We start from the raw sequence: 54,499 nt of genomic DNA, 5'->3' as shown, positions 1-54,499 counted from the left end.
CTGGTAGATGTGAGTAAAAAACGCAAATTCTCTTGTATTTTTAACATTTTTTTCTAAAAATTAATTTATCTGTCTATAAGTAAATAGGCTCAAAGCTTTCTTTAACTTTTTTTTCTCATTATTTTAATGTCTTCCACTTATTTTTATAAAAAAATAAAATTAATTTTTGATTTGACACAATATTCGCTCAACGTATACTATGCACTATCACAATATAATAAAACCACGTGATAAAACTCTAATAAATTATAACACTCGATTATGGAAGTTTTACACCTAAAAAAGAAGGACCGGCCATCATAATGGTCGATACTCGGAATGACAGAAAACTTGCACTCATGAATCGGTCGAGCCTTTCATGAAATAAGTTACCGTTAAATGATAGTATCCAGCAGATCCTCATTATGCCTATAATCGCGGAACCTCTTATATATTAGCCGGTACCAACTGGATTTCCAAAAAATTCACTAACTTCATTTTCTTATAGTATAAAAGCAAAATATACATAGAGTTCAAGATATGCATTCTTATATACTCTTCTTAAACTCAAAAAATCTACTTACACTCGCTCTCTTTGATAATTTACTGATTTGAGTGTCGGAGTGGCTGGCCATAGGCATCAACCACTTCACTTTCTTTCTTTTGCAGATTGACCAATCCTTTTTAGCTCATTTTCGGCCGCATCATTTGGTTCAATTGCCGGGATACCTATAGAGTTCTTGTTCATTTGAGATAAATTCAACTTAGCTTTCTATCTATTTTTTCAGTCAAAGCACTTTCCATTTCCATCATTTTACCCTTAAAATGGCTGAAAACTTACGAGCTATTACTAAGTCTGCTGCCAACAGAGGAGCCAACATCTCCTCCACCCCTAGTAGTGGATAAAACACTCCTTCCATATTCAATGAGGCAAACCTCAACAATCTAAATAATAAGTAGATGGTACAATATACTAAAAAGCTGCAAACAACTCTCTGAGTAATATAAAGTTCGGAAAGAGGCCTCATTCATGACTCCCAGAATAAGGGAGAAAACTTCCTTCGAGACCCCAAAGACTCGAACAGAGACAATTCATACTCAGCCCAAAGGAAAGGCCAAACTAGAGCATGAGGAGTTATCGGACGAGGCCCCAAAAGATTTTGACTAGAAGTTGGTTCGTGCTGTACAAAGGTACTAGAAGGAGCAAAAGAAAGATTATGGCTTAAATGACGCTTCACCCCCATCAGAGAAAATTCCTGCAGAAACTTTTTCCACTAAGTTCAAGCTGCCCAGTTTGGACAAGTATGATAGGACAGTAGATCCCAGAAGCCATCTGACAATCTTTCGGACTATGATGTAGCTTTAGGATATCAATAATTTTGTACTATGTCGAGTCTTCCCGTCCACCCTCACAGGTTTGGTCGAGAAATTGTATCAGCATCTAAGTCTAGGTTCTATCCACAGTTTTACATAACTTGCCATGTTATTTAAGTTTAAGTTTTTTACCTGTACACCTCCTAAAAAACTCTCCTTAGACTTATGAAAGATCTGACAAGGAGAAGGAGATTCTTTAAGGAGTTTTATCTCATGTTCAATGCTAAAGCAATACAGATAGAAGAATTGAATCACAAGATAGCATGCGAGGCATTAAAGAAAGGGATTCGCAACATAAAGTTTATGAATTCATTGATCAAGAATCCAGCAGCCACTTATTAGCAGCTAATGGACAAAGCGTAAAAGTACATTCGATTGGATGATAAAGTCCAAGCGCAGAGAGAGGATAAGAGGACAAGTCAAAGCAAAACCTAGAAGCCAGAAAGGCAAGGCCATGAGAGAGATTGAAATAATTATCCCATGTCCCAAGGGAGGGACGACCAAGATAAGTATAAGAACTATACTTCCTTAAATGACTCACGAACGCATATTTTGATGTGGATGAAGAAGAATGACAAAGAGGTCAAATGGCCCTCTAAGCTCAATCCTAATAAAGCCAGCAAGTGAGATAGGACAAATGCTACCAATTCCATAAAGTTCATGAAAACATAACTGAGAAATGCCGATAGTTAAAAGACGAAATTGAGAGATTGATAAGGGATGACACACTTTGAAAGTTTTCCAGAAAAGACAGAGAGGATAGGAGACTCGAGTCTGAGGTAAGAATTCTCGAAAATGCTGTTGATAGTGACCCTATTGGGGTTATACATGTGATTACAGGTGGCCCTAATGATTGTAAGGGCAAGAACAAGCATGCCCCTAAGGATGTCCTATCTGTAGAGTAAGAACCATGGACGAAGCAAGAGATAAAATTTGGGCCAGTAGATAGATGACAAAATCTTTGCATAATGACCCACAAGTCATAAGCGTTCGATTTAACTTGTATGATGTGAAGCGAGTCTTAGTTGACACAGATAGTTCCATAAACATTCTCACTTTAGAAGTATTTAACAAATTAGGTTTAGATAAAAACAATCTTGTTAAAGTTTCCTACTCATTAGTAGGGCTAGAGGACAAAACTGTGGCATTTCTTGGTACTATTAATCTCCCACTTGTGTTGAGGAATGAGAAGTACAAGTGGGAGCTATATGCAGAATTTGCGATGGTAGATATTTCACTCACCTATAATATAATACTCAATCGCTCAGTCTTAAACTGCCACAGGATAATAATTAACATGGGTGCTTTGTATTTAAAGTTACTAGTTCGAGGCAGCCAGAAGTCAGCATAATAATGCTACAAGAACTCTACAAAAAGCCTCGGGAAAGTAATGGTACTGATTTATCTCCTGGAAAAACCAGACTCTTATACGAAGCCAGAATCAGCAGACTTGGTAGAAGAGATCCTCTTAGAAGCAGATAGAAAAGTACGCTTTGAGCGTAGCGCGTGCCACTTGAGCGAACTTATTCTTCCCTTTGCTAGCCATACCTGCAAAGAGAAAAAGATGAGTAAGTAAGGTAGTTTAAAGGGAACAAAATTTGGAAAGAAAAGATATCTTGCTCTTACTCTGTAGTGTAAGGTACGATTTCCTGAGAGTTTAGGAGATTAGGTGGTTGAGGGAACCGAGCCTGTTTTGCTTGGTAATGACTTTGCTAGGAGAAGGTGGCATTACTCACCGCCATGTTAATATCCACTCTTTTGGTTGAGGCTATCTTCTAGAGGAAGTCTAAAGCCTTTATCTTATCTTTTCGTGCCTGGACCCCATCCTTTCAAAGCTCCACGTATATGTTCCAGTCAGTCCGAAACTTTCCAAAACCCTGGATACATTGTGGCGAAGGATGAAAAACTTATTTTTCTAACGCTTCAAAGAGGATGGTATCCGGTCAAAAAGGGTCTGGCGCTTTTTCCCGCTGAAGAACCAAAATTCTTTATTTTTTTGTGTATCCAGCTAGTACAATTGAGAGAAGAGTGCAATGCTTAGCTCGATATTATTATTGAAGCGGATAAAGCGAAAAGCCACCAAAATCCTCCAGCTATTTGAGTGCAGTTGGGTGACTGATAGCTTGTAAAATTAGAGGACTTAAAAAAAAAGGGTCCATTAGGAACCGAAGACCCGCCTTCAACTGTTCTTTGTATACCATGATGGTACCCTCAGTAGGGATCTGATCATCCACGCGAACGTTCGAATGGGAATTGTAGACTTGGAAGATCTCTCAAGAGATCTAGTAATGGTCATGTAAGCAATCTACATCTCTTTCAGTCAGCACAGATGGGATATCATTTGCTAGGAGGCTGTCATCATCATGGACTGCCCTCAATAGAACGATGGGAGTTGGAGCGCAGATGGGGCCGCCGGAGGAATAACTCAAGGTTAAACTTCCACTAGAAGAAGACAATAAAGAAGACAAAGAAGAAGACAAAGAAGTCCTATTCATCTTGAAAAATATGGAAAAGGAGCAGAATTAGGAATTACCTTTAGAAAACGAGAAAGTTAAAAACCGAGTGGTCAAGTCTTTTTAGAGCAAAAGGAAGCAATAGAGAGCAAAAGTGGTAATCGCAGGAGAAAGGAGATTTTATATTATTGTTTTGACGGCTGGTTTAAATGCGATTCAAGAAGTAAGGCAATTAGAATTTATGTTCAGAATAGGTGAAAAAACGTGGGTATGGAGAGCTAATTCGTGCATCCACATGTCTAAGACCATAAAAAAAATTGTAATCTTTGAATATAAAAAGTCGAAGATCGATGGAGGGACCTCTGATATGACACAATATTCACCTAAAGTATATCATGAGCTGTCACCATATGGCAGAGTCACATGACAAGACCCTAATAAACTATAACACTCGGTCACGGAAGTCTCACCTATAAGAAAGGAGGCCCGAACATCATAATGGTCAATACTCGAAACGACAGAAGGCTCACGCTCTCATAAACTGGTCGAGTATTTTATGACACAAGTTACCGTTAAATGATAGTATACAGCAGATTCTCATTACGCCTATAATCGCGGGATCCATTATTCACTAGCTGATACCAATAAGATTTTTAGAAGATTTACTAACTCACTCCAACTTTTTACAGTATAAAAGTAAAAGATACACATAGTTAAAGGTGTGTATTTTTACACACTCTTCTTAAATACAAGCAACATACTTGCGCTCACTCTTTTTGATAATTTACTGATTTGAACGTCAAAATTGATACACGTAAACACCAATTATCTTTTTTTTTTTTATAAATTGATCGATCATTTTCAGCTTATTTTCTACTACATCAATTTTCTTAAATATTTTGGTTCAAAATAATTTTGGTTTCAAACAGTTTTAGGTTAAAAATGATTATGGTTAGAAAAAGGATTACAAATAAAAGAGTTTGGTTTCGGCTATGGTTTAGCGTGAATTTAAACTTTTTAAAACAATAATAGTATTAATTATTTATATATCAAAATACATAATTCATTTATGTAAAATGAATTCAACTAATACATTTTTTGAACAAAAGAAAATTATAAATCAATTTAATTCCGGACTAATTTCAATCTTGGTTCAGGAAAGGGAACCGACCTTTTAATAATATATAAATTCAACCTAGTTTAAAAGGTGATATGGAATTCATTGACCGGTTTAGTTACAAGTTTGACTAGTTCACATCACTATTTAAACTAGATAATGACCGAACTAGAAGTTTTCTTTAATATATGCACTGCTCATTATGATGCATTAAAATTAAATAATTCATATCATTAAATTATTTTTGAAGCTAATGAATTTATTTTTGATAATAATATATAATTTATAATTTTAAAATTGAAAATAATTTATAATTTAGGAATATTTAGAAGAAAAGGGAAGAGAAATGTCGTATGTGGTTACTCATTTTGAATAGTACAAGATTTTAAGAAACGCAAAAGAACAGGGAAAGCCAATACAACGTCTCTCGTAAACAAGAGGCAGAAAAGCAAGCCACTTGAATTCCTTAATAGTTATCTCCAATACAGCCAAAGACCTAACTTTTTGCCGCCCTTTGGGTCAAATACGCTGCATCATTCAACTCTTAAATACCCATTTCTAGTCTCTATCATTTCCTCATCTTCTTCAACCTTCCCTCTAACCGCCACATATTTTTTTTCTTTCTCAAACTACCCATTGTTAAAATTGCGCAAAAATGGAGCTAGAACAGCCCATACCAAGAGAAGAGATCCCAGTAGAACTGAGATCATCAACCACTGACAGAATTCATACAAGAACCAAATCAGCTACATTTACAGGTAGCTTTTCCTCTTCATCTTTCAGTGATCTCTGCCATCGATCTGAATCGTTTCGAACTCTGGAGATGGGTGTGCCCAAGAGTAATTCTTCCGAGAAAAGACTCGGTTGGTTGCGCTCTCAAATCATAGGCGATAATGTAGAATTTGATTCTCCCTTTGGTAAACGAAAACTCACCTACGCTGATCATACTGCCTCCGGCCAATCTCTTCGCTATATTGAGAATTTCATCATTAAGAACGTTCTTCCCTTCTATGGTATTGATATTTCTTTCCTTTTCTTCTTTTTTTTCTTAAGAAGAATTTCATTTTATATATATTTTTCGTTCATTCGACTTTCTAGACAGTTTCGTAACTATTATGGCAATGTGGTTATTAAAAAATGAACAGGGAACACACACACTTGCGATAGTTACGTGGGGCACAGAACAACAAAAATGGTTCAAGAGGCAACTAAATACATAAAGAAGAGCTTAGGAGGGGGAGAAGAGGATGCAATTATGTTCTGTGGCTCAGGCACCACTGCAGCTATTAAACGTCTGCAAGAGGTGATGGGCATAGCTGTGACGTCTATTCTGAGGGATAGGCTAATTCAATGCATTTCAGATCAAGAAAGATGGGTTGTGTTTGTTGGACCTTATGAGCACCACTCCAACCTCCTCTCATGGCGACAAAGCTTAGCTGAAGTTGTAGAGATTGGCGTAGATGACAATGGCTTGATACACATGGAATCTCTCCAAGAAAAACTTCACTTCTATAGAAATGCCAATCGTCCGATGTTAGGGTCGTTTTCTGCTTGCAGTAATGTGACTGGCATTTATTCAGATACTCGAGGAATTGCTAGGCTTCTTCACCAATATGGAGCTTTTGTGTGCTTTGATTTTGCTGCAAGGTACCCACCTCCAACTTCATATTAATTCTATATTATTTATTTCTTCTTCTGTTTTTTACAACATCTAATATTTAATTTAAAAAAATTTATAATTTAATATCTAAATATTATCATTATTAAATCATTTTTTATATTTTTAAAAATCTATTAAAATATTTTTTTTCATCAACAAAATAATTTTTATATTATATTTTTTTAAAAAAATAAATAAAGAATGAAAAGAGAAAATTTTTAAAATTTAATTTTATGTTTAATTAAAATTATTTATTTAGTTTTTAAATATTACTATTATTAATAAAATAATTTTTATATTTTTAAAAATTTATTATAACTTTATTAATTTTTTCTCATATTTATTAAAATATTTTTATTATTTTTATATTTATTAAAATATTTTTATTTTTTTTTCTTTTTATCCTTATCCTCTTTAAACAAAAAAAAAGAAAGAAAAAGAAAAAATGATGATGAGAAAGGAGAAGTAAAAGAAAAAAAAGAAAAAAGAAGAGAAAATGAGAAGAATAAGACGATGAAGAAAAGAAGAAGAAGAATTTCCTCTGCTTCTTCTCTTTTTCTTCTTTAAAAAATAAAGAATTAAAAAAAAATTAAAAAATAATTAAAGAAAAAGGAGATAAAAAGAAAAGAAGGAGAAAGGAAGAAAAAAACAAAAGAAGAGAAGGAAGAGAAGAAAAGGAATTTAATTTTTTATTATATTTTTAATAACACAAATAAGTGAAATGATTATTTTATTTACAGATAAAAAATATAAAAATATTTTAATAAATTTTTAAAAATATATGAATCGAGTAAAAATAATATTTAAAAATTAAAATTATAAATCTCACTTTAACTTAATAATTATTAATTTAGTTTTCATATAAAATATAATTTCATATGATTATTATTTTATTAGGGCGGCTTTTTTTTTTTTTTTCCTTTCTGTCTAACTTGGCGGTTGTATTGAACATTTTGTTCTTTTGTGATTGTTATGCATGAAGTGGACCCTACGTGAAAATTGAGATGAGATCTGGAGAGATTGATGGCTATGATGCAATTTTCCTTAGTCCACATAAGTTTGTTGGAGGGCCTGGATCGCCTGGAATCCTTTTGATGAGTAAAGCTCTGTATCAGCTGAGGTCTTCTCCACCATCTACCTGTGGAGGTGGAACTGTTTCTTACGTCAACGGCTTCAATGAAAAGGTATATCCATTTATTTTCAGAAATTTGATTATCCATTTTTAAAATTTTCAAAAGTAAAATATATATAAAATTGAATGGTACATGTCTTTATATTATATATAGAATGTTTTGATAGTAAGGAATACAAAAATTACTGATGAGAAATAAAATATGCAATTAAATTTTGCAGGACACATTATATTATGAAGAGATAGAGGAAAGAGAAAATGGTGGAACTCCTCAAATAATCCAAATAATTAGAGCAGCACTGGCTTTTTGGGTTAAAGAATACATAGGCTATCAAATGATTGACAAACAAGAAACCTATTACATAGAAAAGGCATTAAAGAGGTTGATGTCCAACAAGAACATATGGGTTTTGGGAAACACAAGTGTGAAGAGACAAGCTATATTGTCCTTTCTTATATTTTCTACCACAAACTCTCCCTCAAGTGAAATGGAAGATGGTGAATTTAGAGAGAGAAAGGAAAGAGAACTTTACATGTGGGCAGAGACAGGGAACAAGAGAGATAAGCCTCTTCATGGAGCTTTTGTTGCATCTTTGCTTAATGATTTGTTTGGCATTCAAGCTAGAGGTGGGTGTGCTTGTGCTGGTCCTTATGGTCATATTTTGCTCAACATTAGTGAAACTAGCTCCCTTTCTTTCAGATCTGCCATACAAAAGGTAAATTTTTTACTCTTTCTTCTTACTGAGTCCAGAAAAAAAAGTGGGTTACAGTAAATTTTGAGTCTTTCTTTCTTATTCCACAAAAATGGAATCAGCTTTTATTGTTGTGGGCAGGGGGATCATGGAGTAAAGCCAGGATGGACAAGAATTAGCTTCCCATACTACATGTCCAATGAGGAATTTGAGTTCATTCTAGCAGCTCTGGAATTTATAGCAATTTATGGCCAGCGATTCCTTGCTTTGTATAACTTCAATTTCAAAAGTGGAAGTTGGTCTTTGAAGAAAAAGGCATTCAAGAACCTAGTGGGAGGAAAACCAAAGAGTATCGACATGCCGTTTGCTGGTTCTAATGAGGGTGAGATTATAATCAATAAGCACAAATCGTATTTGGAAACGGCAAAACGTATCGCTAATTTGCTTCCCAAGTTCCCTTCTCAACGTAAGCTTCCAGAAAATTTAGATCACGACTTTCTATATTTTCGAGTCTAGCCCCTATGATTTCTTTGTATTATTTATTTATCTTTGTTTTACAGAGTACATTTATTATTCAATTTTGGAAAAAATAAATTACATTTTCATTTCTCTTGTAAGGTATAAGGTTAACAAATAGCATTTTATGTCTAAGGTTTTTTCTTTTTTTTCCTTTTAACAAGTTTAATAGAGATGTAGAATCATAAATAAATAAAAAAAAATTATTATAGGAATTCTGGATATTAGTGAAATTAACTAGTTAATCCTTATAATTTTATAGCCAATTAAAATATCATTTATTATTCTAAAATGCAACTATTTATTTTTCAATAAAAAATTTCACAAGTCAAATGATGAAATAAAAAGTAAAAAGTGAGATATTAATTATAAATTTAAAAAATAATCCAAAAGAATAACTCATTTTTTATGCTGTAGTCCATTAAAATGGATGAATGAAAATAAAAATCCCAGCAAATTGAAACCCATAAAACTAAACTTTTGAGGCAAAAATATATTCAACCACAAAGACAAAAAATTATTCAAATTTAATGATCAGACCTAAAAATTATGCATTAATTATCAATACAAACAATAATCTAAGAAACTGAATTTTAGATTCTATAAATAAATTAAATACAACTCAAATCCATAAACTTCTATGAATATTAGTCCCATCAATTGATTCCATCAATATTGCTCCCAGAATATCACCAATTTGTAAGATTCTTTTCCCATGCTGGAAATATTTAAAGAAGGAGGATTTTATGTTATTTTCTTTAGAATCCTAACTGCTTCTGTTTGTTCAAGTCCCCACTGCGAGGTTGCTTTTTGTGCGTACAAAGTTGCTTACTGTGTTTTGAAGCATGGGATTCGTCGTGAACATTCGATTTAATTTAAAATTAAAGTAAACAAAATAAATTAAAAATTAAAATTTAATAATTTATAAAATTTAAATCGAATTAATTTTAAATAAAAATTAAATCAAATTTAAGTATTTATAAAATAAAAAAGTCTATAAAATCTATTTTTAATAGACTTTTTTTATTTTTACACTATACTTTTAATATTTTAAAATTTAATTGAAATATTTTAATTTTAATTATGGTCTAATATCTCTATATTATAAAAAATAATATACTATTATTACTGATCGGTTCAATTCGATTTTTTCTTATTATAATCGAATTAAATTAAAATAATTAAAATTTTTAAAATTAAAATTCAAACTAAACTAAAATTAATAAAAAAGTTAAATTAAACTTTTAAATTAATTCGATTCGATACCTCCACTTCCTTCAAATAATTTGAGTTTTTGACAAAAAATAGTCTTTCACCCTTATTTGAAATTAAAATTTTCATAATAATTCAATTTTTTTATCAAATTTTTTATTTAGAATAAAAAAATTTATTCTTTTGTAATTAACTTACAAAGCTTTTATTTTAAAACAAATGAAAATATTCAAAATTTTATTTAAATTTATTTAAATTTTTTTAAATAAAATAATGCGAAATAGCGAGCTAAAAGACGTGTACATTAAAAGGAAGAGACCTAAAAATTATTTATCAAAATGTGGTACTTTTTAATTGAATGCAACTTGAATCGCATTGGGTTATTTTTAATTGGACGCACCCTTCCTTCAACGATTCAAGTCTTTATATGAAATTATCGTTGTTAGACATAATCTAATATATCTTTATTATACCTGTAATCACATGATTCTCTATCATTCAATAATATTCTTTATCAAACAAATGACTACATTACTACCGAATTATCAGAATAATATTATATTTATCTTTACCTCTTTCAGTATAAAAAAAAAAATCATAAAGATAAAAATACACTATTTTAAGACATTAAAATTTTTAGTAGTCCATTATATTCTCTCTTCTTGATACTAACTTGAACCTATCATTGGATGATATTTTTTATTAAACAAACGATCACATTACCGCCGAATTATCAGAATAATATCATATTCATCTCTACCTCTTTCAGTATAAAATAAGAAAAATCATAAAAACAAAAATACACTATTTTAAGACATTAAAATTTTTAGTACTCCATTATATTCTCTCTTCTCGATGTATCGACTTGAACGTTGAGACAATCGACTTGAACGTTGAGACAATCGACTTGAACGTTAGAGTGGTTGCCGTGAACACCCACAACCACCTCACATTTTCTCTCTTACAGATTCTAATTAAATACAACTCATTCTCATTTCGGTCACGTCATCAATCTAGTCTCGAAAATATTAATAACTATATAAAAAAAAACATAAAGCTACAACATTGCTTTAATTAGTAATCATATTGAAGAATATCTCCAAATTTCCAAATTCCTAGGTTCCATATGCGCCGATTTTCCAAATAGTTTTACATTCTTAAAGATAAAAGAAATCCAACATAAATTTTGTCTAATCTGTAAAATAGAATTTCATATTAGAAGGGAAAAAAGCTATATTTGAATAAAATTTTGAAAATAACGTGCACTAAAACGTGGCTATAAACATCCCTTACAATGGCCATGTTTGGCAACACTGTTTAGCAACAGCATTTAGTATTTAAATTGGATTAAAATATTAATTTTTATTATTTAATAACTATAATTTTATAAAAATATTTAGCGTTAAACCAATGAATATTAAAAACTACTCTATTTAACATTTAGTAGTCGACAACACATAATTATATTTTTTTTTGACACTTATAATTTTTTTTTTTACATATTTATTCAAATTATTTATTATAATATTATATTTAACTGGTAATTTAATATTTATTTTAAACTGAATATTTTTATTTTAAATTATTATATAAACAGCTAATCACTAATCGCTAATATTTAATAAATAATAGCTGCAAAATTGAAACCGTTAATATGTAGAGCAGGACCAATGTCTCGCAGCATATTGAAAAAGGGCAAAAGAAAAAAAAGAATCAAATATAAGTGCAGTCAATCGATTGACGAAGAAGACTAATGAGTCTGGCTGCAGGATTAATCAAAGATAGGTGCAGTCAAGCGATTCACGAAGAAGACTAATGAGTCTGGCTGCAGGATTAATCAAAGATAGGTGCAGTCAAGTGAAGCTATTGACGAAGAAGACTAGCCACAGTAGAAGATGAATGAAGGCAGGCAAAATCCCACAGTTGTGTGCTCAAGCGATAGAGTGAAGAGGAACTCGAGTAAGACGGTACCTTCAGAAATCTAGGCTAATTTTAATTTAAATTATTAAAATATTAAATTTATTTAAAGTTTTAATTTCAATTAAAAATTTTTTAATTTAAAATATTGAAATTTAGGTCAACTTAAATTAAAATTATTAAAATTTAATTTATAAAGAATATTAAAAATTTTAATTTATTAAATATTGCAAAAAAATTTAATTTAGAATATCCTTAAAATATAAATTCAGTTTGTAGATATATTACATTAAAAATATTTAATTTTTATTTTTAATTTTTAATTTAATCTAGCAACACCCCAAAATATTTATATAGATATTTACACTCCATTTTTTTTTCTTTTTTATATTTTTTAGCATTTCAAGAATTTACGAAAAATATAATAAAAAAAGTAAATCATTTTTCACACATTAAAATTTATATATATAAATTTATTAATAAATTTTATTTTTTAAATTATAATTAAATAATAAAAAATAAGTCATTGAAAAATATTTTTCATAAAAAATATTTTTTTAAAGAAATATTTTAAAAAAAAAAATACTTTTCAAAGAAAATATTTTCTACGACTTTTCAAAGAAAATATTTTCTAAAAATATACTTTTCAAAGAATAAAAACAATTTAAAGATGATAATCATTTAAATCGGAAAGGCACTTTGAAGTTGACAAAGAAAAATATTTAATTTTTATTTTTAATTTTTAATTTAATCTAGGAACACCCCAAAATATTTATATAGATATTTAGGCTCCATTTTTTTTCTCGTTTTATATTTTTAGCATTTCAAAAGTTCACGGAAAATATCGTCAAAAAAAAGTTATTTTCCACATATTAATATATTTATTAAAATTTTTATATATAAATTTATTAATAAATTTTATTTTTTAAATTAAAATTAAATAATAAAAAATAAATTATTTCATTAAAAAATATTTTTCACGAAAAATACTTTTCAAAAAAAATATTTTTTACAGAAATACTTTTCAACGAAAATATTTTTCATAAAAAATACTTTTCAAAGAATAAAAACAATTTAAAGTTGGAGAGGCATATTAAGTTGACAAAGACTCAAATACATTGAATCCACGAAGATCGGAGAATGAGAATTGATGGAGAAGAGGGGTAGAGCAATGATTGAGACAGATAGGGAGACCCCAGACTATTGATGGAGAATAAAACACCGTTTTAGAGTTAGGATAATTAATTTCGATAGAAATGCTAGTTTAATTTTGGGTCCCAGTTAAAACAAAAAAAAAAAAAATTGATAGAAAAAATAAGAAGTTATGGTGTTTTTTTTCTTTTTTTTTTTTTTTTTTTGTCTGCTGCAAATACAAAGAATATAAATAAAAAAAAAAACAACAGATTGGTCCTATTTTCAAGACCACATAATCGATTAATATGAGATTTTATTGCCGTGATATACTAATTGTTAATTGATTAAGCAAATAAGAAATAAAATAATAACAGTAAAATATTATGCAGTAGAACTAGTCAACAGTAACGGAACTAGTCAATATACTTCCTATTCTTGATAATATTTCGCGACGATCGTCGCAATGATCTATTATTACCTCCCCATCGGAAGGAACCTTGTCCTCAAGGTTCAAATTGGAAAATCGAGCTTTTAAATTTGCAGTAGACTCCCAAGTAGCATCCTCAAGCGAAAAATGCTTCCAACAAACTAGACTTTCCTCCGTAATGCGATTGCCCGATCGAATCCAGCGAGTATCCAAAATTTCCTCAGGCTCAAAAACAGCATACCCATCATCATTCAACTGAGGCAAAGCAGTGGAGACTGGAACAGATTCTCCAACATGTTGTTTAAGAAGAGAAACATGAAAAACCGGATGAACTCTGGAACCAAGAGGGAGCTGTAACTTATAAGCTAAGTTGCCGATTTTTTCTTCCACCCGAAAGGGACCATAGAAACGGCTAGCCAATTTCTGGAAGGCCCTCTTGGAAATAGATTGCTGGCGATAGGGCTGCAATTTAAGATAAACATAGTCACCTGGACTGAATTGAACATCCTTGCGTTTAATGTCAGCAGCCTGTTTCATTTGATTAGCAGCTCTGGATAGGTGAATTTTTAAATCATGTAAAATTTCATCTCTAGTAGCCAAATTGAGATCCACCTCATGAACCAGCGAATGCCCCAACTCATAACGAGAAATCATAGGCGGATTCCTGCCATACAAAGCCAGGAAAGGAGTCATCCCAATAGAAATATGAAAGGAGGTATTATACCAGTATTCAGCCCACGATAAGAAAGAACTCCACCGGCGCGGTTGTTGACTAGCAAAACAACGCAGATACTGCTCCAAACTTCTGTTAGTAACCTCAGATTGACCATCCGATTGAGGATGATAGGATGAACTCATATGCAGCTTAGTACCAGAGAGCTTGAAGAATTCCTGCCAAAAATTACTCATAAAAATTGGATCCCGATCACTAACAATGGATCGAGACAGACCATGATATTTCACTACACCATCCAGAAATTTCTCTGCAACGATTTTTGCCGAATATGGGTGAGCCAACGCCAAGAAGTGGGCATACTTACTTAACTTGTCGATGACAACCAGAATTGAAGTCTTTCCATTCGAAGAAGTCAGACCATCGATGAAGTCCATTGCAATATCATCCCAAACCTGATGAGGAATCGGCAGGGGCTGAAGAAGTCCAGTTGGCTTTGTAGTTGCAGCCTTATTTTTTTGACAAACAGAACATGCAGCAATATAGTCTTGGATGTAGGATCGCATAGAAGGCCAATAAAACTGTTGGGCAATTCTCTTAAAGGTGCGCAAAATGCCAGAATGGCCACCACATGGGGAGTCATGGAATTCCTGCAAAAGCTTACTGGGCAAGTCAAAGTGAGGAGGAACCACTATCCTATTCTTATAGAAAAGTAACCCATTCTTCCATGAATATGGATGACCCAGGTTGGTAGAAGCCAACCGACTGACATTAATCATGTAAGAATCAGAAGCAAGATGGGATTTAATTTGGTCCCAAAGAGAGGTATGAGGAAGATACAGGGAATTGAGAGATGGACTTCCAGAGATATGGGACAAGGCATCAGTGACCTTATTCTCTTTTCCTGGCTTGTAAATGATTTCATAATCATAACCCAACAGCTTTGACACCCAATTCTACTGTTCATGAGTAACCACTCGCTGTTCCACCATGTATTTGAGGCTGCGCTGGTCAGTCTGAATAAAAAACTTGCGACCCAATAAATAAGGACGCCAGGTACAGATAGCTAGCATCTCCCTTGCATAAGTAGACCAGGCTTGTTTTGAAACTCCTAAGGCACGACTTATAAATGCAATGGGACGATCATGCTGAGAAAGAACTGCTCCAATACCAGTCTTCGAAGCATCAGTGGTGATGATAGATGGATCATTAAAATTGGGCAGCGCCAAAGTTGGAGTAGAAGTCATCACCTTTTTCAAGGACAAGAAAGATGAATCTGCTTCTAGTGTCCAAAAGAAATTGCCCTTCTTTAGTAAGTTTGTTAATGGCTGAGCTAGATGCCATAATTACAAACAAACTTCCTGTAGTATCCTGTAAGACCCAAAAACCCACGTAAGTCAGTAAGATTGGTGGGCTTAGGCCAGTCAAGAATGGCTTTGATCTTGGATTGATCCACTTGCATCCCCTCCGAAGAGATAATATGCCCTAAGTATTCAATTTGCCGCTGGCCAAAGGCACATTTACTGAGCTTTATAAAAAATTGAGGCTGCCGCAGTAATTCAAAAGCCATTCGTATGTGTTCCATATGCTGCTTCCAATTGGGGCTATAGATAAGAACATCGTCAAAGAAGACTAGTACGAACTTTCGTAAGTAAGGTTGAAACAGAGTGTTCATTAGCGCCTGAAAGGTAGAAGGAGCATTGCACAGCCCAAAGGGCATCACTAGATATTCATAATGGCCGTTGTGTGTTCTAAAAATCATTTTATGAATATCAGCTTGGTGAACACGGACTTAGTGAAACCCTGCAATAAAATCCAGTTTAGTGAAATAAGTGGCACCATAAAGCTCATCAAGCATATCGTCCACAGTTGGAATAGGAAATCGATCCCGAACAGTAACCGCGTTAAGAGCCCTGTAATCTGTACAAAATCTCCAGGAGCCGTCCTTCTTCTTAACTAGCAAAACAGGAGAAGAAAAAGGACTTGTGCTAGCCCTGATAAGTCCTGATTTCAACATATCCTGGACCTGCTTTTTGATTTCAGCCTTCTGGAAGTAGGCATATCTATAAGGCCGAACATTAACCGGATCTGTACCTTCTTTAAGATTGATGCGATGATTGATCTCTCTCTCTGGAGGAAGTTGGCTTGGTTTCTGATAGATGTCAGAAAACTAATGTAATAAGAGCTGCATATCTGGATGTAAGTCGTCGAACAATGCAGGTGAAGAAGATTCCACATAGATTGCAAAAACAGAACTGTTATGTCGCAATTCTTTGGACATTGCTTTCAATGAGTGGTTCAATCTTCTGAGATGTTTCCAATTGCAAGAAACAGTTCCCAATTGCTGCAACCATTGAATTTCTAAAACCACATCCAAACCCATTATGGGCAAAAAAAAGAATGTAGCGACAAAGGGTATACCTTGGTGAGTAAAAGGAACGCCTTTGAATTTCCCATTGCAGATTAAGGGACTGCCATTGGCAACCTTAACATTGAAGGGCTTAGTTGGGTTCACTGGTAGCTTGAGTAATCCAACAATCTTCTCATTGATAAAATTATGAGTTGAGCCACTGTCAATGAGAACAATCAGTTCGATGGAGTTAATGTGGATTGCGATTCTCATGGTACTTGTGGAAGACCACCCAGTAAGGGCATGTAATGAAATTTTCGGTTCTACCTCCTCATCGTCGTCATCAAAATTACAGCCACCATCGAGTAGAAGCAGTTGAGGTTTAGAACAACTGTGCCCTGGCACAAACTTTTCATCGCAGTTAAAGCATAAACCATCAGCTCGCCTTTTTTGCATCTCGTCCCAGGTGAGCCTCTTTACTAGTGTCGTCGGTTTGCTCTTAACTGGAGAAGAAGAGCTCAACTGATAAGATGGGCGAGTTGCCTTTCGTTGTCGAAGCAACTGCTCATCTCTCATTCGAGCGTAATTAATTGCTTCCTTGAGCGTTGTAGGTTTGAACATTCTGATTCCATCTGAAATCTCTGTTTTGAGGCCGCCCATAAAAGTCCCCACCAGCACCTTTTGCGTCCATCCTTTCACCTTATTGCCTAGGCTTCAAATTTCCGCTGGTATTCTCTCAGAGGCCCAGTTTGTCGAATTTTAGAAAGGGACTCGTCGAAATCCTCGGATTCAGTTGGTCCAAAACGGGACCATATTTCCTCGACAAAAGTTTCCCAGGTAATCTCCTTGCTCTCTTCTCGATATGTACATTGCATCCACCTCCACCACTGGCTAGCTTCTCCTTGGAGATGATAAGAAGCCAAATAGACCTTTTCAGTAGGATATGTTTTCTGATAATCGAAAAAATGTTCCACCTTAGCCATCCATTCGGTTGGATCGTCGCCTGAGAATTGAGGGAATTCAATTTTGGCGAGTTTGGAAGCGAAGATGGGCCTTCCTCCCTCTCTCGATTCCTCTCTGTTAGAGCGACTCTGGCTATTGCCACCAATGCTGCTGGCCCCTTCTTTAGTGGGAAGAGTCGTCTCAGAAAACTTTGAGATGGCTGCTTCAATCTGTTGCAATTTTTCGTTGAGTCCTTAGCCCATGTTGCTGACTGAATTTTGGAGTTGCCCGACAGCAGCTTCCAAATTTTCAATTCGTTCCTTATTAGTTGCCATCGAAAAGAAATAGAGAAGAAAAAGATATATAACTCGGCTCTTATACAAATGTTAGGTCCCAGTCAAAGCCAAAAAAAAAAAAAAAAGAATTGATAGAAAAAATAGGAAGTTCTGGTGTTTTTTTTCCTTTTCTTTTCTTTTCTTTTTTTTCCCCTTTTCTGCTGCAAGTACAAAGAATATAAATAGAAGAATAAGCAACAGCTTGGTCCTATTCTCAAGGCCACATAACCGGCTAACATGAGATTTTATTGCCATGATATACTAATTGCTAATTGACTAAGCAAATAAGAATAAAATAATAACAGCAAAATATTATGCAGCAGAACGAGTCAACAGTAGCAGAACTAGTCAATATACTTCCTATTCTTGATAATATTTCTGGACGATTGTCGCAATTATCTATCATTTAATCCCAAACTAATTAGGAGAGATGCTAGTTTATCCATAGATGCTTGATACACAATTCGTCTATAGGTAGAGCACTAAAAGTTGTGTTTTAAAGTTTAACTTGTATTTCATATAGAGTTATACATGCAGAAATAAAGATAAAATAAAAATAACTGAATAACTGAATATAGAAAGTCTAAATAAGAAAATGGACATATCTTAAAATAAAACATACAGTGGAAGAAACAAGTCAAAATCAAGTCATTTATGGGAGGTGTTTATGAATTTTCCGACATGCTAGCTTGAGTTGCTTATTAAATCCGATGTGCTTATCTAAATGAAATAGACTTCTAAAGGTTTAAAGTTTAATTTTAGTAGGTCCATCTATAAATATTAAAAGTTTAAAAACTAAATTGAAAGATGGATAAAAAGTTTAGTAGGTTGAAGTGTGAATATGAAAAGTTTAAAAGTAAATTTCAAGTTTGATCCTCCATTTTTCGACATCTTCACCTAAATCCTCCATGTATCACCTAACTATGCATGAAAGAAATGACAAAACATGAAACAAAAGGTGGTCTTTATCTTCCTTCATGTTGGCCGAAGATGCACAAAAAAAAAAGACAAATTGATTTTTCTTCTTTTCTTCCATTTCTATCTAATTTCTCCATAAAAATAAGAGTTTCATCCATGCAAACATCTTTCTAAGTGAAATAATCAGCAAAAGAACCATAGAAGAGAAGGAAGGAAAGAGATGAGTTTAGGTATTAAGTGGTAAGTAATAGAAATTGAAAATTAGGTTGGACTAACATGTCATTCCATACTTTCAATCAATTTTATAGTGCTAAATAAATTAAAAATCTTATTTTACTTGTTCTTTGTAAAGAAAAAATTTGAAAGGAAGAAGGTACATCAATGGAAAAAGGCAAGGAAAGAGAGTAACTAAGGCGTACATAAAGCTTTTGAAAGGAATTGTGCAAACGGCTTGGTGTTTGTATGAATTTCTATTTTCTTTTGATTTTTTCATGAATATGTAAAATTAGGAATTGATTTTGACTGCTGGAAATGTTACTTTGATTGTATAAATGTGTAATATGAATTTTGGAATTATGTTTGGAAGGCTTAAAGCAAAGAAATTTAACATGGAAGTTAAATGTGCAAAACTGGCAGAATATATTTTAAAAGGGTAGCCTGTGTTGACAACTTCATAACTCATTGTATAACTGTTGAAATTGGACCTAATATATACAAAAAAAAAATTGAGATAAAGAGATAAAATTTTCATGAAGTAACCAAATTATGAAGCTATAGCTAAGTGTATGCAAATTGCAAGTGAACATAAACTGCACACAGAGATAGTTCATCCGGAACAATCTATATTCCTTATATCATAACTAATTCTGTACTCAATGAAATAAGTTAAGACTAGTATCAAATGAACCTTGAGATGTATATTTAAAACTTTTTAAAAGATATTTAACCTTGAATCTGAATAAAAATGTATGTATTAGATATATTTTGTTAGACTAGAAACAAGTACCAATACTGGACTGGTTAAAACTTAGTGGACAGCTTGTAAATAAAAATTCATAATTTGAGTTAGGAATGTCAGATTTAGATGTGACATATCTTGTTAGAAATTTATGACACAAATGCACAATATTCATATATTAATCTTAATCAAATTCTATCCCTAAGGCACTTAAAATTGTGATACATAATCAGACAGAAAGAAACCTAAATTTGAATATTGACCTAAAAGGGATTGACATGCTCACTTTACGCCCAAATGACACATGTGCTAGCTTGACGTGCCTGATTTGTGCCCATGCTAACTTAATAAACTAAAATTTATATATATTTTCTTAATGAATTAGCACTACACTCATAACTGAATATGGTCCATTACATACACATGTATGCTTTAAGAACTTATTTTATTGACATACTTGCTTATGAACTTATAATTTGACATACTTGCTTATTTGAATATGTTAAGCATCTAAATTGATAATTTTGGTTCAAATGAATATTTAACATATATATATATATATATATATATACTCTTGACCCTAGTAAACCTTAGTAGGAGTTGTAGCAAAATAAGGGTGTGGCTTGCCATATATAGTTTAACAATACTGCACCCTAATGGACTACATGATATAATATTTTCGACACATCATGTGTCATAGAGTTTCTCGGCTTTGGAGTTATACAGGCACAGCATTCGGCCCCTAGGCCATATAGTTTGGCACTTTATGCTATATAGATACAGTTTTCTCTTACCTAACTAGTCGATCATGCTAAGAGTTTATATGAGCTAAGATATAATTACACAACTTGTTAATACTTTACAAGTATGCATACAGGATGGTTACCATAATATGGATGACCTTACATATGTACAACTGCATGACTTAATTTGCTCACTTTTCACCTATAGACACAAAAGTTTTCTACATGTTTCTATGAAATGATTTTGTTATAATTGTTGTGTGAATTCTTATTTATATCTTATATGAATATATTATTATTCACCCATTGGGCATAAGCTCAGCGCATTAGACTTTTCCCTTACGCAGGTAGTAGACAGAGAAAGTGAAAAATAAGAGGTCTGGTTCTGCATTAGTACAAAGAATCTCAAAATTTATTTAGAGGTTGTTTATGTTTGACATGTATATTTATAAAGGAGTTTTGATAATAATAAAAATGTAAATCAATATGTTTAGTACTTTTTGTTAATATGTTCTGTCTATGGGTTTAATTGTGTGAATTGAGTAAATATTGAGAATTTATAGCTTTTTTGTACACGATAATTGCTGATAAACAGGGGAGATTCTTGCAGTTTTTCCATTTAAAACTGTTATTATGAATTAATATATATTTAAACAAATTGAATAATAACTAATAATGTAGAAGCTAATTTACGTCCACATGTATAATTGTACTTAGTATAGCACGTGACATCCTTTACACAGCTATCCTTATAGATGGATAAGAGGTGTTACATTTATTGGTATCATAGCAGAGGTTTAGGCGGTTTTAGGATATAATATGATGCATACCTAGTTTGTCTTTAATTGTTTAAAGGATATCTAAGGGATCATGACGTTCTATAGATGAGGAGGTGGGAAGTCATGCCCCCTTAAAACCTATTGAGCCAGCAGTTGCACCAACTTCTCCTAGTGAAGGTAGGCTAGGACAGGATGCATTCTTACAGTAGCTAGCATATATGTTTAGATGAGTTTCAGGGGCAGCGCCTCCGGTGCCACCACTAGTAGTAGTATTAATGCAGGCTCCTAATAGATCACCAATAGATAAGCTTATAAAATATAGAGCTATTAAATTCAAAGGCAGAAGGGAATATAATGCTTCAATAGTAGAGTACTGGCTTAAAAGTACTGAGAGAGTATTGCAGTAACTCCAATGCACACCACCAAATAGTATAGCTTGTGTCATTGCTTTGTTATAAGAGGAAGCCTATCAGTGATGGGACACCACATCACAAACAATGCAATATGAGCAATGGACTTGGAAATTCTTTTTGGATGAGTTTAGAAAGAAGTATATTGGGGATTTATATATGGATGAAAAGAGAGAAGAGTTTTTGTATTTGAGACAAGGCAAGATGACAATCAGTAAGTATGAAAAAGATTTCATCAAACCGAGTAAGTATGCTTGAGAAATTATGCTTATAGAGGAAGCTAGATATAAGAAATTTGAGCAGGGTCTACATAGTGATATTAGGGTGCTTTTAGCAGCCCATCCTATTATAGAGTTCTCTACTCTGGTAAATGCAAAACTGAATATGGAAAAGATAAAAGAATAAGAACAGATGTGGAGACAGAAAGGACATCAGAAGAGAGGGTAAACCCAAACACAGGGGCAATCCTCAGCCTTTTAGGCACCTACTAAGAGACGGAAGGGTGCCCACCCATCAGGGCAGAGTCAGATATAAAGACAAAGACAAGGACCAACGCCAGAGTTCTGCAGGTAGATTTAGGTAGCAAACTAGTATTTCTATAGCCAGTTCAGAAGGGGTTGGAAGAAGATAATACCCAATATGTGAGCACTATGGTAGAAGACATTTGGGACCCTGCAAAAAACTAACAGGGGCTTGCTTCAGGTGTTGATTCATTGAGCATCTTATGAGAGACTATCCTAGGGGACAAGTATCATCAGCACTACCTGTAGAGAGGCCTGTTCCTACTGGACCTAGAGGAAGATGAAGGGTTAGAGGTAATTAGATTGGGGCAACTTCAGCTAATCAAATGGTTTCTGAAACAGTAGATATATCAAACTTCAAAACACCTGCTAGAGCCTATACCATTAAGGCTAAGGAAGACAGGGACCTCCCAGATGTGATAGTTGATATATTCTTAATCTTTGATAAACCTATGCATACATTGATAGACTCAGGATCTACACATTCATATATATGTATGCCTATTACTAGTGAGGGGAAATTACATGCAAATTTTCTAAACCAAGATATAATTGTAACCAACTCCTTTAGGCATAGTATGATAGTGAGTAAAGTATATAGAGATTGTCCTATATCCATCCACAGTCATACTTTCTATAGTTATTTGATAGAGTTATCTTTTAGAGAGTTTGATGTAATCCTGGGCGTGGACTGATTATCTTGGCATCGGGTAATAGTAGATTGCATATAAAAAAGAATTATATTAAAAACACTTGAAGATGATGATGTAGTTATTGTAGGAGAGAGGTCAGGTTGCTTGTTTGATGTTATATTGACCGCTAGAGCTAGGGGATTAATTAGCAAGGGTTGTTAAGCCTACCTAGTCTTTGCACTTGAAACTAAAAAGGAGAATCCAGGTGTGCATGACATAGCCACAATGTGTAATTTCCCTTATGTTTTTCTCGATGATCTTCCCGAGTTACCACCAAAGAGAGAGATGGAGTTTGCTATAGATATTGTACCAAGCATTGCACTTATCTCTATTGTTCCTTATAAGATGTCACCTATATAACTGAAAGAGTTAAAAATACAATTGTAAGAATTGCTTGACAAGGGTTTTATACGACTTAGTAACTCACCTTGGAGCACACCTGTATTATTTGTGAAAAATAAGGACGGGACCCTAAGACTTTATATAGATTATAGGCAACTAAAAAGATGACATATAAGAATAAATACCCTTTGCCCTGAATAGATGACTTATTTAATCAACTGAAGGGAGCAAGTGTTTTTTCTAAAATTGATATACGATCGTGTTATCATCAATTGAAGATAAAAGAAACAGATGTCTCTAAAACTATTTTTAGAATGCGATATGGACACTATGAATTTCTAGTTATGCCTTTTGGGCTAACTAATACTCCTGCAGCTTTCATGGATCCGATGAACCACATCTTCCATTCTTACCTAGATAAGCTTATAGTAGCTTTCATAAATGATATCTTGATATACTTAAAGACTTAGGAAGATCGTGATCAACATTTGAGGATAGTGCTACAAACTTTGAGAGAGAAACAACTTTATGCTAAGCTTAGTAAATGTGAGTTTTAGCTAAATAATGATATATCCTTTCTTGGGCACATTTTATCTGCTGAAGGAATTAGAGTAGACCTTAAAAAGATAGAAACTATCCTTGAATAGAAACCATCTAAGAATATAGCCGAGATTAGGAGTTTTTCTGGGTTTGGCTAGATACTATAGGCAGTTTGTAAATAGATTTTCAATCATTGCTACCCCATTGACTAAATTATTGCACAATAATGTTAAGTATGACTGGGATAACAAATAACAAAAGAGTTTTGAGAAGGTTAAAAAAATGCTTACAGAGGCACGTGTCCTTACACAACTAGAATTAGGTAAAGGTTTTATGATTTACAGTGATACCTCACATAATGAGCTTGGTTGTGTATTCATGCAAGAGGGAAATGTAGTTGCTTATGCTTCAAGAAAATTAAAGTCACATAAAAAGAACTACTCTACCCATGATTTAGATTTAGCGGCCATAGTCTTTGCATTAAAAATATGAAGGCATTACCTGTATGGTGAGAAATGTTATATCTATACAGATCATAAAAGTTTAAAATATTTACCCACATAAAAGAAGCTTAACTTGAGATATAAAAGGTGGTTAGAGTTGCTTAAGGATTATGACTGTATTATTGATTATCATCCAGACAATGTCAATCTGATAGCAAATGCACTTAATGAGAAATATATAGTTGTTTTAAAAGCTAATGCTCACCTATCTTTAACTAATGATGGGGCTATCATAGCAAAACTGAAACTTAAACCCAATATACTTCAACAAGTCTAGGAGGCATAGAAAGGAGATATAGAAATAGTTTTGTGGATAAGGCAAGTCCAATAGATGCATTACTTTTGCAGATATGATACTTTTTGTTTTGAAAATGGTTTCTTTTTTTTTTTTGTAGTTAATATCATATGGATATGGTGATTTTGTACTGTGTTATAATGTCGATTATGTATTCAATGAATATATTATAGTTTTTTGCATATTTCTGGTCAGTTTTTTTTTTTCAAATTTATTGTGTGACTCAACAATTATGCTAATTCAACTACTCAACCATATTTTATTCAGACATCTCTACCAACTCAATATCTCAGCATACTCAATTTCAGTAAACACAATCTCAATATATCATTAAAAAAATCTCAATAAACTCAATTTTCATTACATAGATCAATAAATTGTCAATAAACTAAATTTGTTAAAAGTAAACACAAATTGTCTCTGAAGCTCTTAGTATAATTCCTTACCCCTACTATTGTTTTACTTTGCTAAAATTAAACATTACAAAGATCAATATGCATAATACAATTGCAACACCCATCTTCACTCTCCTATCAAATGCTTCCCTAGCACATTTTTCATATTGCAATTTTATGTATTCTTTGAAACAACAACATTCTCTCTTCTTTCAATTGATTTATTTTTTTCTTTCTTCATGAGCTTCTCTTTTGGGTTTTTAATTTGGTTTTGTAGAGAAAACTCATTCTTATCCTTATATACAACAACACCTTCCAAAGTGTCAATCTTGTCATAAAGTACATTAAATACAGTTCTCTCCCTAAAACCATGGCTAATCTCATTATCTAACCAATAGAAAAGGTTGCAATTGTTAACTTGAAACACACTTCAACAGGTAGCAATCAATAACGACAATTACAGTAACCTTACAAATGGCATTAGAGTCAAATTAATAAAGAACAAAACAACTTCCAACCACTCACAATCTATCAACTCTCTATACTCTCATTTTATGGCATCAATATGGATTCACAGATTCAATCCCAACAAACTAGTTCCACTCGCTCCAATTGGTTATTAAACCCACTAAAATATAACATGTCGAGCTTCATAATTGATATCAATGGGCGACTATTAAAAAAAAAAAAAATCATTCCATTACCTTTCTTAAAGAACAACACTAAAATCTTCTCTCTATATCCTTCCTATATATGATGTTAAAACTTGGGCATTCAGCGGGTGAAAGAGACAGTGTACTTAGGGGTGAGCAGTATTTGGTTCAAACCGAAAAAACCGACCGAACTGAATTAATTTAAAAATTTATTTCGATTTTTTATCTAATTCGGTTCGGTTCGGTTTTTAATTTCAGAAATTTTTGTTATTTCAATTCGGTTCAATTTGATTTTGATAAAAAAAATAAAATAAATCGAACCGCACCGATTAATGATAATAATATGTTATTTTCAATAATATAGAGAAATTAAATCATATTAAGATTAAAATATTTTAATTAAATTTTAAAATACTAAAAATAAAGTGTAAAAAATAAAAATTTATGAAAAATCGAAACCAATCAAATCAAACCGAATCAAACCGGTTCGATTCGATTTGATTTCTGACCAAAATTGGTTCAGTTTGATTTTTTTAAATACTAAAATTTTAATTTTTAATTTATTTAATTCAGTTCGATTTTAAATCGAACTGACTGAATACTCATCCTAAATGTACTCGACCACCACTGCTTACTATTGAGGAAGAGTCCTCCATTGACAAATCGAGAAGTCCAAACTGATAACTTGAATGCTGTTTGCAAATATTGGTGATTCATATAAACCACAAATTTCAAATGAGAGATAAGACACCTTCTCTTTGAGAGATTTTAAACATTTAAGTTTTAACTATAGTCAACTCTCCTTTTATTTTTTATTTTTTATTTTTTATTTTTTTCTGAAGTGAAATTTTGAGTTAATGATAAAAAAATTTATATTTTTGATTTTACTAAATTATATTTTATACTTTTTTCAATTAAAATTTAATTTTTTAAAATTTAATTGTACCATGCTGTTATTAATACCGTTAAAAAACTAACGGAATTACTATACCACTTGCCATTAATACCGTTAAAAAACTAACGGAATTACTATACCACTTGCCACATCAACGCTTTATCACTATGCTATATCAGTAAAATTAATTGTAAAAAAATTATATACTTTATTTTTGTTAAAATTTCACCCTAATTAAATTCTATAACTTCTAATGTCTAACTAAATAAATCCTACCATTACTTATATAGTTAAAGACTTAAATTATCAAATTACTTTTTTCATTATTAAATATATTTAAAAATTATTATTATTATTATTCTGTCTAATATGCTTATTATTTAGCATTACTTTTAAAACTATCATTAAAAAAATAACCTTATTAAATATATTAGTTATGAAACATTAAAAAATAATTTAAAATAATATTTAATATAATTTAGTTTAAAAATATTAAAATAATAAAATAATTTTTTATAATTTTTTTAAAAATTATTCTTTTAACTCTTAAATATAATATTAATCAGCCACTTTTTTTTAAAATATATTAATATTTACAGTAAATTTTAAAAAAATTAATAAAATAAATAATTATTAAAAAAACTATATATTATAATTACATCCTAAATTTTTAAATTATCATTAATTTTATTTTATTTTAAAATTTACCGACAAGACATACTGATATAACATTGACATAGCAAGTAACTTAACAATTCCTAATTACAACAAAATTAAAAGTTTAAACTATTAATTCTGAAATTTTTTATTTAAAAAAACTATACTTAAATTTAAATTCCATGTATCTCTAAGATTTTGAAAATGGTCAAAATTAATTTGAGCAACAACAGATTATAAAGTTTAGGTACAATGTATAAGATTAAAAGTAGATATAATCAAGAATTCACAAAAATGTTTAGCTTTTTAAGACCAATAGGTCTTTATTAATTATATTCTCATATTATTCATAATGCAAATAATTATTTAGAAGTTATATAATATAAAATTGGCAAATTAGATAAAAAAGTTCAACATTTTGCGTTTTATAACCCTTTATGGCCTAACATTCTACTTGTATAACAAAGCCTAACCTTTTCAATTCTTTACAATTATAACTAAACAACAAAATTGATTTTAACATACTTAAATTCAATACAATCAGCAGTTTCATAATAACAATATGCAACAACCATCTGCATCAACATCCTCAACTGCACCATCTGTACTAGTACCATTTGAAGCAATAGCAGCACCCTCAAATGCACTATCTATAGCAGTCTCAATTGCATCACAACCAATAACATCATCTGTATCAACACTACTACGAGCAGTTAGTCCAATTGCCAAGTTAAGTCTACTGAATTTAAATTGGTCAAAATCAATTTAGAAGTCTAACTATAATTGCAACTAATTGAAAAGGCAAACTTTATTATACAAAATTAGAAGGTCAGAGAATAAGTGTGACAACACGCAAAATTATAACATAATACATATAAAAATTGCTAGTTAGTTATCATTTTAGGGTTCATTCTACTTTTAGAGTATATTTATTCATTTGTTCAATTCTTATTTATTTATTGTACCATGTAGGATTGTTTATGTAGTACAACAGTTGTACTATATAATATAATTTTTCCATGTGGAAAGGCTTCTCTTTAGCATAGCTTTATATAGATATATAAATATAGATTGGCAAACATAATCCTAAGTTTGCAATGTGAGATGACTTTATAAGCAATAATGATCAGAACAAATTGTTAGGAAAGATTTTAGTTCAAGCATGAACTTGGTTTTACTTGATTCTTACTATTTTTCTTGGTGATTTTTATCAAATTTATGTCAGATTTAATTAAGGAAAAGCTGAAATTATTATATGCTAATTCATAAAAACCACCTCCATCTTGCAGAAGAATTTGAATACCTGGCCACTTCTGATTTAGCTTGGAGAAGCATAACAGACTTGGCAAGATATGTACATATGGGTAAAACATCCACATGCATACTAATATAAAGTTAAATGCATTAAAAAGGAGAAAATTTTGGAAATTATCACAGGAAGAAAGATGGCAATTTTTACATTATGATTATGATTCCTACATCATGCAACAACAAAGAAGTTTCCAGGCAGAATTAGGGTGTAATAGACTTAAATGCCCTTGAGATTGGATACCTTTACTAAAGCATGGAAGTTCATGGAATAACCACTTGACTCCAAAGGCAAAAGTAAAAGATAACCAACAAAAGCAAAAGACAGAAGCTGCTCTTCTAGAAACCACCTGGTACTGGGCAAATTTTCAAGAAATGGAAGGGAGGCCTAACCGTACCAATCAAAAAGAGGGATGGAAGAAAAAACTAGGAGGAAACTATGGTGCAATCTAGAAACTATCCAAGAAGATGATGGGTGAGTAATTTGGTCACCAACTCTTGACCATGGAACAAGTCTATGGCAACTATTTTTTAAAATTGTGGGGTGGAGCCAGGTGTCACGGGCTCACTTATTTCCCAAGTGATTCTCCCCGTGCGGCACTAGCTAACTCCCCAAATGAGTAGGCTAGTTAGCCCTAAAACCCCTGGCTGACTTGCGGCCTACCACTGCACTCAGCGGCCTGGCGGCTGGGCAAGGTGCGAAAAATTGGCCCGTTCCGCGGGATGAGTCTTTCGGTAGGCGACACAGGGAAGGAGAGATGAATATATGGTGCTGCTTAGAAATTTCTCTTATGCCACCAAACCGGCCCCCGCCCCTGCCCCTGCCCCCCCCGCACCCCAAAAAAAAAAAAAAGAAAAAAAAAACAACAATAAAATGAAGTTTGAGATGGAACTGCATACATGATGAGAGGAGGGAGGCATGGAATTGCATTCACACCACGAAGGAAAAAAACATGAGTCTTCTTCAAAGGAAATGGCTGGACATTAAAAGTTGTGGCTTCTTATTGTCTTCCTCAATCTCCATTGAAGCTTGGGCTTGTATTTCCTCAATCCTTTTATCCCAAATACCATCTATAAGCTTCCAGGTCTCATCACTGATTATTTGAGTCTGTCATCAAGCCATTTGAAAAAATTATCAGAAGACTCTTCACCAGTATAAATAAGGTGGCATAGGAAAATTCACAGAATGAGTTTTCACAACCTCCATGGGGCGGGGAGCACCAAAGGTTGAAAAGCCAACATTCCCAGGTGCAAATGTAACTCTTCCAGGTAGTGTAATCCCATGTATACCCCATCGGCCCGCATAAATTAGAGCTCCATATTCATCAACAGGGCTCACAGCAGGCTGAATGATGAAAAGAATACAAAATCAGGAACATTTCAATCATCACTAACTTTCGGCAAGGAAATCTACCAAACAATTAGTACTTTGCTATCCAGAAACTGTGCTACAATGAGCAAATGAAAAAGCAAAAGACCAGACAGGAGAATAATATCCCATAAACCTTAATTCTTTACACTACTTTTTGCAGAACTTAAATGAATAACCTCTGCTAGAAGTAGAACAGCGAACTAGTCAGCAGTACCAAAATATAAAAGTGGAGCAATCAATCAAAGAAAGACGCCAGCAGACCATAAAATTGCATTTTGTTAACACACATAAATAATTATCCTTCTTGGCCTAGCTGATATGCAGATTTTCATTTGTAACATGTTTTATGTGTGCATCCGTGTGTTAAATTTATGTATACTACTTGATACAAATAAAATGTGCATTGATGCTAGGACAAAAAGCAATCAAGAAAAAATCATTATTCACCATGGAGATCAAGAACTCACTTGAGATATTCGTGGAGCACTTTTGTATATATCCCAAATTTTGTCAGCTTTTATCTCTCCCTTCTCAAGTAAAATATCTGCATAAAGGAAAGGCATCAAGTAAGAGATGTTATCTGTTATGATTCCCAGTTACAGATTGGGTCGCACGAAGATGAACTGGAAATGAAATCCTTGGAGGAAGCATTTAATACCTTAGACTCGTTAAAATGAGAGTTCTAAATTTGAAATGTGTTTGTAATTAATATGCCCGTTCTATTGAATAAAGAGAAACCGCTTATATAATGGAGATTTATACAATTATAGTACTTCTAATTAAAGTAGAAGCATGATACAAGCAATCATTAGATAAGAAACTCTTAAGATAAAGTAATAAGAATATAATAAAACAATACCTGATAATGCAATCTGTTTGTTGCTAATAAACTGTAATCTACTATAGCTGATAGGCTTTTTCAATTTGGACTATGTTTGAAGAATGGATTAGGTCTATTGTTATCCATAACATTACAGTTTTATGCATACAACTAAAAATTATAATTTATAGTCAATTTTTTAGTAATTTAAAAAAACCTAAGCAAATCCACAGGCATTAAACAAGTATTAAAATAAAGACAAACAACTAAAATGACCTGTAATTGTCTCTACAGCTGACTGGTATTCTCTTAGCACTGATGTACATTTTTCAACAGAATAACGCATGTATTCATCCCGAAGTGCTTCAAGTTTTGCTGCAAGCTGTAGTAAAAACGAAATGACAAATGCATTACGTTACTTTAAAAGCTCATGAAAATGCAAACCAAGCTTGCAACAAATTCAATATAAAGATCTTCAAATTGTACATTGGGCACAAGATCACTATGATTCCTATAGAATGCCTTCCCAAATGCTGTCATCCCAGTCTGCAGAATCAAACGCTCTGCATGCCTTGAAGCTTCTAATGTTGCTTTTGAAGAGATCCAACACAAATTGTCCACCCCAAACATCTCCTCCTCAATTACTCTAGCTACATAACAGAGAAATCACGGAACCCTATTAAATTCATCAAAAACATCAATGAGAGAATACAAAAAAAAGAACAATAAACAAGCGATGTGTTATCATTTAGCAACCTAATTTTACATCTGCCTTGGACTTAAAGAGAGTACTAAGTTTTGGTTTTGTTCCTTCTGCAAATCTGCTATAAAAGCATTTGGTTTATGCCATATTTATTGCTCCCTTTTGGTCGTGGTAAGGTTAGATCTTCCTTCTCCATGTTGTTTTGTGCTAGGTAATGAAGTTATTGATATGTGGATAGAGATCATGGGTTCAATCTCTTCATTTGATGTATTTTTGGCCATTATATAGGATTTCTTATTTTTATTCGAGTCCTTGAATATCAAATTTTGTTAGTGCATTTTGCAATTTTAGTATTTTACAATTAGTTTTGTTTAGAGATAGGAGCCATTTTGTCATGTCTGCAATGATATAAATAATTAAATAATAATAATAATAATAAATAATTAAATATCAATAAATTATATAAATTATATATACTATGTAATAGAATAATCTATAATATTATTTGATATAGAATATAAATATAGAATACAATTGTAATATAGAATATAGACTAATAATATAATATATAATAATAATAAAATAAAATAATAATAAAATATTTCAATATAACAAAAGAAGTTAATATTAGTCTTCTATAAATAACCATTATTTGTTATTATTACTAGTATCAATATTAAACTTCCATCGCACGTTACTAATACCAAGATAATTTATTATATATTACTAACACCAAGGGAAAAAGTGAGAAAAGTCAAAAGATTCCAACATCTCTATTTCTTCCAAGGAAAAAAGGTGAACTTTAACTATTACTAAAATCACTTTCTCTTCCAAGGAGATCATCTTCTTCCTTCTCTTCTTCTTCTCCTTCTTCTGTTCAACTTCTTTTTTCTTTGGCTGTTGAAGGAACAAAGAAAAAAACAGCTATTTTACAAAGGTGGTGCCTCAAACACCTAGCGCCTCTCGCCTTTGTCACCTAAGCATGCCTCACCCAGGCAATGCGAGGATGCTTCACCTAGCCTTGCCCGACACCTTTTCACGTGTTTAACAACACTGACCAAGAAGTAACTTGTAAACTTGTATTTGCAAAGAAAGGCAACAAAATAGCTTTAGATCTAGGATCTAACTTTCCAGAAGATAACCAAGTAACGTTAATGTGATGACCTTTATATATCAGTTGTTACATAACATAATGATCTAAAACTATGTTCAGTGATTAGAAGATATCAAATGGCAATCTAAATGTAGAACTTCCAATTGCATAGAAAAACTGTGCTTCCACCGATAAAATGTGTCTTTCAATTCGTAAGACCTTCTCTTGGCCTAGAACTACTCTTAAGTTGGAGACAGGCATACAAACAGGAAAACTTCATCAGAACCACATCCTACGAAAGCTATATCTGTCAAGATACCTGTTGAGATTATTTCTGTAAATAGCCTAAATTTGTAGTGATAATTAGGGATATGATTATGTGATATGATTAAAATATGATTAGACTATAATTAGAGAATTAATTTATTATATGATTATTTCTGTAAATAGCCTAAATTTGTAGTGATAATTAGGGATATGATTATGTGATATGATTAAAATATGATTAGACTATAATTAGAGAATTAATTTATTATATGTACTCTTATAAGTAGTATATATACCCCAATTGGCTTGAGGGGAATAATTAAGTATTTTCTCTCAAATCTTCTGCTCTCTTTTTCTTCTTTTAATCAAAGGTTTCATGGTATCAAAGTCTCCCCATCCGATGTTGGGCCTCCTATAAATATGTCATACACCAGTAAAATCCTGGGCGTGAGGGGGTGTGTTGAATCCCACATTGGTTGTGGAAAGGGGTAATGTGCCCTTATATGGGCCATAGGCACTCCTTCCCCTTGAACTAACTTTTGGGGTGAGTTAGACCTAGCCCAAATTGTCTTCGGCACTCTTTGTATGGGCTAAAACAGCCTCCAAGAGCATGGTTTGGACGATTTAGCACTGTAGTTCAACGGTTTGGAATGTCTCGAAGTAATTCTGATTATTCCATATTTTTTTCGTTATAATGGTGATAGATGCATCTACTTGGTGGTCTATATTGATGATATTGTCATTATAGAAAATTATCATGATGGAATCTCTCAGCTTAAGCAATATTTGTTCAGTCATTTCCAAACTAAAGATATTGGGAAACTGAAATATTTCTTGGGAATTGAAGTGGCATAGTCTCAAACAGGTATTGCAATTTCTCAACGGAAATATGGATATATTGGAAGAAACAGACATGTTAGACTGTAGACATGTGGACACTCCCATGGATCCAAATGTTAATCTTGTTCTTGAACAGAGGGAGCCACTTAAAGATCCTGCTAGATACAGAAGATTAGTCGGCAAGCTCAATTATCTCACTATCACACGACCAAATATTTTCTTTGTTGTAAGTGGGATTAGTCAATTTCTTCAAACTCCATACAGTAGTCACTGGGATGCAGTCATTCGCATTCTTAGATATATCAAAAGAGCTCCAGGACAGGGTCTACTCTATGAAGACAAGGGTCACTCACAAATTATTAGCTATTCTGAAGCAGATTGGGCAGGTTCCCCTTCAGATAGACGATCTACTTCAGAATATTGTATTATGATTGGAGGGAATCTCATATCCTGGAAAAGTAAAAAAATAGAGTATGGTTGCAAGATCAAGTGCAGAAGCAAAATATCGAGCTATGGTTTTAGCAATATAGCAATACTAGCCAAATGAAGTTGATATGTGATAATCAAGCTACCGTCCGTATTGCATCAAATCCAATTTTTCATGAGAGGACGAAGCATATAGAGGTGAATTGCCATTTTATTAGGCAAAAGATTGAGTCCGAATGTATTTCTACTAGCTTTGTCAACTCAAATGATCAGCTAGCTGATGTTTTCACAAAATCACTTCGAGGACCACAAATCAAGTATATTTGTAACAAGTTTGGAGCATATGATATGTACGCTCCAACTTGAGGGGAGTGTTGAGATTATTTCTGTAAATAGCCTAGATTTGTAGTGATAATTAGGGATATGATTGTGTAATATGATTGAAATATAATTAGGCTATAATTAGGGAATTAATTTATTACATGTACTCTTGTAAGTAGTATATATACCCCAATTGGCTTGAGGGGAATAATCAAGTATTTTCTCTCAAATTTTCTGCTCTCTTTTTCTTCTTTTCATCAAAGGTTTCAATACCAATTTACTAAAAAATAAGATATCATATATTAAAAAAATGCTAACTAAATTCTAACACCCATGCCAAACAATAAATCTAACATCTCTCTATCTGTAGTAGGAAGAATATGTCTAAACCAAACTCAGGACAATATTTAAAAAAAAAATTAATTGAAGAATATTCTAAACCAAAGGTCAGGACAATTTCTGTTCAAAATACACCTAAATGTAATTGAAGATAATGACGTAAAATAGAAGTTCAGATTCATGTAACTTACGAGCACATGCTCGCACTATAGCATTCACATAATCTGATTTCCTTGCAAACACCCTTCCCGTAGTTTCTGCATAACGCATATTTGGCTGGCTATTGATAGAATTTATATCTGTCTGGAGAAGATACATTTAAACATGTGATTGACATGCATTTCAAGTCAACACTTAAACAAGTATAATACATCATGAGTATCAAGCATATCCTTTCAATGACCTCTGTAAAAGGGTGGTACGGATCAGGAAAATAGCATGCAAGAACAGCAACAGCTGCTTCTCGATATGCCAATCTTAATTTTAGTTCCTGTGGAATTTCAGTACTATCTTCCTGGCCAGTTTCAAAAGTTCCTTTTTGCTGCATATAACAAATGCATTAAAAAAATAGTTTGTTGGACTAAAAAACGAGTCTCACATTAAAGAGAGAGAGAGAGAGAGAGAGATTTGTGCATAGATAACAAAGGGAGAGTAGGGAAGTGAGGTAGGGTAAGGCAAACCCTCTTCAAAGCCTCTAGAAGTTCTTCTCGTCCGATGTAATCTAAATCCTTCCTGGCTGTTAAAATTCCAGCTTCATTCCTACAATCCATCCAGGAAACATTAGCCTCTCTATATCGATAAAAAAAATAATAATAAGAAAGGATTATCTATCAGACAATACATACAGTATATTCTGCAGCTCTGCTCCTGTAAAATCTACTGTCAACTCAGCAATTTCCAGAAGTAAAGCCTCTTTTTCCTCCTCTGACCGAAAAAATTTATTTCTAGCATGCACCTGCACAAGTTTAATCTCAGTGATGATTAATATAAATCTGAACAAGAATTTTGCAAGGCCAATACACTTGAGGAAAAAGAAACTACCTTTAAGATTGCCAATCTGCCATCTTTAGATGGCAAACCAACTCTTATAATCTTGTCAAAACGACCCTTTCTCAAGAGGGCAGGATCAAGAATGTCAAGCCTATTTGTCGCACCTATAACTAGCACCTGACAAGCCCAAGTTTAGCAATGATAAATATATATATATATATATAATCTCCCATTCACAAAAAAGATAACAAAGAACACCTGAGATGTAAACTCTTTAAATCCATCCATCTCAGTCAATATCTGAAGTAGGCCTTGCTCCCTCTCAGCACCACCCTATACAAAAAATTGAATTCAGGTGAGAGAATCATTCTTAGGAAACAATTACATGTTCAGGATATTGCATTGCTTAACTGTCACTATTAGCCTATATCTAAAAGCTAATGTTTCATGCATCCCTCAATCATCACATTTTTTGCATATAAAGTAGATTAATCACTCCTTATCTTATGTTAAACTATTTTCTCACTATTTGAATTCTGAAATTTACTTAATGATGTGTGTGTTGCTCAAATCGGTTATTTTGAATGCTTGTCCAACAACTTAAAGGTCAAAAAGATCCATTACGATGGCTAAGTAGGTGTGAACACTTCTTTTGACACCAACAGACCTCTTTAAAAGAAAAGGTTAGTTTGGCTTTTTTTCATTTGGAAGGTACAACTTAATTGAAATTCTGGTAATTAATGTAGGATTTTCCTAATTCGACTTAGGAAGAGTTCAAGCACTAATGCAATCTTCGTTTTGGGCCACCAATATGTAGTAACAAATTGGGAGAGCTAGCAGAATTAAAGCAAACAGAAACGGTTGCTAACTACCAAACTCAATTTGAGGTTCATGTCTCTCGAGCTGGAAGCCTCACCCGAGATCAAAAAATACAACTTTATCTTAATGAATTGCAATAATACATTTCTGTGGAGATGGAACTTCATCAACCAATACACCTAGTCACAGCCGTGAACATGTCTAAGACTTTATGAATGGAAAAATTAGTCTATGTGTTGCAAGTCCTTCAACTTATTGTTCATCTCAACAAACAACGGAAGCAAAAAGATGCCTGAATAATTAAACACTTGAACCGCAATGAGATGGAAGAACGACGACAGAAAGCACTTTATTTTAACTATGATGAACTCTTTGTTCGAGGATACCAACGCAAGAAACTATTCTAGTTGAATCTAATAGATGATGACCCAAGAGATGTTGCAATGGACCAGCTACTGGCTGAACAATTCCAATTTCTGAGTTTGCGCTTGAGGACAAGCACATAGTGGAGGGGAGTAATGTTAGCATACCTAGGTTCCAATTGTCATTTTCTTAAGTTGTTAATTATTGTCCAATTTTCAAGAGTCATATTCTTAGTGGTTAAACCATGTTCTTAATGGTTAATCCATGATGTGAATAGCAAGTTAGTTTTTCATTTTTCTTTCGTGGTAGGAGGCTAATCCTCCATGTTATTTAGCAGTTTCCTATTTTTCAAGAGATGGTCATGTCTCCCTCTTGTATTTAATTTAAGTGCAGCAACTCAATAAAAAAAAAAAAAAGAAAAATTTCTAAAGTTTTTTAGTACAACTCAATAGATTTTCAGGTTCTCTAAGGAGCCTGTTCCATTGCAACCATAGGTTACAAAAAAAAAATTCATCTCCAAAAAATTTCAGCAACTGACCCCTAACTCGATTTGTTTCTAAGGACCCTAACAAAGGAGCAAAAGATTATCTGCATTGGATAGCATTCTGGGAGGTCTTTTGGCCTTGGAACATTTGTTATTTCTTTCTTGTTCACTGTAATCACAGTGGAAAAACTTTCAATTCTATGTTTTACTATGTATCAGTTTAATTCCTTCCTCTGCTCATCTTAATTCTTCTATTTTGAAATATTTTCAATTCATCACTGTTTCTGTTCCCCACTCTACTATTTATCTCCATCAAAATTTTCAAATAACATTATTTCATATTTTTGTTAGGTACTTGTCAATCATTTATCCATATAAATACTCTAACTCTCTCTCTCAAGGATTGCACCATGTATGGCATTACTTTGCCCACCTTGCGTCACCATTACTTCATATTCTCTAATTTAAGAAATGAATGTGTACTGTTGCCATCCTAGTTTCCCTTACTTGTCATGCAACAACTAACCCTCCTAAGACTACCTAATCCTCCTCTCCCAGTTCAAATCTAATGTTTGCTTACCATCTTGTGGTGCATCGCATCATCACTTAAGAACCTCATGTACAAAATAAATATCGCAGTTTAAATTAAGTCAATAACTGAATAATATTAAATGAAGACTGCCAAAAGGTTAATTGCTATGCTTGATTATCAACCTTCCGTACCCAACAACATAGAAGCATTCAAATAAATGAAAGAAACACTACCTTAGATGAATGTTTAAAGACTATGTTCACTATAATACATATTATTGTTTTTCTTTTTTCTAATATCTGTTATTTACTTAGTTTCAAATATTAATAAAAGGAAGCAACTTAATGAAGATATTAATCAAACAATTTGTTCCTTTGGTGATACAACATAATGCTCTTAATATTTTCAAACAAGAAATAACCAATGATTCAACTTCAAATTACAGAATGTCTAGAAATACCACTGAATTCCACCTATGCTTGGCTGCCTGGTTTCTTCTTCCATTGGATTTACATTCGTTTTAAACTACCTATCAAAGCTCCTTTCTATTCAATCAACTTTATTACATCAGTAACTTTAGTAGAACTTAATACATGCAAGCAACAACATATATCATCTTACCCCACCAATATCAGGTCCTCCACGCTTGCTGCCAATAGCATCAATTTCATCAATAAAGATGATAGAAGGGGCAAATGATCTGGCATTTGCAAAAAGATCCTTGACACGAGAAGCCGCCACACCTACAAACATCTGGAAGTCAACCTTTTGAGTTAGCAGATTTGGTTGGTGAAACAAACTAGAAGTCTAAGATTTTCATACGCTGATAGTTTCCTCAGTGTTTATTGAATATACCATATTTTTAGATTCTTTGAGGTGTTCTGCATATACACATTTGAAAGAGGTGACTTGGCCAATATTCAGCACAATTTGATAGTGTTTTATAGTTCAAATGCCTTTTACTATCTAGGAAGGTTCACTTTCTCGTATGTCTTCTTCCCATTCCTCTGTGTGTGCACGTGTGCATGTGTGTGTTGTTTATATATTCTGCAAGGATGAGAGAAGAAAGCAGTGAAATTCCAACACCCAAGCATATGTGGTATACAGAAGAATTTTTGAACAAAAAAGACAATGGATGGACTTTGAATTTTTAACCAGAAAAAAACTTTCCCATCCTTGTACAGTGTAAATAGAACATATCTTGTGGCTAAATATCAGGAATGCTCAGTGCATTGGACACTAGAGAAGGCAAGTCATGTCCTTGCACATCCAACACAACTACTTTTAATATATAGAATGTTTTTAGGCCAATTTCATGTGAGATTGAACCACACCCTTCAATCACTCAATTATGGGGCGAAGCATGCAATTAATTCACTTATATGCTGCGGAAAATAAAACATATAGCCATTCCTACAATGCTCATCCATGAGCTTTATATTTGTAAAATGAGATGAAACTACAATTTCAAGAACAGAGTGTGTGAAATATGGAGGCAAGTAATATTCTAATATCATTTGTGAATCACTTTTGTCTTATCAGATAATTCAAAGGAAACTCAGTCCTCACCTCTACAAAATCTGTGCCATTTGCTGCAAAGAAAGGCAGTCCTGCTTCACCGGCAACAGCTTTAGCTAGTAAAGTTTTACCAGTCCCTGGGGGCCCATGGAGAAGTACACCTTTTGGACAATATATTCCCTTATCTTGGAACTCTTCCTCATTCTTCAAAATTCGAACAATCTCCTGCAGTTCCCTCTTTATATACTCCTGGCCAGCAAAATCATCAAAGGTAACACCAGTTGTTTCTTCTGCTGATATAAACTTTGCCCTGGTTTGAATTGTTTACAAAAAGCAGAATCAGCCTTCCTCCTTTTCTTAAGTTTGGGGTTGGGGGGGGAGGGAGAAGACAAATAGGGCTAATAATCTGATTACACCTCTGATTTTATCAATTTGGTTCATAAGTTACTGATTTTCTTTCAATTGTATCCAGTGGATTTGAAGCATCTGCCCACACTAACATTTAGTTGAAAGGCAAAAACAAGCATCGACATAAATTGTTAATTTGAAGGTGTGCCAAACCTCAGGCACTAAGAGCCATCAAATGTTATTGAAAAATTCTCCTTCTTGAAGCTACTTAAAATGCCTTTTTGGAGTTCATATTTTGAAAACACGATCATTTACTGATTCTTAGGGCCTAGAAGGAGCCCCATCATCTGGATTCGTCATTTTACTCAAGTCACATCAGCACAAACATAAGCCCTAGACCCATTGAATACAGAATAAATCTAATAATTTGTGAACCAAATTGATAAATTTAAGTGCATAAGAGCTAATTGAAAAACACACGATGTTCAAGATTTTCAAACCATTTAGCAAGAGAAGAAATTGTAGGAAGTCTTGTAAGAAAATACTCAATCACAAAATAATCAGAAGACAAAGTTTAAGTGTCTCAGCAATTTGCGTATTCTATGAAACAAACCACTAATAAAGAAAAATAATACAATTAACCTCACACGCTCACAAATTCTTACAACCCAATTCAACCAATGGTGTTTACCCTTACTAGTTAGTGCTCTAAAAAATACACGCTTATATGAAATATATACTCTCATGTGCAAGCAAGGAGCTCACTCCACCCATGGCACGCACCTCACAACCTCTCAAACTTCTGCCAGCCAAGACAAGCTCAAAGCTGCTTATATAGGCATAACATTGGTCAAAACTTGCCCAAATTCAGGCACCTATTGCAGTTTACTTGGGCACTAATCCAAGTATGCTTGCAAAAGGCTTTTACATTTTCTTAATTATTAAGTATATTATAGACTAGACTTAATAGAAACACACTATTATGATCCCAGGTCAAGGATCATGTTCATAGGACAATTGATAAGGAAGGACCTTGTCAAAAAGAGCCCTTAACACCTTAGACTTGTAATAAAAGAGAGAGTCGTAAATCCCAAATACATTTGTTATTAATCTACTTGTTTTGTTGATAAAAATAAACACTTATATAGTGGAGAATTGTATAACTATAGTACTTCAAATTAAAATAGAAGTCCAATACAAGTAATTATTAGACAAGAAACTACTAAAATAAAATAATAGAAAATTAATAACAAACTAATAAGATAAGATAATAGAAAAGAAGCTACTAGATAATAAATGCAATTTATTTGTCATTGATAAATATAATCTTAGTTGATAGACTTCTTTAAAATTTGGACTCTATTTAAGAATGGATTGGTTTATCCATTATCTATAACATCACTCTTCTCCTGGACAAAGAGCTTGTCCTTAAACTCAATGGTATGATTTGTAATGTGAAAATAATTAATAGACTCCCATGTTGCTTGGGATTTAGGACAATGTTGTCAACTAACTAATACTTCTCAAACCCAGATGCCTGGTTCAAAGGCAACAACTCTATGCTCCTTATTATAATACTTTTTGTTGCGTGCATGCGATTGTTGTAAGTGTATACGGATTTCACTCGAAAGTAAATCACATTGTTCAAAGCATGACCTATAAGTGTATCCAGATTTCACTCAAAAGTAAATCACGTTGTTAAAAGCATGATTTGTAAGTGTATCCGGATTTCATTCAAAAGTAAATCACATTGTTTAAGGCATGATCTACTACCTCCACTTTTGTAGAATCCAAAATGTATAATAATAATGGATCATTTATGCCACCGCACAAGAAAAAGTTGAATTTGGTATTAGAGGCGAGCAGTATTCAGTTTAAACTGAAATAAGCGACCAAACTGAAATACTTCAAAAATTCAATTCAATTTTGTATTCATTTCGGTTCGATTTTAACTTTTAATTTTTAAAAAAATTCAATTATTTTGGTTCGGTTCTGTTCAGAAAAAATTCGACAAAACTAAATTGATTCATTAACAATATTATATCTTTTTGATAATATAGGGAGCAATGTTATTAAGGCAAAAGGCATAAGGCGATAGAGTCCACTATCACCTTAGGCAAGAAGCGAGGCAACGCCTTTTCAAAAAAGGCGTCAAAGCTATTTTTTATATATTATGTCTATATATATGTATATAATATCAATGGATATCCATATTCAAAAGAAAGAAACATATTATTTGCAAAAATATAAGAGAAATTAATTAATCAATAATAATATACATAATACATATACAAAAACCATCTAATATAAATGAAAAAATAAGTTATAATTTGTGAAATTCTAGAATTAAAAACAATAGAATAACACCCATTTAAAATAAATAAGAAAGCAATTTATAATTTCTAGTTCAAGCATAAGCAATAAAACAACATAAATAAATATAATAATTAACTAAAATTGCAGGAAAAAAAAAAGAAAAACAAAAGAGTTTTCACATATTCGAAGCAAGAATAGAAGATAATGAATTTATAGAAGATGAAGAAAAAAGAGAAAGGAGAAGAGAAAAGGAAACAAAAAAAGAAAAAAGAAAAGGGAGATGCAGCTGGCGTGGGGTTTAAATGAAGAGAGAGAAAGATAAAGGAAGAGTATTCCACCTCCCAACTAACATAGTAAAAAAGGAAAAAGTAAAAAAGTCAAAGATTCTAAATACATTTATTATTTTCCATTAAAATAACACTTTTCTATGTCCCTCCAACTTCTTCTTCTTCCTTCTCTTTCTTACTCTTGTTTCTTCCTCCTGCATTGGAAAAAAAAATTCTACAGGAAAGAGGCGACGCCTCAAGGCACTCGACACCTCCCTTCACAAAGGCGAGCGCCTCACCGAAGGTGCCTCGCATGGGTGGGGCAAGGCAGAACAGTGGCGCCTCGCCTTGTGCCTTTTCCAACACATTAACAACACTGATAGGGATATTGGACCCTAACCAAAATTGATATATTTTAATTGAACCTTAGAATACTGAAAATAAAATAAAGTGTTAAAAATAAAAAGTACAACAGACCGAGCTGAGCTGAATCAAATCAAATCAGACCAATTAGATTCAGATCGATTGCTTTTCTAATTCGGTTCAATTCGGTTTTCACAAATACTTAAATTTTGATTTTTTGTTTATTCGGTTCGATTCGATTTTAAATCAAACCGACTAAAAGTTCACCCTTATTTGGCATATCAGGGCACCATAGTCTATCTTGGTTCTAGTTTACCCTACTGTTGAAGGCTCAAACTAGTTCAGAAATTTCCAACGCCGAGTCATCGAAATGTGCTTGAATTTTTCATGAAAGAATTCAGCCTCTCTTCTAAATTTTTTAGATCATCCACAATGACAAGCTCTAATACTAAATTGTTGTGTTGGTTTATGGATCATCACAAGAGGATTGATAGAGAAGGAGCTAATCAGATAGAGCTCTTAATGCCTCGTACTCATTAATGATAGAGGGTCTTAAATCTCAAATACTTTTATTATTAATTAGCTTGTTTTATTGAATAAAAATAAAACCCTTATATAATGGAGGTTCATACAATCATATTACTTTTAATTATAATAGAATTCTAATACAAGCAATTATTAGATAAGAAACTACTAAGATAAAATAATAAAAATCTAGTAACAAAAAATCTAATAACAAACTATTAAGGTAAGATAATAGAGACAAAAAACTACCAGATAGATGCAAACTATTTGTTGCTAATAAATTATAATCTCAGTTGATAGGCTTCTTCAAAATTTGGACCGGTGAAGAATGGATTTGGTCAATCCCGTTATCCATAACATACACTCCGAGATTTTGTCAAGAAATGGTTGTGTTCTAGAATGAAGCAACCAGCCAAAAAGACATAATAAATATGGCTATTGCATTTGCTCTCTAGTTATGAGGTAATGTGGGCAAAAATCACCAAAGGTAATACGCCCAATTAAGAAGTACAAGACAACCGTATTCAATAAAAAGATGACAATTCTAACCACTCTTTAGTTTCTTGAGCTTCTATGGTTGAAAAATGTGATCCATTAGTTTTCCTTTTAACAATTAAGGAATAGAAGTTAAAAGAGGCAATGAATTGCTACAATATTATTCATACATGATAAGGTAATAAACTTGTATTGTGTAAAATATGCAGTAGCAATTATCAATTACTATTTGTGAACTTTTAAACACAGGCATAGATGGTTATCTCAAGGGAGCAAACAACTAAATACAGGTCAGCACTAAATACCGGCAATATTATTGTCAACTATCGAAGAAAGATATTTTAAGATTAAGAAATTCATTTTAATGACTGGTGGCACTTATCTATTGCTTTCTTCATAGTACTCCAAGTCTCCAACATAACTGACCAACATCAACAAGATGCAAGATGTGCTTTGTTCTCTCTTGTAGAACAAGAGATATGATCGTTCCTTTAGAGTTTGCTTCCTTCAAAGTGCTTTAATAATTAAGCATTATATGTTTATTCATAATATTGGCATTTGATGATAAAATGGGGACTGTGTTTTGCCCAACTCTAAAAGCAACTCCATGAATGTAGCTAAAGAATTGAGAAAGAGTAAAAGAACAAAATTTTCATCTATAGGTTCACAAAAACAACAAACATAAGGGGAAAAAATCAATACTAAACAAGAAAAATGGAGAAAAAGCATCTAAAGAGAAGATCCCCAAATAAATGCAGATACTACTTTTTTTTTTTTTTTTGAAGGGGGGGGGGGGGGGTAAATTCATGAAAGAATCAGCAAGGAAAAGGACTAAAACTTAACCTTAAAGCCTAAGTATCTGTCACGTATTATAGGAAGAAATACAGGCTAAATAAGAGACAGTAATAGAAGCCTCTAGAAGTATTATTGTTTGTTATAACTAACAGCTGGTACAGCTTGCTCTGTTAGTATAGCTGGTAAAATAGTATAAATATCAGCTCAGCTCAGCTCACATGTAAAAGTCTGCTAAAAGATATCAATACAATAATCTCTCTATCTCTCCCATTTCATCTCACTAATTTTCTCTTCCCTTATCTTCTTCTTCTTCTTCTTCTTCTCTCCTTCTCCTATTCACTTCTACTTTTCTCTCTAATTCAATTTGTATCAGAGCTTGTGCATCCATGGATATGCCAAGTAATTGTCATTTGGCTTCGAAACCATAGTCCGATCTACTGTAGTGAGTCAAGAGATGGTGAGAATTGCTGAGCTGGAAGAACAAGTGAAAATGTTGCAAGAATTGACCGAGAAAAATATAAAGGAACTTAAGGACTTCAAGGAGGAGGTGAGGAAAAATTCCCAGAATGCCAATGTGATTCTGGATGAATTGTGAGCCTTAATGATCAAGCATGTTGCAAAGAATGGCAAGGAGCCAAGGAGGCTGGTAGCTCTAATGAGAGTGGAAGCAAAACAGAAAACAGAGTACCGCAATCAGCTTCTGTGGACAATAGGGGACAGCTCTCGAATCAAAAAGAGAATCAGCCTATTCCAGCTCAGGATAAAGGAAGCTTAGGTACTCTTCCTAATCCCTTTTACTATCATGAGATGACCCAAATGTTGCCCAAAATTGAGTTAGTCACTTTTGAAGGAAAGGAGCCTAGAGCTTGGTTAAACAAGTGTGTAAAGTATTTTGAAATATATCACATCACGTTCCTGTGAAACAGAGAGTGTCATTGGCTACCTTATTCCTAATGGAACAGGGGGTATGGAACAGGGGGTAAGGAGCATACTTGTGAAGAATTTGAGAGGGGGATTTGCAATAGATTTGGAAATGAGGGTTTAGATGATATAGTAGAAGGGTTTACAAAGTTGAGACAAGAGAATATTGTGGAAGAATATTATGATGAGTTTGAGGATATGAGAATAAGAATGGAGAGCTTAATGCTGAATTAGGGGAGTCATATTTCCCCTCTGGTTTTATCGGAGGACTTAAAGATGAAATTAGATTGATAATGAAGCATGTTTCTCTTGCACAGGCAGTGGAGATAGCAAGGTTACATGAACAATTGTTGGATAAAAACAGATCCAAGAGAAGTGCCAGCTCTTTTAAGCCCTTAAAACCACAAATACCAGCCAAACAGCCCAAGTGACCTTGCAAACACTTACTCCAAGCCCTACCAAACATACCACCAAACATGATAAAAAAAACAAACCCAATTCTACTGCTACTAAATTCAGTAGTTGGTAGCAGTAACCCTACTACCTTGACCCCAGACACTATAAACACAGCCTCTAAATCTCAAACCTACCTATCAAACACCAACCCATACCATGTTTCGAGTGTAGAGATAAATATTTTTCTGGGCACCAATGCAAAACCAAAACACTAAATGTTATTATTTGCACAGAAAAAGAAGAAGATAAGGAAGAGAACAGAACTAGAGAGACGAAATGGGAAAGAGAGAAAGTATTGTAATGATATCTTTTAGAATGCTTTAACATGTGAGTTGAACTGATATTTATACTATTCTACCAGCTGTACCAACTGTTAGTTATAACAAATTTCTAGAGACTTCTATTACACCCTCTTATTTAGCCTATATTTCTTCCTATACTACGTGATGGTATTCAACAGATTTCAGCTATCAATCAGCCTTTCACTTACCGACTCTTGCCTAGTGACCCAAGTGCACGGCGTTTGAGTGGCTGCCTAATAGTTTGGCTAGGCTTTCCCAAATCACAAGGTATTAACTTTGCATAAATTGGCCTCATCATATTATCAATCCAAACATATAATGCAACAGATAAAGCAAGCCGCATAGACCAAATAACTGCAGTTGCAACAGTAGAATAAACTTCTGCAGGAACTGTATCCACATTAATGACCTCGACATTCACTATTTGCTGATGCAGCTTTTTCCAGATATCATTCCAACAATCAATTGGCATTCGGTCAACCACATGACGCCGAAAAATAATTTCCTTCTTTGAATTCTCTCCTGCTTCCTGGGCTTTTCCATCCTTGTAGTATGGGAGAATCACTGCATAAGATAGGTAACAACTTTTCAGCAAAAGATGTCAAAATCACAAGTGGTCCATCAGTAAAGACACAAACCACAAAAGATGCTGTCAGGGTTAAGCCAATTGAAATACAAACCAATTACCTGCTCAAGTAAGAATGACAAACCACTTCATAATGCATTTGAACTATAGATAATGGAAACAGAAGTAATTGTAATCAATCCTTACTCCATAGTTATATTAGCTCATTATTGCATTACCATCTAATTAGTTTCCAGAAGTGGCAGCAATGCAGTTGTTAGATAAAAAGACTGATTTTAAAGATTGAATCCCCCACCTATATATATAAAAAATAAATAATAAATAAAAAGAAAACCACCCTTCTTATCTTTTAATAAGCAGGCTGCACAAGCAAATACACCAACCAGATGCAGCATTTCACATGCTAAGGAGTTTAAGTTTTTGAAGGGATTATTCCTCTTGACACTTCCATTAGATGTTTTGGTCTTAGTCATTACCAAATCTTCTTAGAAATTCCATAAAATACCAAATTTCAATAATTTCCACATAATTCATTAAGAGATAATGAAATCCTAAGCAGTTCTTGTAATTGAAAACTAAAACCTTAAAGTTAGAGCTATAAATGAACCAAGTTGCTCATATATTTTATTACTCAAGCTTGTCGATATTCAATTCATTAAGGCTCGCAAGTTCACTTGATTAATAGGTTCTTGAGCTGACTCATGCATTTAACTAGTTTAATATTAAACTTATTATCCCAAACCTAAAATTCATTAAGGTTATAAATGAGTCAAGCTAATTGTGAGTTGTTCGAGATTGCCTCGACAAAAGCTCCATTTGCCTGGATCATTTCATTTTCTAAATAAGCCCAATTTGAGCTTATTGATATTTGGCTCGAGGTAGAAAAGAGTCAACATCGAGTATGGCTCAAGCTCAAAAATATCTAAATGAACCAAGCCTGTACTCTTCAAAGATTTACACACCCTGCTTCAAGTGCATTACAAAATCTTCCAAATCAAAAACCAGGCACACATAAATAATTAACTATAATTATATATACATAATCTAATATTTATTTTAGCACTTGTTTTATTTTATTGCACTACTAACATTATCAATTAAATAACATATGTGAGCAAAAATTTTTATTAATGTACATTATATTAATTTTATTTTTGATAAAATATAAATTGTAATTTTAATTTTCTAGTGTATTGAAATTTTACATTTTACTATACATTTAATAATATCTTATTAAACATAATTCCTTTTTTAAAATGAATTTTATAAATTTATTATGAATAATTAATATAAAATCATAAAGAGTATAATTAACATACATGCAATTTGAGAAAACATTAATAATCATAAGCCCATATCCATTGAAGAAAATTACACTAAGGCTAGGCATTGCATGTTATCAATAAATCACACATGGCACTTTTGCGTGTTAATGCTAGAACCTGGACAGCAAAAAGAGAGGAGAACTAAAAAAGAACAGAGTAATTGCAGAGACTCAACAAAAAGAGGAACAAATAATAGAGGAACAAGTCTTGTCTTCAAAAAGCAGAAAAGTAACCAGTCAGAGTTTTCAAGAAGCAGAAAAACAAGAAGAATAAAGAGAGAATTGAAGGAGAAGCAGAAAGAAAGAAAAAGGAGGGGAGAAGAATCCGTATAATGTCTTCTGTCCATCACTGGAGCATGGATGAAGAAGCAGAAAAGCAAGAAGATAGATGAGGAAGATTGAAAAAAGGAGAGCAGAAAAATAAAATAAATAATATCTCCCATCTTCTCACTAGACTATATAGTTTTTTTGATATTCAGTTGCCAATCGTTTTACCGTAAAGAAGAGGATTTCTTCTTATGTCTCCTACAGCAACTGGTTAAATGACGCTGAGAGGCCTTCTTTTTATAGTGTAAGGCCTTCTTTGTATAGTGTACCTAGACCCATGGAGGTACACCTGGCTTGCTCCCTATGCTTGGTGCGCCTAGTTGTGCCTATGCAATTTTGCTTGCCTGGAGAGAACTGAGCCAACTTGCCTTGCACCTCAAGCATGCCTTTTAGAATCATGCAAGAATCGGCTTGATAAAAGCTTACTGATATTTCACTTGAGTTCAAAAGGATCAACTCCGAGTTGGGCTCTAGCTCAAAAACTTTGATGAACCAAGCTTAAAACTCTTCAAAGTTCAATTTTGGTTGGTTCATTTAGTCCCATACTTTAAGTGCACTACAAAATTTTCCAAAACCAAATACAAGGCACATATACTACCCAAATAGTTGTGTGGTAATTTCATTCAACTAACTCCACAATATATACTTGTGAATATATTCGTTTAACTAAATTATTTTAATTTTTAACTAATTATCTTAACCTGAAATTTGCTAGGGCTATAAAAAAAGTCAAGCAAATCATGAGCTGTTCAATATTCTACTCAATGGCTCGACTTATTTTCTAAATTAACCAAGCTTGAACTTATTAGTATTCAAATTGAGTTTGAAAAGAGGAAACCTCAAGTAGCTCAAGTTTAAAAAAGTTTTGATGAACCAAGCCTAATCTATTTAAAGCTTAACTCTGCTTGGTTCATTTACCCTTTATTTAGATGGGGAGAAATGGAGAGAAAGAAAGGAAAGGAATTGAAAATTATGAAATTTCTCTTGTTCTGACAGAAAATAAGGAGGATAAATGAAGAGAAAGGAGAGGAAAAGAAGGGAAATTACATTTTCCAATCAGATGCAAATGGCCCAAGTTATTTCCCTCCAAATGGTGGGAATTGAAAGGAAATAAGCCGAAAATACTCCAAATATAAGAGAAACGTGAATCTGTGAATTTCTCTACCATTTATGCTCTGCATTTTACCACAGCAAGTATGTATTTGCTTTTCATTTTCTTTTTCTGGTAGCAATGCTCCTTCTATTTTAAACTAACAATGAAATGCTTTCTTTTTTACTTTGTGTCGTTTATCATTGTGTTGTTATATTGTTGGTTTTGCTCTTTTCTTTTATGTATTCAAATAAAACTATGGATATTTTGACTCTTGATTGCTGGTTTTATGCTTCAGACTTCTTCTCTTTTTTTTTTTTCCTTTTGTTAGTTTATGAGTTTATATTCCGGAAACAATTGATAAAGAAAAAAAAAACTGTAATAGATTATTAAGTTAAACGAAAGAAACACAGGGTATAATTGTTATTTGTCCTCCATCCTTTTAAGAGAGAAACTTGATTTCTCTTCTAAGTTATTAATCTATCCAAACAACATAAAGAAATCAGACTTAATTTCTTTGTTTTTTTTCTCTTCATTCCTCTCTTAAATTTCTCCCCAATTCTCTTGCACAATTAATCCAAACAAAGGGTTACACCCTTCTTCAAATGCGCTACAGAATCTTCAAAAACCAAATACTAGGCACATATACTATTCAAACGGTTCAATGTAGTACTTTCATTCAACTAGTAAACCAGCACAGAAAGAACGAAGGCATACCTGACACAGTCTGCCCATAATTTGAGTACTCCATAAACTGAACATTATTTGAGTTAAGAAGACTCCAGAATTGACTAAAATCAATCTTGTGCGAGTTCTCAGGATCCCACTCCGTTCGCTTCAACTTTCCACGCATAGTTAACAATGTCCTGCTCCAGTTGGATGCCATAACAAGCTGCCTCTCCAATTGCACATCCGCTTTCCTGTCTAATTCTTCCAACTCATTTACTCTTTTCCTCTCGGCCTCCTTCAATTTCTCGAATAGCTGGGAGGACTCGGCATTTTCTTCTTCTGAGTTAGTGGATTCCATAGCTGAGTTAGAACTGGAAGCAGCGGCTGCTAAAGTAGTAATTGAGAGTGTTTTAGGGTTAATGAACGGAATTAAGGTATTTTGGGAGCTTAATTTTTTAGGTTTGAAGGCATGTCTGTGAGATTTGAGATTAGTGAGAGAGCAGTGGAAATGAATAATAACGGGTTTTGGGAGCTGAACGAAATTAAGGGGAGGTTTTGAAATGACGGAATTCATTTTCTATTTCTGTAATTTACCATGTAAGGAAAAGAAAAGAAAAGAAAAGAGAAGAAAAAATGTCTCTTTTCTTTCTTACTTTCTAGTGCGGGAAATTTGGATTCTGATGACTGCTGCAACACCCGCTACGCGAGGTTTTATGGCGAGGATGGGTTTTTGACGATGAGAAAGATAACTTGGTAGATCTTTACGGCACCGTTTCTTTGGGGCTGAGCGATGTCGTTTCGCTCTACCCTCGTACGTGCATACCCTTATCCTCATGCATATCGTCACTAGTCTTCTCGCAAATTATTAAAATCTAATTTTTCATTATATTTATATTTGGGTTCTCTTTGTAAAATTGAATTAAAGAATTTTGTTTGGAGAAAGAAAAAAAGTAAAACGTAATCTTATAGTTTAAGAATTATTTTTAAAAAAAAATAAAAAAATTACTATTTATCTCTACTTATGTCAAAATGGAAAATCAAAATTTGAAAATATCTATAATGGTACCGATAATCAAAATACTAATTTATAAATTTTTAATTTGATTTGATTTCCAATAAACTGAAGTTAATAAAATCAAAATTTTTTATTTAGGAACAAAACTATTATTTATATAATCGATTTCAATACAATCAACGCTATATCCAGAGTCAAACTTTTAAAATAAATACTTGGATAACAAAATCAATATAACTTTCTCAAAATTTATCTCATTTCATCTTTTTAAAAAAATTATAAATGCTTAAATAAAAATAAATAATCAAAAAACTGTTCAATGTAATAGAATTAAACACAGTAAAAAATATAAAAAAAAATAAAATTTTTCTTTCAACATGAATTGCGTTTAAATATTTAAAGTAATAATAGGTATTTTTATTTTCTCTACAGCAAACTCTGAGATGGTTCATTTTGATTATATTATTGTAAATCACAAACCATCCGAATGTACGGTTTCTAACGATATCTTTATAGAATAATAATTGAAAAATCTTAGAAGGTTGAGAAGGGAAAAATATTTTAAGTACTAACTCTTTATCTTTTCTTGTGAATTCTAAAGGCTCTCTGCAGTCTATCAATAAGTTCTCTCTCATATCTTTTTATACTAAAACTCTAGAATTTTAGTATAATAATATTTATTTATTTAACTAATTAAATAAATAAATTATAACTATAACTCAAAATTTTATTAAGTAAGTCATATAAATTTTAGATAATTTTAATTAAGTACTTAATTCATTAGGTCAAAATCATACTCTTTTCAAATAATAATTTTATCCTAAAGCCATAAAATTTATATACAATCAAGTTCTACTTGATTTAAGTTCTCATTTTATTTTCTCATACTATTATTTATGAGTGTGACCCACTAAGTTTTAAATATGTTAACTGCAAATATAATTAACTAATTAATTAATTTGAAAGTTAAGAACATTATTTAGCAACATGTGAAGACGATCTAAATATTTAGAATTTCAAAGTGCATGGGTTCTTAGTGTAATTAATATCCTTTCAACACAAATTTCATAATTTAACATTTAATACATGGAGTTTGTTTGTTATATTAAATTATATTAGTTCTTATTTATTAGTCATTGACCTATTGAATAAAATTTCAAATTTAATTTGCTAATTTCCTTCTACCTTATGCAAGAATTTTATGATCAATGCTAATAGAGAACAAATGGGACATTTCCTAATAAACTTGGGTGATAAATCATATCTCAACCTCATAAACACTTTCCTACAGTTTCTACTGTACCCAATTCATTCTCATTTATTACTCATGAATCAAGTAATGTGTAAAATGAATCAAAACATAAAAGTTCCTATATAATATGATTTATTGATTTCAAGTCAAAGAATCACTTACACAACTATTACTTTAGTAATTTATAGACACAAGTTATTCTCTATATAGATTTCTCAGACGGGTCAGTTTAGTGTACTTATTTATAAAAGAAGAAATTACTACTTAGTTCATATGGTATGGAGAAACTCATTAGTTAGTCCCTCATTTTGAAAAATGTATTAAAGCATCCCTAACGTTTTAAAAAGTCTACTTGTTAGTCATTCCGTTAATTTTACTGTTAAATATTTTACTATTTAGTCCCTATAATTTTAAAAAACTTATTAGTTAGTCCTTCAAATTTTTAAAAGGTTTACTAATTAGTCCCTCTGTATCAGAAGCATTTTAGACCTTTTTACAATACTTAACGGCTAAAACTAATAGAGGGACTAACTAGTAGATTTTTTAAAATATTAGAGACGTTTTAATGCATTTGGCAAAATCAATGAACCAACTACTGAGTTTATCTATACCATAGGAACTAAATAGTAATTTTTCTTTTATAAGTAGTGCACTTATTTATAAAGTAAGCGCCTACATATTAGTTATAGATATCTCACATATTTCAGCCTATAAGATCGGTTGCTGCCTATAAAAGAAAATAACATAATATGTACTGGTCTCAACAGCTCTAATTTGTCCAATAACAATGTAACAGCCCGGAAACCGATACCCCTCTGTAACGGCTCCAAACTGCTCGGCGCTAGGATCCAGATCGGCTTAAGGCCGCCTAGACCTGTAGCAAGCCTGCTACTGAACTCTGGATACCTGCTCAATCCCATACATGAGCCAACTAAACACTAGCTTTGAAAACCTTGTCTGTAAAATTACCAGGCTTAACCTTAAAATCACAGCCGTCAAGGCCTACACCAGTGATCTACTACTAAACTGAAAACATAGAACCCACTCTCTGAGGGTCCACATATAACAGGCTAGCCTTACTTTCCTTTATGGGTCAAGGGATTTTATACCCTTTCTTCCCTGATCACTGGAGTTTTAGAAACACAGCATATGTTAAGCCTAGCTTGACACATTTCTCATCAAGAAACGGAAAACAGGACACATGCATACACTAGGGATTCAGCACACACTGGGCAAAGCACAACTCTAGACATTATCTCATTATACTCTATCGCTTTACCACAAGCTCTTGCCATGCATAACCTGTATACACATCATGTCCATACATCATGTCCACAACTATACTAGACAAACATACATAACATAACATAACATCCTTTACTCTTTACATATCTTGCATCAACAGATACATTAAGTTTCTTTCATACATATACATGCCACTCTATCACAACCTAGCTATGCTATTACAGCCAAACACGGCAACCCATGCTTCAATTCTGCTCTCCCATAGCTCACTCTGCTGAACTCTGGCCCTGCAAAACTGGGGTTAAGGGAATGGGGTGAGCTACAAGAGCCCAGTGAGTAGAAACCATAAAACAGTTCATTCATTATATGCTTTCATGGAATGTGTCACAACACAAACATCTCACATCTCGGATTAGACATGATCCCAGAACTCCCTCTGTCGGTGCCCGGTCCCTACGGACTCCCAGGTCACTACATGTACTAGAGCCCGGCCCCTAACTACGGAGCTCCCAAAGGTCTTATCTAGACATAACAGGTAGCGGGCTACTGAGATCGCCTTGGTCCATCCCATAAACAAGAATAATGCAATGCAGCATATTCGTGATCTCTAATGCAATACAACCTAGTATCATATGGCATCCATGATGCGTGTCTCATGCTCATACTGTAACTATCTTACCCATTAGCTTTAAAACATGCATAGTTAGTTCTACTCACCTGAAGCCAAGCTGTGACTACCTCTGGGCCAACTGTAATACCCGGCTAGAATCCGGCATCGGGATTCCTGCCTTCCGG

The 54,499-nt window shown here is 32.9% G+C and overlaps 2 protein-coding genes across 5 annotated transcripts; one reads left to right on the top strand and one right to left on the bottom strand.

Moving 5' to 3' along the window:
• Positions 1-5,482: 5,482 nt before the first annotated feature.
• LOC110629500 (probable cysteine desulfurase) lies at positions 5,483-9,016 on the top strand. 2 transcript variants are annotated; one of them, XM_043949438.1, is made up of 5 exons: positions 5,483-5,936; positions 6,069-6,570; positions 7,566-7,767; positions 7,937-8,431; positions 8,530-8,731. In XM_043949438.1, the coding sequence occupies exons 1-5, from the start codon at positions 5,579-5,581 to the stop codon at positions 8,584-8,586; spliced, it is 1,614 nt and encodes a 537-aa protein (XP_043805373.1). In that variant the 5' UTR covers positions 5,483-5,578; the 3' UTR covers positions 8,587-8,731. The 2 variants fall into 2 exon arrangements, with proteins under 2 accessions (XP_043805373.1, XP_021632192.1); XM_021776500.2 differs by having other exon boundaries at positions 5,487-5,936; positions 8,549-9,016.
• Positions 9,017-27,592: 18,576 nt separating this feature from the next.
• Positions 27,593-50,910, bottom strand: LOC110629214 (probable inactive ATP-dependent zinc metalloprotease FTSHI 4, chloroplastic). 3 transcript variants are annotated; one of them, XM_043949486.1, is made up of 16 exons: positions 50,241-50,910; positions 46,385-46,760; positions 39,461-39,719; positions 38,513-38,644; positions 35,952-36,026; positions 35,745-35,870; positions 35,549-35,658; positions 35,384-35,462; positions 35,107-35,244; positions 34,895-35,006; positions 31,201-31,364; positions 30,991-31,096; positions 30,362-30,438; positions 29,724-29,867; positions 29,423-29,630; positions 27,593-27,917 (listed from the first exon to the last, which is right to left on the bottom strand). In XM_043949486.1, the coding sequence occupies exons 1-15, from the start codon at positions 50,764-50,766 to the stop codon at positions 29,487-29,489; spliced, it is 2,568 nt and encodes an 855-aa protein (XP_043805421.1). In that variant the 5' UTR covers positions 50,767-50,910; the 3' UTR covers positions 27,593-27,917; positions 29,423-29,486. The 3 variants fall into 3 exon arrangements, with proteins under 3 accessions (XP_043805421.1, XP_043805420.1, XP_043805419.1); XM_043949485.1 differs by having other exon boundaries at positions 27,593-27,914; XM_043949484.1 differs by having other exon boundaries at positions 27,593-27,903.
• Between the last annotated feature and the right edge of the window lie 3,589 nt (positions 50,911-54,499).

Source organism: Manihot esculenta, chromosome 13 (genome assembly GCF_001659605.2).
Source record: "Manihot esculenta cultivar AM560-2 chromosome 13, M.esculenta_v8, whole genome shotgun sequence".
NCBI lineage: Eukaryota > Viridiplantae > Streptophyta > Magnoliopsida > Malpighiales > Euphorbiaceae > Manihot > Manihot esculenta.
This window is presented reverse-complemented; position numbering and strand designations above follow the sequence as displayed.

Excerpts from the sequence above, each read along its gene's own strand:
- LOC110629500 (XM_021776500.2), top strand. The coding sequence starts at position 5,579 with ATGGAGCTAGAACAGCCCATACCAAGAGAAGAGATCCCAGTAGAACTG. Across the intron at positions 5,937-6,068 it reads GAACGTTCTTCCCTTCTATG|GGAACACACACACTTGCGAT; the intron begins GTATTGATATTT and ends AAAAATGAACAG. Across the intron at positions 8,432-8,548 it reads TCAGATCTGCCATACAAAAG|GGGGATCATGGAGTAAAGCC; the intron begins GTAAATTTTTTA and ends TGTTGTGGGCAG.
- LOC110629214 (XM_043949486.1), bottom strand. The coding sequence starts at position 50,766 with ATGAATTCCGTCATTTCAAAACCTCCCCTTAATTTCGTTCAGCTCCCA. Across the intron at positions 35,659-35,744 it reads GCAGATTGGCAATCTTAAAG|GTGCATGCTAGAAATAAATT; the intron begins GTAGTTTCTTTT and ends AAACTTGTGCAG. Across the intron at positions 31,097-31,200 it reads ATAGTGATCTTGTGCCCAAT|CTTGCAGCAAAACTTGAAGC; the intron begins GTACAATTTGAA and ends TTTTTACTACAG.